This window comes from Calonectris borealis, chromosome 16 (assembly GCF_964195595.1).
Source record: "Calonectris borealis chromosome 16, bCalBor7.hap1.2, whole genome shotgun sequence".
Classification (NCBI taxonomy): domain Eukaryota; kingdom Metazoa; phylum Chordata; class Aves; order Procellariiformes; family Procellariidae; genus Calonectris; species Calonectris borealis.
The window spans coordinates 17,218,649-17,289,863 of record NC_134327.1 but is presented as its reverse complement, the minus strand read 5'-3'; the positions used below and the strand labels follow the sequence as shown (position 1 = coordinate 17,289,863).

Here is a 71,215-nt window from a genome sequence, read left to right as displayed (position 1 = left end):
TCACAATTAGTTTAACTAATTGGGCAACAGCTCCGGCATAATTCACTTGATTCCCCTAAACCATTAATTATTCTGCATTCAGGACAAACACACTCTGCAGTTTGCTGCGTGTGGCGTGCCGGCAGCTTCATTGGCATTCCCGGCACACGGCAGCCACTGGAAACGGGTGTCTGCGGCTGTGCCGGGCTCTAACGAACCGTGGCAAGGGAACACTCATTGGCCACACGCCGGAGGAAAGGGGGAAAAAAAGACAAAACCAAACCCAATTTTCATTTCGTATTAAATCAGCCACATGCGTGGCAGGGACAGGGTGGCTCCTGCACAGGGGTGCCGGGTGGCTGCAGCTCCCGCTCCCAGCACCGGCGCGCTGCCGGCACGGGGTGTGGGCAGAGCGCCGGCGGCCGTGCCAGCACCTCACCACGCGTCGGGTGAGGGGGCCAGCGCCTCATCGCCATCAGCGGGGCGTGCTCGGTTCTGTTGGTGAATTCGGTGTGTGCCACCGCCGAAACAGGGGCTCGCTGCGTTCCTGAGCATCACGAGGGCTTTGGGTGGTGCAAGAGGAGGCGGCTCAGCCGACGGGGAGGGGGATCAATGCCAGCACTGTCCCACTCCGGGAGAGCCAAAAGGGGTGGAAAACCACCAGGATCAGGCAACTTAAAGCTCTCGGCGCCCGCGGGCCAGCTCTGCCGTGCCAGCCTGGCTGAGGCCTGGGGTGGGATGTCACACCCACCACCTCGCACACCGGGTCACCTCTGTCCCCCCCAAACTCGGACACGCACCCACCGAAGCACACAAGAACGCAGCTCTCCCGCATGCGCTGTTGTAGCGACAGGGTCCACCTGTACGGGGACAGGTACAACCACCAGCCTTGGGACCCCATGGCGGCGCAAGAGGCTGTCACCCATTGTCTGGTGGTGGGTCCCTCCCCGAGTGGTCACTGAACGGGTGACCCGTGGCCATAGCCTTCCACCCGAGAGCAGCTCCTGCTCAGGGTTGGGCTGCTCCCGTCCCCACGTCGTCATCTCCCCGCTGGCTCCAGCCGGCCAACGCACGGAGAAAACTCAGCTGAGGAAGGACACGGCTGGTGTCATGGCCATGCTGCTGGCACAGGGTGGGAAGGATGTGCACCCCCCTCCCTCCGGTGCACCGTGAAACCCCCCGCACCCAGCCATGGCTGCGGCACAAGTGCAGCAAAATGCTTCTCCGGTTGTCCCCAAAACACCAAGCTGTCCCTCATGCTGGCACCCGCTGAAATCACACATATCTCCTCGATGCTCGAAGGCCCAGGAGGGCAGGATTTAACAGCTCTGGTGCTGTCAGCGTGGGGGGTGAGTCGGTACGGAGGAAGCCCACGGAGCAGGGTCCCTAGGGTGCTGCTGATGGCCCCCCTCCATGCACGGGCTGTGGATGGAGCGGGAGCTCCTGCGCCGGTGCAGGTTTGCAGCCCCTCTCCCCACACTGCTGCTGGGAAGCCCAGGACATGGCGGACGCAATCGAAAACAAACGCGTGGGCTCCTGTGCAGCCCACACCTTCTCCCCAGGCAGCCACGCCGGCCGCCCGGCTGCACCCCCTGCCCCACACACGGCTGCTTTGCCCATGTCCTGCGCCGCGCCCCGGCCTCTTGCTGCACAGCCATGGCATCGCCGGGCCCCCCGCGCCTGCTGGGCCCCCTCTGCCTGCAGATACATGCAGGGCGGGCAGCGGAGAGGGCAGGGCCACCCTCCCCAGGGAGCGGCAACGGCCTCCCACGGGCAGCGCCGCTCCAAAAGGGTGAAGGTGGGCCAGGGCAGGGATGATGCCGGCATGCGGCAGCAGAACAGGGCACGGCGGGCACGCGGTGGCAGGGGCACGGTGGGGACGTCTCACCTACCTGCTCTGCCGGCGGAAGGGGAAGGAGCGGAGCGTGCCCTCTCCTCCGCGGGGAGAGGGGCCCCTGCGTGCTCGGCCAGCGCTGCCCCTGCACGAAGCAACCCGGGCGGCCACCGGGTATCGGCTCATTCGTGGAGGCGAAAGGGAGCGGCCGGCTGGAGACCCGGCATTTTCAGGAGCTTTTCTTCCCTCTCGGCAGAGACGAAGGAGCGCCCTGGCTTCATCTGTCACTCCAGCGCTGCTGCACTGAGCCGTAGGCGCCGTGTTATGTCCTTGAGACACAGACCGATGCCATCTGGGCAAAATGCCACAAGATCCCTGGAGACTGGGGAGTATCGCGCTGCATCCGAGAGCCGCAGAGCGCCGAGCACGCCGCTGCGATCAACAAATATTAACTGCTTTGTGGCTGGGGCGAAGCGCGGGAGCAGGGGGTGCGTGGGGGGACAGCTCGGCAGGGAGCCGGGGGGGTTGGCACGCTGTTAACCCCGCGCCGGGCGTCCCTCTGGTGAGGGCAGCTCCCACGCAGGGGCCAGGGAGCAGCGGGCAGGTCTCGGTGGGGCTGGCAGGACGCAGAGCACTGATGCACCTCGAGGCTACGGGACACGGATGCTCAGAGGCCTCCGTCACCGCCTCTGCGCCAGCGGTGCTCGTGGATGCTCTGCCCTGCGGGGTTTCACAGCTCCCCTACGGCCGTCTGGGCACACAGGGCTGCCTGAGCACCCCCTCCCCACAACTGCCCCACAGGCGGTGGCCACAGGACCACCACGAAGGGGGAGTCATCCAAGGGATGCACCGGTCGTATTGTCACGGGGGAATCAGATGTCCTGACCTGCCCAGGTGAACAGGAGCAAAGAGGCACCCAGAGGGTTTGTCCCTGGTCACGGGGGTGTCCCCGAGCCCCAGGCACCACCCCCTGCTCCTCCTCGCCTTCGCGTGGCCGATGTGCTGCACGTGGTGCCAGCCGAGCCACTGCCACAGAGCACTGCGGCCGCAGGGGACCAGCAGGCACAGCCATAAAGGAGCAGCTCTGGTGTACAGGTCCCCACCAGTGTCCCAGCCACGGAGAGATTAAAAGAAAAGCAAACAAAACACCAAAACCGAAGGAGGAGCGAAGGCATGCAGCACAGAGGGATAACCGGTGCTTCTCCCGAGGTACGGGGCAGTGCCAACAGCTCTGCCAGCGTCCCTCGCCCCGGCTGTGCCCTGCACCGGCACAGGGCAGGCGGCGGCCGGAGCCGGGGAGCTGCGCGCTGCATAAGGCAGGGCAGGTTTGCACGGACACCCCGCTCCCTTTCTCCCACGAGACACCCAGGAAGAGCAATCTTCCCTAATTTAGGGTAATCTTCCCTAAATTAGGGAGTATAAAGCCCTCCAGGTTCCGGCTCCAGAGCAGCCACCGGCGCGAGGCCAGCAGCCGCGCAGCCCTATGTTGAGAACTCTTCCTTACAGAGATGTCTATTTTTTGTTGCTTGGCACTGAAACTTCAGCAGGAGATTTTTACAGTTGTTGCATCCTCCCCACACCTTGGGGAGGAGAAGCTCCGGAGGAAAGCCTGCTCCCGCGGCCTGCACTGATGAACAGACTCAAATCCCCATCAGCTGGCTGGAGGGCGCCCGGCAAAGCAGAGCGCACGCGGCCGCGGTGAGAGCCGGGACCAGGACGAGCCGTGGGCTCATCCCGCACCCCCTCCTGCGCAGCGGGACAACCACCCCAGATCAGCCCCTGGAAACGACGCTTCACAGCAAATCGCACCTTCAGCCTCTCCTGGGCCAACCCTTGCTCACTGTTTGCATCTACCAGGGAAACTGCAGCCCAGGCCAGCGCTGCAGGAGGCAGGTGCAGCATGGGGCAAATTGCATCCATATTTTTAAAAGCAGAAAATTCAATATTTGGGGGGGGAAAAGTAACGGAAGATAAGTAATAGTCCTGGCAACCCTCAGGATACTTCAGGCTCCAGAAGAGCCATTATTCAGAGCAGGCTGGTTTAACGTCTGCAGTGCCGAGTTATCGCTGAGGCAGACCCAGGCTGTCCCTTTAACATATTCATTTTTATGGGCTGATTTGTATCAGTTTCTCTTTTTGTTTATGAATTTGGGCCCTCACTAGGAGCAGACGACGTCCTCCGCACAGAGCCTCCCCAGAGCCGTGGGTCTGGCTGCCTTCACCCAGGGACCAAAGCGGCACGAGGGTCCGGCACGGGGGTGCTCGCGGGAGCGATCTCGGCCCCTGCCCACCTGAGCCAGCTGCACCCGAGACTGAAATCGTTCCATTTCTTCGTCACAGCTGACATCTGCCCCAACTGCCTTCGTGCAAGACCGAGATCAATTTTCAAATCAGACTTAAACAAATTGCAACCAAAGAAGCCCTGTTCCCTCCCTCACCGCACAATTCCTTTCCTCCCTCCCTCCACACCCCACGCATGAAACCTAGAAACCAGTCCAACAGCAGGGCGAGCGGGCAGAGGAGCGGGGCGCAGCACGGTGCACGCCTGGTGCTGGGGGGAGGATGCTGCCCATTGCCCAGTGCAGGGAGAGCCGCCCCCGAGCCGCTGGCAGGGACCTTCCCGGGACCACGGGAAAAGTCCCGTCTTCCTGGCCCTGCACAACCTCCGTGCAACAGGGACCCGGGTCTGCCTGGGGTGTGAGAAATCCCCGGGGGGAGCCTCTTCGTGAAGGGCCCTCTTGTTCTTTGCAGCGGGAAGGGGAAAACGTCAGATAAAGCCAATGTAGAACGAGTGAAGGGAACCGTAGTCTTTTTGTTTCTCTAATTCCTCCTGCTGCACTTGCCATGGCCGGCGGGCTCAGCTCCCGGGGAGCTGCTTGCCAGGAGCACTGGGCTCCCCCGCGGCCTCCGCCCTGGGACCCCTCCTCCCCCTCTGCCCCGAGGGGTCTCGCTGGAGGCAGAGCCGCAGGTCAGCACCTCTTACCTGTTCCTCTCCGCTCCCGAGATCCCCGGTTACATTTTCCTGGGCATCATTTGACAATTCTTCCATTACCTACATCAAAACACAACACAAGCTTACTCAGCTGGAGCACGGCGGCTCTCCTCGCCACCAGCCGCCCCGGGGGCTCTGCAGCCAGCGAAGCAGCCAGGGGGTCTCATGGGGGTGCAGAGCACCCAGCCCCACCAGCTGCCCCCAGCCTCGGGCACACGGATCCCATTACCTAGGGGTGAGAGGGAAAAGCAGCAGCAACACCCCAAAACCTCATCTCGGTAGCTCACCAGCCAGTGACAGCACAGCTTTGACCTGGCCAAAACCCGGCAAGGTGGAAAAAACGTTTTCTGACCAACCCTGAGCATTTACGGGCGCCCCGCGCTGCGGGAAGCCACGTCTGCTCCGAGCAGCTCGGGCTGAGGAGGGGCTCCGATCGCACCCGGCTGCGGCCAACACAGGGCATCCAGCCAAGCCTCCGTATCCCCTGCCTACCCAGGCCCTACAAGAAACAGCGACGCTGATGGAAGGGATTTCACCGAATCTCCCTAAATTAGAAGGGTTTAGAAGCCAAATAGTTCTGCACTTACTCTCAAGAACGGCACTTGAGGTAGGAGGTTTCCTCTCCCTCGCTTGGCACTTCAAATCCCGACGTTACATGCTAAGACAGAAAAAGTGAAACATTAAGAGCACGCTGGAGGGACGGGGACCTGCGCCCTGCACGGATGCGGGAGCTGCCGGGGGCCGGGCAGCACCAGCATGGGGGTGCCGGGCACGGGGGCCCCCCTCTCCTGCCCCCGCCAGCAGGGCTGCACGCAGACGTCCGTCTGTCCGGCCGGAGCCCCTGCTTTCCCGCTCCACCACCCAACGCAGGACCTGCTCCTCCCCGCCCTGCCTGCATCTCGCACTTCATTAGTCGCTGCAGCTGTGAATTGGGCACATGGAGGATTTGCTGCAGCCCAGGAAAGAACCACTACATGTAATTAAAACGTACATCCAGTTAATTACTGATAATAATGTATTTCCCTCTCCAATACAGGCTTCTAGCAAGGCTTTTGCTGAGGACAGCAAAGCAAAATGCTTTGTTTCCATTAGTTTTTTAAAATGAAAAAGTCTAATTTGTCTTAAAATGACACCAAAAGCCAGCAAAACATTCTTCAGCTCCAGCCTGCGCTCACTACAATATCTTTGCAGTCACATACCAAGGAGATTCAATTATCTGGCAGAACATGTCCCAAAGGCATTTAGATAATTGCAAACATAAGTACAAAATCTGCCACTAATTATTAAAGAAATGCCAAATAAGGAGACCAAATGATAGAAAAGTAGTGTTACTGGGTGCCAAAATCATTCACACATGCTGGAAGGGATGGCGTTTTCACAGGGGCGCGTCTCTGCGATGCTGGGAGAGGCCGAACCCTGCAGAGCTGGGGGAAAGGCACCGCCGCCGCAGCCCCTCGCCCAGCCCGGCAGCAGCCGGGCAGGGGGCTGCAGGGGGCCCGAGGGGCAGCAGCGCTTATTGCCAGAGAGCAAGTCAGGCTCTTCCTGCACACAACCAGCTGAGCTGAGCAAACAGGGGAAAAACGGCCCGAGGGGCAACATGAGGGGTGGGGGACGAGGCTCCCTGGCACCAGCCCCACAGCCTGAAACGCACCTTTGGGTGGACCCCAAGCCCTCCGTCCCCAGGGCAGCCCCAGCTGCAGGGCAGCCCCGGCACTGCTGTGCCCAGGCACAGAGGTCCTCCACGCGCCGAGCATCACGGTGGGATTTACCACCTCCTCCACTTAGATTTACTTTGTGTTTTCTTTAGAACTGCATGCTCCTTACACCAAGATTTTGGGAAGCAATAGTTCCCTGAGGGGAGATTCAGGAGCAGGGAGATGCTGGCCAAGCGGCCGGAGGCTGCTGCACTGTTGCTGCCTCCCTCCCCTTCCCAATTACCTTTTGCACAGTGTGATGCAGGTACCTACCCTGCGATAACAGTAATTACGCTGAATATAGGTCACAAATGATTTTTGTTGAATATTCAGCAGCTTGAATCAGAAAACAGTCACGTACAAATGGATGGTTTTTCCTGTCTTCTCCGTGTAATAGCTACAGATTTCCTTCCAATACGCCAGGGAGCAATAGCAGAAGCATACAAGACGCTCATTACACAACATCAAAACATACATCAGAGCTTCAGCGTATCCCACACTGAAGAGCAATCCTGACCAGGGAGGAAAGCACTGCTTCGCTGCAAACATGCACTTATCCCAGGCTCTAGTTTTCTTCGTAGCTTTTAAAAGAAAGGCTGTTTCAATAACCTAATGCAGGGCTGCTGGGCTCAATCCTCTGAGATGCCCAGGACCTTCCTACCTGCTCCGTCCCTTCAGCCTTCCCGAGCTGCCTGGGTCCTCGGGGGACACGAGCTGACATAGGGAGGGGGCCCCGTTGTTGGAGAAGAGTCCCCAACGTAACCCTGGCCCCTCCTCAGTCAACATGAGTTTGGATGCTGATTGAGATTGCGTGCCATCTGTCCGGGACCGTCCTGCTGCCCTGCCCGCGGCACAGAGGGGAAATCCCGACGCCCAGGCGACCCTCTGCTCGCCCAGCCCAGCGGCAGCGCCGGTCGGGACGCCGGACCCAGGTCCCCGTGGAGCATCGCCTGCCTGGCTCTGTCCTGAACCGTGAGATGGCAAAGCATCAGCGGTAGGTGGAAAGTCGCAGCTGTTGAGAGCTGGCAGTTCCAAGGAGAAGCTGGATGCTGTTTACAAAACATGTGATTTACAAAAAAAAAAAAAAAGACAAGAAAAAAAAAGAGAAACGAAAACCAACCCCACACTATCATTTGAAAGGAACATGTCTGCTTATAATTCAGTGCAGCTGCTGGTTGTTGTTGCTATTACGGACTGCTTTCCATCCCTTGAGGTTCAGCTTTCTTCCCACCAGTCTTCTGAGTTCAGTCACTTGCCCTTCCCGTGTTGGCAGATGCTCTTTGGATCTGTTCTCCCTTCGCCTCACAAACTCCTCAGGGCACACCAGCGTCTTCCTGGCTGCAGGACCTTCACAGGGGAGACCTTCAGCCCTGCCGGGCTCCGGCAAGCAATGCTGAAGGTGTATTTGGAAACAGCACAAAGCTCCCTTTCGCCCCCGCCGCTGCCTGCCCGGAGCGCGCCGGCAGAGCCGTCCCGGCGCGCAGAGCTGCTCCCAGCCGCGCAAGGAGCAGGAGCACAAGCGACGATGCTCCACGCGCCGCCGAGCCGAGGGGCTTGGAAGGAAGCCCACGTTTGAGGGCTCCTAAAGGGAAAGCAGCTTCTCCGTGACAGCATTTTGGCAAAACCAGTGTTGTTTAAATACAACAGTTTCTTCAGTCAAAGTAAATAATAATTAAGTAAACCCAATTAAAATCAGGAAGGCTCCAAAATATTCTCAGAAGCGTCTGAGCATTTGACTTGGCTCCTCGCGGGAGGAGCTCGGGCTCGTTTCAGAGCTGGAGGACTCGGTGGCAGGGGACGTGGCCAGCGACCGCCAAGCACCGGGGCTGGGCACAGGGTGCCCTCGCGCGAGCAGCGGGAGGGTTGGGGTGCGGGCGGGACGCGGCGGGGGTGCTCTGCCCCCTCCCCGCCTCGGGGCTGCCGCGTGTCGGCCCGGCTCGGCTCCCAGCCCCCGGGGTCGAGGACACAAACTCAGCGCGGGCAGCCTGGACGCAACCAGCAGACGAGCAGCTTTGGGGTGCAGCCCACCCCTGGCACCCAGCTTCCAGCTACCCCACGTCCACGGGGCAGAGCAGGAGCTGCCCGGGCTGCCCCCCCGGGGCTGAGAGAGATTTACAGGAATCGGCCAAAACACCCAAATGCATCTGAAGACGGACCCGTGTGCGCCCACCTCCGCCGGGCTCGGGGCTGCGGACAGGGCAGGGGACGCTGCGAGAGTGTGTGCGTCCACGAGGCACGTATCAGCGAGCAGGATGTATGTCAAACAGAACGTAATTATATCTCTGCGGTGACTATTTTTTCACTGTGTCCTCATTTCCATGCCGTCCTTAAAACAATGCAGAGTGTTTTTATCTGCGACACAGAGTATTTCATTTCCTCAGGCACCCTTTTGTCAAAAAGGCTCTCTCCTTTCCTCAGCATAATAATAATAATGAAAAAATATTCATGAAATCAAGCTCTTTTTGAGAATGTCCTTAAAAAGCCCAGGCATTTTGGAGAGATGCCAAGGTGCTCCCTGAGCTGCGCTCAGAGCAGGGCTGCGGGCAGGAAGCCTCCTGCCTCATTTAGTCTCTGCTTTGGTTCTCAGCCTGCAGAAAATTGATGAAGGCTGCTGGCTTGGCAGCTACAGTCGTCAGATACGTTTGCAGACATCTTTATTTATTTTCCTCTGAAAACATCACGATGTGTCTATGCTGATGGCAACGCCGAAAACAACAACAGAGAAATCCCACCTCTGGCAGATCCCAACCCACCGAGCTGCGAGGCGACTCCAGCGCCGGCCGCCCCGCAGCCCTCGGCAGGGCTGACCCACGCCGCCGGGGACCGCCGAGGGCACGGGCTGAGCCCCGAGCCGCGGCCGGCAGCGCCGCCGTGCAAAGGCAGATCGTGTTCCATCCTCGCCTGGCCTCGCCTGTACCAATCAACAGTCAGCGAGCATGACAAATAATTGTTTGCAGCTGTCATTAGCTGAGAACAAGGGAAATCTGCATATGCTTAATCTTAATTAGGCAGACCTGGCAAGGAGCCCTTGCTCATCGCTACCAAACAACCATCTCGCTCACAAAAGGGCGACAAAAGCCCGGGCGTGCGCACTCACGCAGGCACACGCAGCGCGGATGGGAAAACCGCCTGCCAAAGCCTCGCCTGCCCCGGCCCGCGGAGGGGCGATGGGCCCGGCGCTGCCCTGTCCTGCCTGCCCCCGCCAGCCCGGCCCGGGTGGGACGCGCGACAGCAGAGCCGATCTGAATTAAAGCCGAGGAATTTCGCCACCGAATGCGTCGCTGCTAATTATTCAACTCTTGTTTACCTCTCGAAGGAGCGGGCGTTGACGGAGGCATTTCCACTCGAGGAGGAGGAGAGGACGTTCGGAGGGACCCGCCGGGGCGGGCTCTGCCGGCGCAGGATTAGGGCTTTGAATTTGTGAGCGAAGCCCTCGCTGCGCGGCGAGGGAAACGGGGTCACGGGCTCGGCAGCGAGCGCGTTCAGCCCCTTGTGCCTGGCGGTGACGTCAGCCCCGCCGAGCTGGGGCAACCCCGGTGCCAGGCATCCCCCGCGGTTCAGCAAACACAGCCAAAGCCCCCCATCCTCCACGCAGCATCCTCCTCCTCATCACCATCATCCTCCTCCTCCAAAACCCTCCTGCCGTCTCCCTTGCCCAGACAAGCCTGGCACAACCCAACGAGGCGTAATTTTGCTGTTGCACAGATGATGAACGCAGCCGTGATGGGAAGGCGTCATCCCCCACGTGCCGTGGAGCCGGGACCGTCTACGATGGCACCGTGGTTAACCCGGCACCTGTACTGCCGGCACGCCGGTACCGCTGCCCCGCACGCCCGCCCCGGGGCAGGCACTGCCAACTCTGCCGTTGCACCCACTGAGCCAGGGAGGGAGAAAGCTGCGTGAGCCCACGTGCCAAACGCCCGCCCCGAGCCGGTGCCCTGAGCCCGGGAGCTCTTACCTGGGAGCGGGTGGGCGGCACCGACACCCCGCGTCCTCGCGGCATGCCCGGCAGGGAGATGCTCGCCGGCGGGAGGGAGCGGGCCGCCAAGGCAGGTTGATGGTGTCGGCACACAGCATCTGGGTAAAAAGAAGAGGTAAAGTCAGACCAGGAACAGGAAAATACGTTTCCTGCAAAGAAACACCGCGCTGATGGGAAACAAAGGAGGTGCCCTGGGGCAGCGCGGGGGGAGAATCCCCCCAAGATGAACAGGCTGACCCCGAGACCCGTGGGAGGGGGCTCGGCACCTCCACCCCCCCCGGCGTTCCGGTTTTCCTTTCCAGGGGGTGCCGGCGTCCAGCCGAGGCGGGGGCCGGGTTGGTGCCGTTGCCTTGTTCGCTCGTTTGGGTTTGGCTTTGGCTTTGTGCCAGAGACCCAGCCAACGGGGTTGAACATTGCCAGAGAAGCGGTGTAACGCCGGCATGGGCTGCAGGTAAACGCTTGGAGAACCACCAAATATTTCGCAAAAAAAGCCCAACAAGGTAGATTTTGGACACAAGCAAGCTCGTTATTTTATAAGCTGGTGCCCCCTTGGACAAGGCAGCGAGAAGCGCCTGCGCTGGCTTTGCAGTGCCTGATCTTACGCTTTGTCAATTTACAGCATATTCTACACAGAGGGGAATTAAAATAAGGCTGGGAATCATCAAAACATTTCACTTCTAATTGAAATTGACTCCAGGATGATACATTAGGGAGCCTAAATGAACGACATTACACCCAAGCAAACTACTCTACCTGCTGGCTGTAAGAAAACAGCAGCGTGTCAGCTCGCCGCGCGCCCGCTCTGCGCGGGGGTCGGTGCGGCTGCGGGCAGAGCGCTCGACCGACGCCGACAAGACCTCACGAACAGCTTTAGTTCAGCAAAAAGCAGAGGCTTGAATGTTTAAAGCAGAAACCTCCCAGTGCTTTAAATAACTGTATTTAATGTATTCCTCACAAACGGTGTCAAAAACTAAGAAGTGACAGATAACGAGGAGCCCACGGCTTCCCCTGTTTGGCATCCAGAGAGAGAAATCCATCTGCAGACATTTAAAACATTAAATGGATTTCGGAAGAGACGACGACTGCTGTATTGTTTTATTCTGCCCTCACGTGTAATCTATTTTTCAGCTAGAGAGGAACAGAGAAAGACAAAGGCACGTTCCAGGTGTAAGAGCACATTGTACAGACTGCAGCCCGTCTACAAGGACCACAGCTACAGTGGAAAATAAACAGAGATAAGGAAGAGGCATTATCTTCATAAAATATTTCCTATCAGATTATATTTACAATAATTTGAGCACACCGATGGGGACTGGGGGAGAGGATGGTCTGGACAATAGAAATAGATATGGGAAACAGAAAATAAGATGTGAAATTCATAACTGGAAGTAAAGACCGTGCCCTTCCTGAAGTTACAGGCTAACACGCGTTAAATACCTGCCCCTCTCAGGGCAGCGTGGGAATGGGAAAGTTTGAGGTGTTTCTCCTGTTTTTCATGTATTTGATTCTCTGACATTATCACAAAAGATTTAGTCAATATTGTTGCTGAAAAATATATTAAAAAAAAAATTAAAACCTAGCTCAGCAATATTTTGTCCAGGTCCATAAAAACAATTTAAAGTACTGGCTTAGATTCCAATCAAAATGTAAGTTGCAACAAAAATCTTAACTTAATTATTTGCAAAGCAAGACTTACAAAAACATAAGGATCTTACATGCTCACTCTGAAAGCGTAAGCATTTCAGGGGCTGGCTCTGCCCAGGCAGATTAGTGCAGCGTTCGCAAAGCTGGAGATTTCTCTTGTTACCTCCATAGAGGAATTCTGCAAAACCATGAATCGCTCACACGATGCAATTACACAGCTGTAAATGGGGCTAAATAGCTTAGAAATTAAACAGCGAATGAAAAAAGCCCTAAAGTTTCCCAAACACAAAACTGTTTGCAATTTTTAAATTCGGCTCAAAATCACTAACTTGTTCCCGTGAATTTTCCCAGCTCCAGAGACCGGCCGCAGGTAATTCCAGCAGAGCGTTTCATTTGTGAGCGCGGGCAGAGCCGCTGCCTGGCAGGGCGGGAGAAGGCTGCGCCTGTCCTTGGCTGGAGGGGCGAGATCAGCGTGCGAGGTAAAACCCGCCACGTCGCACCATCACAAATTGGGTTTCGTTGGGGTAGGAACCGCTCGTGCCGGGAGCGGAGGGCTCGGGGCCGGGGTGTGCACCCAGGCACGTGGAGGGAGCAGAGGGACCCCCGGCTCCCGCTGGCCATGGCAGGGGGCTGCTTCCCTGCCCAGAAATGGGGACCGTGCCTGGGTGGGCCGTAATTAGGAGCTGAGCAGCGTGACGAGGCTGGCCTGTGGCTTTTGCACCCCAGCCTTGTCCCCAGGGGCAGTGGGGCCCCAGCAGCAAGCTGCGGTGGGGGGATCAGGGCTGCCACGTCCCCACCAGCCCTGCCTGCGGACAAGAGCTTTGCCCCAGGACCACCCTTCTCCCTGCCTCCGTATGCCAGCTCCATCCCTTGCTGCCTGCCCAGCCGGACCTCCCGGGGGCTGGTACCCTGGCACCTCACAGCACCCCTGGCCACCCTCCCAGCTGGAGCCCAGCGTCCCTGTGGATTAACCCAGCCCTGGATTAATCACCTTGGAGCTGGAGAGCAGGTGAATCTGTCCTCCAACTGGTCATGAGCTTTACTGCCTGTTTCTTGAACGAGTTAACTCCTCATCAGCCCGGGCAGGAGTCCAGCTCCGCTCCCCTGCCCCAGCCGCGCCGCCTTGGGCCCCTCGCTGCCATCATGCAGCGGAGCGGCTGCGCGAGAGCGATGCTCCCAAACCCGGCAGAGCCCTAATAGCTTCCACCAGCCCCCACCGCCGAGCGCTGCTCTCCCTTTTTAATTAGGGAGCCTCCGTCCCCCGAAAGGTGCACTCCCCCACCAGCTCACCCAGCATCCCCCAGCCCAGCGGGACCTCTGAAAGCTCCAGGCCTTGATTATCTCTTCCTTTTAATTAGTCTCATTCAGAGGTGTTGCCTCCTTCAACCTTGGGCTGCCTTTGCTTTCTCTTCCTGACCTGTTAACTGAACCCGGGGGGCGGCAGCCGCCTCCCCCCGCGACAGGCGGGTGCCCACGAGGAGGTGACCTTCCCCGCCAGGTCCCCTCCTCACCAGCCACCGACGCTACAGCAGCCCCGGCTGCGATCGCTGCCCAGACCTGGCCCCGCTCCCCGGCCATCGTACCCCAGAGCTGCGCCGTCGCCAGCCCCACGTCCTGCTCCAGCGGGGTTTGCAGATAGAACGGCTTGACAGCTGCTGTATTCATGCAGGATCCGTGCCCAGTGGACGGCTAAGCTCACAATATGATTATTTTATATTAAAATCCTTGCTATGGACCCTGTTCCAGGGCAACGATGTAAAAAGCAAATCGCAGTGGATCCCATTTCAATACAAAACCCTGCCTCTAAAAAACGAGCCCCTCGGCTTGCCAGGCAAGAATACGAGAAACAATTTGGCAACCATTTCTGTAAAAGCTGTGCTTTCTGCCTGGCATTTAGGTTCAGTCAGGAACTTCAAAAAAAGTTCAGTAACAAACACTACAGTCTTGGAAGATACCAGCCTGCACACAAAAATTAATCTCTATTTCCCTCCTTCCACAAAACCCAGTGTTTGATCTGAGCTGATGAGCAGGGTTAGCTGCATGTCTGACCCCTTTAGGGTGGAGATCGTTATGCAGACAGGACACGTTCGTGCTGCTTTGGCTATTTAAGAAAACCTAAAAAGTACTAAAGAATACACAATAGTGCCTTTAACTATGGTGACCGACCTGTGGGGTGACATGCCACAGGCGACTGCGAGGTACATCAAACCCCGACAGCCAGACAGAATCATAGAGTCATTAAGGTTGGAAAAGACCTCCAAGATCGAGTCCAACCATCAACTCACCACCACCATGCCCACTACACCATGTCCCTAAGTGAAGATGCTTCTCACCCAGAGTAAACCTCGAGATTTTGTAGACTCAGACCCTCTTGTAACCTATTCTCAGTGTCAGGGTTTGCCTCTGCAGCTCACACTGAGCACCGGCAGCGGAGAACAGCATTCTTCTGCTCTTCCCGTTATTCCAACTGCAGTGCGAGCACCGCGGAGCCTCTCCGTGAGCTCTCCCTGCTAACTGGCGGTTTGGGATTTGGCACATCACCATTGCTTTTATGGCAATACCAGCAGCCAGAGACTCAGATTACCCGTTTCATTCTTTGTTCTGGGGCAGATCAGATTCCCACCGCGTTTGTCTCCATCACCCATAAGGAAGGAACCCTCACACTTCCTACAGCATCTCCCCTAACCCCCTGCTCGATTCTTTGGCCGCTTCCCATCAGACAACACCACCTCTGCAACAACTGACACCCCCCCTTCGCAATCACACCTACAACCACCATTTTGAATGAGAAATGGACCTCGTTCTTGACAGCTTCTGCCAAGAATCCAGCTCACACAACCCCCCTTTCCCAGGGCCAGGTCGAGCTCCCAGAGCTCCCGCTGCTCGCCCGCCTTCTGCTCAGCGCAGGAGGGTCTGCGGCCGCCAGCAGAATCCGGCCCAGCCCTTTACCATCCTCGACCAACACCAGTATTGCAGTCTACCCCAGGCCTCCCTTCCTGCACCCCAGGCTCAAGACCTCCACGTCAAAGCCCAGGATTCATCCCCACCCCACGGAGCGTCCCACGCGTGCTCTCGGCGCCGCGTCTCTCGTTCCCGGAGGCGTGGGGAGCAGCACGGCCGGGAAGCCTCAGGCCGAGGGCACCACCTCCAGACCTCCAACGGCCCAGGCAGGCCAGCCGTTACGAGCCGCTACATAAACCACGGCACGATCGCCACCTTCACGGGTGTCTTTCCACGTAAAGCGGCTTCGCCTCCGTTCTGCAAGGAGCCCAGGTGTGAGCACGCAGGAGCGTCCACGCACGACGCGGCACCGGCGCAGGCGCCAGCAGTTCTCACCTGCGGCGCAGCCGATTTCCGCCCCGTGCTCTCACAGCCGGGGTTTTGCGGAGACAGGGCTGGGGCTGACTCCTGATCTTCGGTTTGATAGTGACCGTTCTTCACCCTATTATCTCCTGCGTGTTCATACAGTACATTCAGCCAAATTTGGATCGATACTACAAATATGTAAATACATCCCAATTCTCTTCCCCTTGAAGGCAGGTACAAGGTTTGCTCTTCAGTTGCCTGAGCCGTAACGCCAGCCCTCAGTCTAAAAAAAGCGCTTCGACTAGTACCCTTACTATTCAAGCAGAAGTTTTACCTGAACAGTTTAACATACTCTTTTCTCTAGCCCATGATCCTTGTATTCTACTAAACGAAATTTCCCTAAAGCTGGTTACAATCTAAGCAAAAGCACGTTTGCCGCTACTGTTTCAACCACTATTTCCCCTCTCTCCATTAAATAATGTATGTAAGCTTTTCCTTCCTGGCCTTTACTTTTAAAATGCAAACCAGTTATTAAGGGTTCTAACTAAAAGTCATTTTGTGTCCCTTTTCTGTTTCTTAATTTTATCTCTACCCATGCATGACGTTATTCTGCATCTTACGCCCTCATTTTTGTTTTTCACAGCTCCGTCATTTCAGAGCTGAGGATGATAACCTACGAGTCTGTCGCCCACTGTGGGGTAGTTTCTGTTTGGTCATTTACACTTAGATTTTCCAACCACCTTCCTCCCTGCCTGGGCTTTCCCAGCTGAAGGGTTGCTGCCTCTCAGCACGTTCGAACCGTGCAGACACATTCAGCCTCAGCTGAAGAGGTGAGGTACGTTGGCCCAAGGGTTCTCTGCAGACAGACGTAGGGGTCTGTGATCACCTCCACGGATCGGACACCCCTTACCTTTAGTAGACAACCAAGCAGGATTGTTCCAGAAGGAACGTATTGAATTTAGTCACTGAGTCAACATCTTTTTATGTCCAAACAACAGCCAAACCTTACCTTGCTCTGCAAGCATGCTTTCCTTCACGGCGGCTAAAACCACCTTCACTTTATTTCACCACCTGAAGTCAAATGCGTTCCCGGAGCGTTTACCCCCGCCCCGAGAGCCCTGTTCGGATACATCCCCTCACTCTACTGCAGGCACTCCACAGAAACTTCAGAAATTCAGTCAGAAGACTTCTAAACATGACTATAACTAAAAATCACCTATTCAGCCCTGAGCATAACTGCATTCCAGGTGTCTTCAGCTCAAAAAACTTGGGAAAAAAGTAATCATAAGAAACTCCATGTGCAGAGTAAGCTAAATTCATAGGAGGCTGAAAAATCATCAGTAATGCTGCTGTAGCGCTCTGAAACCAGAGAAGAGTTTAACTGAGCATTAAGACAGGCTTTGACTACAGCTTTTTCAGTGCAAGGTTATATAGAAATACACAATTTTGCCTGGTTTTATGGACCTATTCCATAAATGTCCAAAATTTTACTTCCATGCAAATTTACTAATTCTTCTGAACCTTGGTAATAAAGCATACTTAACACATTCCAACTCAAGTTAAGAATCCCATTTCACCAAGTCCTAAATTTTCTGTATTTCATTAGGCCAAAGCATGTTCACAGAGAATGGTGCAAAATTAATCTCCTCTTTTCAATGGCCTCATCACCACGAGCAGAGACTACGCAAAGGGAGAGTCTGAGGCTGAATTCCCACACATCTGGTGTTCGCTTTGGCCATACGAGTTCCCTGGACCACACGTCGGAAATGCTGGAGGAGCACATTTAACGACTATTACGGACACGTGCTCTTTGATTCTGGGAAGGAAAAATCTGAGTGGCTTAATCAGAAAGCCTGCTTCACCTTGTGCAGAAAACGCCTGAAATCCACCAAGAATGCCTTGACATGAAAAGGTATAAACTACTGGAAGTGAAATCCAGCACTAATTCTGGTTTGTTCTTGTTTTAACCATCAGAAGTCCAGAATGCTCAGTCTCTAACCCAATATTTAACTTCATAGTCACCCCCACTGAACAGCAAGATGAATTATTATTTTACTATTTCTGTACTGCTAAATACTCCAGCAACAGTACCTATAAACAATGACACTTTTTGAACAAAATAGTCTCTGCAAGCAGGAAGCCCTGACATGCTGCTTTAATTTATAGTATTTTCAAACAGAACTCTTTTGGGGCAAATCCCGTAGCCAAACAGTCGAGGGCTTTCACTACTGAATTCAATTGTTACTGGTATGTTATGCCCTTAATGCACACCGAGAAGTAGTTCTTACCATGCTGGCTTTCTGACAATCGAGCAACACCCACCACTGCCACTTTTTTTTTTTTAAAATTACATCTGTCTTAAAATTATCAAGCTAATTAAATTTACATTTTCTAGATTTCCTGTCATTGTTCAAAGTAGTTTAAAGCAGAAGCCTGCCTTTCTATAAGGCCTTCTTCTTCTGCCAAACTCATCTGCTAAGCCCCACATTTAATGGAAGGGTTAGTTCTGTATCATGTAGCACCACCATATGAAAATAGTAATAATAAAGTTTCTATTTAAAAAACGCAAACATCTTGGTGATCAGCATCCTTATGACAGGAAATACAGATTACAGGGCATCTTAAAACGTGTAAATGTTTGCTGGCAAATGACAACAGGTTTCTAAACAAACTGGAACAATGTTGAAATGTGACAGCTTCATATATAACATTATTTTAAAATAGTCAGTACCAGCTGTTAAGAGTGGCTATATTTTTTGGGGCCATAGACTACTTTTTACAATATAAAACCAAGTCCACTTGGCACATGAAGAAAGTGCACCTCTTGGCAGTACCTCCCACATTGCATCAGTTCAAAAGATTCAAAGTCCTACCAGGCTTTTCAAAATTAAACCCGTTGAAATATTATTTTTCATACGTGTTAGCTACCAGAAAGCTTTTATGGGTAGCTTTTTTCTGTCACTCGTCTCTTCTCTGCTGATGTTCAGCTATCACTCGAAATCTCATCACATTGGAGAGTTTACTGAAAACTTTTTATTGTAATCAAAAAGTGACATAACAGGGCTGTAATGTATTCTGCAAATCATTCTGCTGATATTTTATAACTGATACCAGCTTCTTCTGCCAGGCAATTAAAAAAAAATTCAAATGTGAAAATTTTCACAGTACAGTAAACTCCACCCAAACTAATTAACGGTGGTTAAAAATAAGATGCCCCAGCAAAACCTTTCATGTTACATGGTCACAACTCACAATTCTGTACAAAATGTTCACTTTTATAAAGCTCTGATGTAAAAATCAAATAATCAAGCAGCAATATTTTAAGTGCAGCACAGGGTCTTTCATGTCATTATTTACAACGCTTGAATTCGTTTACATTTTAACAAAATTTAATACAGATGACTTAGGAATTAAGTCATTTTTTTATTATCTGTCATTCTATGTAGTGACAGATTTCACTTTTTGGTCATCTTTCTCTTTATCTTTGCTCTTCTTCGATTTTTTCTTCTTGTGTTTGTGTTTTTGGCTCTTTTCCAATTCTGTTTCGTTTCCAACGTGTTTCTTATGCTTCTTGTGTTTCTTATGCTTCTTGTGCTTCTTTTTCTCTTTTTTCTTTTTCTTTTTCTTGCTGTCTTGACTCTCTCCTGAGCTGGCACTGCTGCTGTGGCTTCGAGTCTGACTCTCAGAAGGGCTCTGACTACGGCTGCGGCTAACACTGGGACTGCTTTGACTTTGACTGCGGCTTGCTTCAGGCTGGTCAGCTGCAGCAGGCGCTGCTGTCTCCTCTTTCACCTTATCAACAGCCTTTTCTTTCGGTTCTTTAGGATTTTTTCCTGCAGCTTCCTCATCTTTTGCAGACACATTACTCTCACTGTCACTTTCATTGTAGTCTGGTACAAACGCAGCCTCATCAGTCTCTCGAGTTAGATCAGAAGAGAGCCGTGAGGAGCTGCTTACCTGAGGCTTGGGCTTGACAACACTTTTATCGTTTTGTCCAGTCACGTTCTCTTTCTCATTTTTTACATCTGGTGATTCTTGTTTCAAAGGTGGTTTATTGCCACCTGGCTCTTTCTCTTTATTGCTCTTTACTTCTGGTACATGCTTCTCTTTCTCTTTTCCTAAATTTTTATCTAGAGGTTTGTGTTCCTCCAATGTACGCTTGGAATCGTGAGCAGCTTTGTGATCAGACTGCTTCCGCTCACGCGGAGGACTGTAGCTGCTCCTTTTGGCATCTCCAGTGCCCTTTTTGGATGGCTCTGCTCGTTCGTCTCTTGGCTTACTTTTCTGTACTGATGTAGATTCTCTGTTTCGAGAAGGGGAGTCTTTTCTCCTTGCTAATTCACTCTTTTCATCTCTACGCTTGGAACTAGAATGATCTCTGTTGCCATCATGGTCAGATTTTTTGTCTCGGTTAGGAGTAAAGTCTTTAGCAGTGGATCCACGGCCAGTATCATGTTTCTCTGAAGATCTGCTCTCTTTGGAAGACTGAGAAACGTTTTTGCCATTTCCTTGCTCAGTTGCACGTTCCGAGTGGTCTTTTTCTGGCTGAACACTGCTCTTTCTCTTCTCAGAAGTGTCCTTGTCTGACAAAGAATGATCCCGGTCTTTGGTTTTTCCTTTTTCATTCGACACTGAACTTTTTGAACTTTTTGCATCGTGCTGGGAGCTTTCATAACTCACCTCTTTTGCAGTTTTCTGTGTTTTCTCCAAAGGCTCCATCTCTTTTTCATTGTGTTTTATGGGGTTCGGTGGCTTAGCACTCACATTTTTTATAACACTAGCAGGTTTTCCTACGTTTGCAGGCACCTGGGTAGTTTTAATGTCTTCCTCTTCAGACTCGAAGTCATCTTTATCCCACTTCGACTGAGGGACCTGGATCATAATAATGACGTCTTCAGCAGGGGCTGTTATATCATTATTATACTCCTCCATGGTCTTAATGACAGTTCGTTTTGTATCTGGCTTTTCCTCAGTCTTTCTAACGGGGCTTCCTCCAGTAGAACTAGTGCTAAGAGGAAAAAAGCGTACATTAATAAGGGGTGAGATACATGCACCGCCATCTTTTGTAATGTTTTATAAAATGGCTTTTGTTTCAATTCTTAATCTTCAGGTTTTTTTTTTTCAGAAGATGTTCAATTAAGGCAACAGACAAGAGAAAGGATGAGTCCACTAGCTAAGATTATGAGCAATCAATTAATTTAGTATCTTCCTACTATACATTTAATTAACAAAGACACAAGATTATCAGATTGGGGACTGTCTGATCTGGTAATTCCTTCATGTCCTATTTCTACCAATAGCAGATAAATTAGATATACATTCTTGTTTCAATACGTAAGCAAACAATTATGGAGAGGTATACACAACCAAAGTTTTATTCTCATGTTCCAGTGTTGTTCTTTAGAAAAGTGGAGGGTTTAAAAACCTTTTAGATTACCAAGACACTATCTTAAGTCTCTAGCAATGTCTTAAATGTTTTGAGTTTGCTTAGTCCTGCTTCTTTAGATGCTGAAATGTAAGTAATAACAGCACCACACTAGAGCACTTCCCCCCCCATCACACAATGGAATATAGAAAAGAGATCTCCAATGAAAGTGCCAAAAAAAGTTGGCACTGAGCTGCAAACAGCGTAGCTGTGTCAACATGGCACTGTGCTCAAAGCTAAGATCAGTACAATGTATTGGCAACCAAGCTGCTATTTCTGCAAGGTATAATTTCATGTCATACTGACAAAAGTAGATCATTACAGTACCTTGCAATTTTTAAAAAACAAAATATTGCATGGTATAGACATGTCTGTCATCCTTGCCTTTATCAGTAAGCTGGATTTCAAGGAAGACATAGAGGGGACACCTCAAAGAGTCAACACGTAATGAATAAGAGAGGGAAAAGTCCCATAAGTAAGGGTCAAACGCATCACCAATGAATTAACCTTATTAGCATTCTGTGCAGTACAGACTGTTTGTTTTCTTTAACAAAACTTGATTTTGACCCAAGTACAGTTTAACAGGGAAGATCATAGATTATTCACTCATTTAGCACAGCTTTAGCTGTTCCTTTCATTAGTCACCATAAAGAATTTTACATTTTTGGGAGGAGGAAAAAAAGAATAAGAAAAGAAATGATGAGGTACCTGGTATAATCTACAAGAGTTGAGCTAGATCCATCAGCTGCTGTTACTTTTCTTCTCACTTTTCCCTTTGCTTTTTCTTGTTTAACTTTGCTGATGCTCGGCTCAGGTTTCTCAACAGGTTCTTTTGCAGGTGGCACATTTTCTCCACTCACAATCTTTTTGCCAGTTTCTCGGTTAAGTTTAATCTTTTTTGCGGGGTTGTTAAGAAAAGCAGATTTATCCTTTTCTGGAGTTCGCTCTCCTTTTTCACCATCAGGCTCAGTCTTCCCCTTCGGCGATGTTTTCGATTCAGCAGTTTCTTGTTTAGAGGCCTTTATGGAAGTGCCTTCATGTTCTTTATCAAGCTTTTCATCTGCTTTTCTTTTTCTTTTTTCAGGTTTTGCATCAGAAGGTTTGCTTTTTTCAGCAGGTTTTTTTGACTTCTCCTCTTTGTTGGAGGGCTTCTCCGACTTGGTTTCTTTCGGATGGTCTTTCTTTGCCTTTTCCTCCTTGGCTGGTCTGGTTTCTGGGTGATCTTTTGTCACCTTTGGGTGAGCCTTCCGTGGGGTACCAAGAGCCTTCTCGTCCTTTTGAGAGGAAGATGTTTTAACGCTGTCTGTCTTTGGCAACTCCTCCTTCACTTTTTTCACAGGAGGTTCCGTTCGAGGAGATTTTTCACGATCGGCATCCACCTTCTCTTGAGAAGCTTTAGCTGGTTTTATTACATTGTCTTTCTTAGGAGGAACAGCCACTTCTACTTTCCGCTTTGTCTTGTCAACTTTTGCTTTTGGCTTATCCTTCTCTTTTTTCTCCTTTTCAGACACTGGTTTGAAAGCAATAGAATCTGCTTCCATAGGCTCATCTCTCACAGGGGTGGCATCATCTCTGCTTGGGACCATGAACAGAGTGTCCGTTTTAACGTCTTCTGCTGGAACTGGCTCTCTTGGTTTTCTCGCGCCTTCTAACAACTCAGCATTGGGAAATCCTTCATTCTCATCCCCTTTTCTTCTCTTCCGGTGTTTTTTATGTTTATTTCCTTTGCCATCTCCCAGTGGATTTTCCACCTCCTTCTCTTTTGATTTCGTAGGATCTTTGATGCCATGGCTCTCTCTTCCAGAAGGTTTTTCAGGGTAATTTCCAGCTATATTACGATTTCTGTGGCTCTGCCCAGCAGGATAATCCTCCCTACGTCCCCGAGCATATGGCGAATTCTCTCGTCTGGTCCCAGGTGGACCAAACCTATCTGGAGAAAAGTTCTCTCTGTTTACTGGAGGTCGAGGTTGAGCGCCAACAGCATAGCCCTTGTAAAACTTTTCATACCATTCTCTATAATTCCTTTCCCATTCTCTGTATCTTTCCTTTTCAAATGGATCTCTAAAGTCAACAGATCTGCCATAGTAAGCTTTCATATCATATGGTGGAACTTCTCTGTATCTGTTAAAATACTCCCTTTCTCCTTCCCCTTGAGGTATAGTCCGTTTAGTGGGAGACTGGCCTCTGAATACTGGAGACCTTGACCGTGAATGGTATCTTCTGTATGGAGGTGACCTTGACCTTGAACGGTGATAACCATGTGACCTTGACCTAGAACGATAGTTACGACTCTTCCCTTTGCCTCTTCTTGGATACGGCGGCGATCGCGAGTAGGAACGAGAATGGGAACGACTAAACGATCGAGAGTAGGAGCGAGAGCGGGAAGAACCTGATCTTGACTTGGAGTAGGTATACGAACTTCTAGAATAAGATGAAGCACTATAGGGAGACTTGGACCTTAAAAAAAACACAACACAAAAAAAAATAAATGAAGTTAATTCAAAACAGTCACTCTCCCCAATTTTTTTCCTCCCAAATTTGGTTTGGTTTTTTTTTTCCTCTCCATATGCTTATGTCAAAGCTTCTTTCAGCTGCTGACATAATACTACTGCAAATTGAAGAACTTGATAACATGTAAAAGTTTCTGCTTACAAGACAGAACAGCTGCTGCTTTGTTAGTGTAAAAACATACAGGAAGGGTAAGTCTACTTCCACTCACTTTTAGCACATGAACTACCATAGCTATTGATTGATTTAAGGTGGTGTATACTGGCCTCTACTGGTACATGAACACGCACATTTTTCACTACTCAGCAACTACATGCAGTGCAAATCGTTTTTGTTGCAGTAAGATGCAAAAAGAGCAAGTCTTAATGGCTACAGTGCAGTATCAAACATCAAGAAAACACGATTTAGCCTGAAGACAGTAAAGTTCAATTTTAAAATGCCAGCTTAGTCTATTTAATTTCACTACTTATTTGGCAATTTGTACAGGATGCAAAATACTTGTACTGCAATCTTACATAGAGTTCTATTTAATCAACACTTCTAGGCAGATGTTCTAGCAAAATTTTGCACATACCTCTAGCTCTAACCAAGGATAGTGACCGCATTTCAAGAAAAATCGTATCTAAAAGCTTCTAAACTCAGCCTCTAGTAACATGACTCAGTGCCATTACTCTAGGAAAGATACTAACAGCTTTACTAACAGAGAGCTCTTCAGACTCCCGCCCAAGTTTTTTTGGGGATAGAAAACATCAGCTACTCTGAGCTTTTTCTTCACAAGTTTTTCTTTTATTATTTTTTAAAGAACCATTTCACATTATTTTGCATATGTTCATTAGCATAATTCTTCCTCTCAAAGTCCTTCACCAATTTAAGATTTCTTTAAAAACAAGTCTGATCTTTAATTCCTAAGAAAAATTTAACAATGTCAACAAAATACTAGCGAAAGCCACCAGTTTGCAGTCCAGGTTAAAATCTCTCCGTGTATCCACATGAGATAAACAAAAGAGGAAATGAAGACAATTTCTCTCACATATCTCCTCCGAAGTGCTTTGAGGTAATGGTTACAATCAGGATAGGGAGACGCAGAAAATCCAGCAGCTACACCTACTCAGTTTCTAGCCTCTCACGGCTGTCAGGAGGTGAAGGATGTCATTACCGAGAAGCTTTAGTAAGAGAGACACCTGTTCCTTAACAACTGCTGCCAAATTATAACTATCAGTCAACTGTTACCTCTGCCACATTTGAGCTAGTAACCTACATATGAAACTCCTATCACTGCTAATCCCTTGAATCATTCAATCCATCTAACGATAGAGAGGTGGAGTGGAACTCCTCCTGATTCTTCTAGACAATCTGCTTCTCCATTACGGACATGTAAAGCAGTTACCTGGAAAACGAACGCCTACGCTCCTTTTGAATCTTTTTATATTCCATCAATTCCTTAGCAAAATCATTTGTAAACTCATCAAGTTTGGACTTTTTCTTTTCCCTGTTAAAATAAGTTTGACCTTTATTACAATTATAGTTTGACCTTTATTACAAAAAGACATCAAGAAACAAAACATGGCCAATATGAGAAAATGTATACTGCATGCAAATGCAAAAGGTGAACATCCTATTTAAGCAAAAACAGTTTAGAATTCCTAAAAGTTTTAGGGAAAGTTTTAGAATTACATTTGTCTTGTTTTAGTTTTGCATGTTTACCATCTGCAACGAAAAAGTATATTGGAAAAAACACTATGTCGTTTTTGCTTATGTCAGACGCACTTTAGTGTAACTGCAGTCCGATATGCTACCGAAATACAAAAATGAAAAACAACGCAACTTCATTGAGCCAAATACTTACTCCTCTTTAAGTCTCCGTTGTTCTCTGTAAAACTCCTCCCTAGATAAAGGAGGTGCTTGTGTCGTTGGGATGGTATTTGAATGAGCCGTTGGTACTGCTGCTGGTACCCAAGCTGATGACATGTTTGCAGGAGCTGGGGGATATCCTGGAGGGGGGACAGTGTACCCAGCAGATGGAGGCTGACCAGGTGGAAACTGAGGAGGAAACTGTGGTGGTGGCACCCCCGGAGGAAGAGGAAGTGCATGGGGCGGTGGAGGATACAAGGGAGGTGGAGGCACAGGCACAAAGACTGGTGCTGATGCTGGTAGTGTTGGGGCCTGAGTCCTTTGGGTACGTTCACTATGCGGGCGTCCTCGATTTGAACTAAAGAAACCCAAAAACATGTGTCACTGTTTGTTACACTCTGCCCTGATTTTAAAGAGAAAAGCGAATGAAGTGGGAGCATTGTGGCGAGCACTTCTTGTGCTCAACGTAAGCATTTTTCTCCCTGCTTTCTGTTCACTTGAGACGACACTCATTTCTTGATCCTCATACTTGCCTTCCACATCCTCACCCCCAACAGCTCCCTCAGGCTTCTCTCCTTATACTCAGCTTTGCACCCGTGGATGGAGGCTGCCCACACTTGAAGGAGACTCCCACCTCCCGTGTGCCAAGTGCCCACTGCTCCTCTGCCACTCCTTGATACACTTAATACATCACACTTCTGATCTTCCAAGTACTGCACAGATACTAACTAATCTTCTCTCAAACTTCTTTTAACTTCTCCCATATATGCTCCCTATGTTGTTGCCTCATCATGATGTATTTGGCCTGTTCTTATCCCTGAATTGTTATTTTCTTGCTTACTGACAGTCTGTGGGATGGATCCTGGTTTCTGTTTTGATTTATCTTTAAGATTTTATAAACACAATGCACCTTTACAATCTATGTGTAACAAATATATACCAAAATGAAGGACTAACTTGACACTGCAATAATAGATAAAACGGACTCCTCTCTCTCCAACTGAGAGAAAGCAGCTTGGCTGTTTGAGATGACTAAATTGCAGAAATTCAAAATTGTTATAAAATAACAGCGTTGACTTTTCCAATAATTTGCTCAATCAATATCAACTAAGTTGTTAAAGAAAGAATGTTGGAGGCTAATTTCTATTGGGAAATCAATTTCTTCAGCCCTACTCAGCCAGTAATCAAAAGGGTGGCTTTCCATCTGATCTTCTAATTATATTCAATTTTTATATGTAATTATGGTTTCCTCAAAAAGTGTTCGTTTTTCAGAGTCCTCTTTTCAATTATGTACTGGAGTTTTATTTTAAATAATCTTACTGCAAGCACAGATCCCCTTTGTTAAAGCTAATTCAAATTAAGCCATTTAAAAATTAATTACCACTTGTATTCTCCATAACTATCTGTGCATACTTATTTCATTATAAGTCAGCTGTTGTATAAGTTATGTGTTATGGCCTAATTTAACAGGTTACAAGTACTAATATATTGAATTTCTGTAGAATACTTACAGTTCCCAGCCTGGTCTGCCACCTGCTGAGCGAATTGTACTGGCTCTCATTGGATGACCTTTTGGAGCAGGGAGAGGGAAAAAAACCACAGAACTATTCAGTTTATCTGAAGATAATTTTTTAAAAGAAATTCTAAAGTTATAGTTACTTACCAGTTGTGGGTATTGATTGTCCTTGGGGGCCCAGAAGACTTGGTAACGCTGGTTGTCTTAGTACAGGAACCTGATAGCCCTTGTGAATAAATGCAAACAGTTAGAAAATGAGCTCTATTAAAATACAAGAATCATTCCATATGTTGAAATAAAATTTACCTTCTCTTCCAACAAACTGCTGATTGACAGAGAGGAAGATTTCGAAAGCTCAGCGGCAGTCACCAGAGCAGCAGGAGGTATAACAGTATCGGCATCACTACAACAAAAACCCAATCTTTTATTATTCAAACAGCGTTTTGAAGTGCTACTTGAAATATAAAGTCCAAGGTGAGAAAACGCTGACTACTGTAAATGGAAAAAAAATTTAAAAATAATCGTCACCAGATTTACAAATGTGAAGTTGGCTGATTCCAAATGAAGCACTAACTAGAAGTCTATTTGGACTACCGGTATTTAAAGAGGAAGCTCACTAGAAAAATATTTTATTAAGCTAGCTGTACATGAAAGGATTGGAGTATATACAACTCACACAATGAATCTCAGTTTTGGAAGATGTAAGAACTGAAATTCTATTAGGAAATGTTTATGTGCTAGTTCAGAGGCTGCCTTAGAGGTTCTTTTGAATTGGATCCTTTGTATTCATGGTAGAGCTGAGCCTGACAGTATTCTGGACAGAGTGGCTATTTGCATTCAAGGCATAAAGTTGAAAGGATATAAGCCCTAACCAATAGTACAGATTTTTAATGTATTTTCATATGACTTCACTGGGTTGCAAACTTAAGACTTTCATGCTTCATGTCAAATTTATAGTGTTTCAATGTTTACTATGCGTCACTGACTACACTGTGTATTACTAAGGATGACACTGACTTATAACATTGATGACAGAAATACTGTAGAAAAAAGTAACGTGAAAACACCTGGTCAATTTTACCTATAATCGTGTTTTTACACTTTTAATGAAAATATTTCCCGAGTAATAAAGAAAAATTAATGCACTCAAGAAGGTTTGACATAAATAAATGGTTACTTTAGGAATTGCTAGCCACTTAAAAATCAAAGGGCTCCTTGGGGAAAAAAGTTCCTCTTTCAGGGTAAACCAGTACTGAATGACTGATAACGCAACCAAACAAGAAATACTTCCGAGAAAATTCTTGCATGAGACACACTTCCAACTTACCAAAGTGTCCTCATTCAAAGTAAAAACAAAAACCAGAACTTCCACAATTATCTGGAACTGTCACTAATGATATACAAATCGTTAGCTGAGCAGCTCAAGAAGAAGAATCTAACTTAAGCATTTTGGTGTCTTTTATATTCATGTTGCTCTACAGATTTACTTACCGAAAAGGTCCATCTGGCTTTTCACCACGGAGAGATAGGGACACTGCTGGAGGGAGATCAGAGACGACGACAGAAGACGGATTTACTGGCAGCCCAGCTGCCACAGATGACTGACCAGGGGCCAACGATGACAAAGCAGCAGCAGAACGAGAAGCCAGAGAAGCTAATGGTATCATTAGTGGATCCTGCTGTCTGGAAATTGCTGGCCGGAGTAGAGGCTGCAGGTTGCGTGTTATTGTTTGTCTCATTAGGGGTGGTGGCGGTGGTGGCGGTGGCGGCGGCTGCTGCTGCTGTTGCTGCTGAATCTGCTTACGGAGCCTTTTTGTGTAGCCAGTTTCATTTTTGAAGTTGTTCACAGCCTAGAGGCAGAAAAACATTTACAAAAAGGTAATATGAAATTTCAGTAGATATATGAACAAAAGCCTCCACAGAGTAAAATTACTTGTGTATTCCTGTAAATGCTATTAATCCTAAAATAAATCAACAACGTGATATATGGACATATGACATTAAACACTGATATTAACGGTAACGCAGAGTACCTGTATTTAAAGTACTTCGGTGTTAACACCAAATTTGAAAGTCAGGCAATCATGTTAAACAAAAGCGTGACCTGAATTTGCCAGATTGTCTCTGAAGAGTTGTAAGCTTGTAACAGTAGATAATGTATTTGAAAAGTAAATTTAGCCTTATTCAATTTAGCCTTGCTTAAGGAGATGTAAATTAATATTTTCCTCCCTTTCAGCTTTTTACAAATAAGACTCTTCTTACAAACAGTTTATGTAAAAGTCATCATGTTACCTGGCGTAGGAACTTGTTGGCAATTAAAGCATCAGGAGAAACATCTGTTTGATGACACGTTGGGCATGTATGTTCCTCAGATTCCAGTAATGCTGTTCTAATACCTGTGAATAATTAGAATCACCGAAATAGTTTTTAGCCAAATTAAGGAAATTTTGGGGGTTCTAATCGATTATAAAAAGACGTATAGGATTAATGGGTGAACATGGTCTTGAAATGACAGCACGAAGCTATAAATGTTCAGTAGTGTAAAAAAATTCTGGTATGCAGCAAATAACTATACAGTTTTGATATTTCACTATTGTAACATTTGAAGATGTAGGCTGTGTCTTGATGTTTCAACTAGTCTTTTTTCCACTATTTAGTAGTGAGAAGTCAACAACCTAAATTAAATTTTATTTAATGAATAAAACACATTTCAAAAAAACCATTAGCAGGTTTGAGTTCTGAAGGTTTTAACCAACTCTCCCCTGGACAAGAACGTGGATTAAATGCTTAACTATCCGTTTGTTGCAGACTACAGTAAGTCATCAGAGTTGGATATGTAATTTTGTATGAGAAAGCACTGTGGACAAACTAAATGCATTCAACACCTAGTACTGTAATCACCTGCACAATTATGCACTTCTCACACTCATCGTTCCACATTTAAAGAGGATTTAACTAGATACGTAAGAAGGGAAAAAAGCTTTCTGCCGTTCCCCCCCACCCCCCTTCATACAGGAAGAGTCCTTTCCTATTCAGGGTATACTAAAGTATTAAATAGAACGGGTAACAAAGTAATTTCATTATCTCCTATTTCTGCTTTCAGAAGATCAGATTTCATGTTTTGAATTAACAAACATGAGAGTAACACTTACATTCATCACAATAACTGTTTCCACAGCAGGGAATAACAACTGCATCAGTCATTATATCTTTACAAATGAGACATAACAACTCATCTGGAATAGGATCATCTTCTTCTGAGGAGGACGATGGCTCCTCTGGTAAAAAGGGAGGCTTTTCCTTCTTTCCTATAGCATAAGCTTCCCTAGAGGGAGGGTGGGGAAAGAAAAAGAAAAAAGTTAAAGATGGGTAAAGGGAAACTTTTCCAAGCTTTGGATTTTATCAAAGGAAGATAATAGATGGAATTTTTCTCACTCCCCATTAGCCTTCTAAAACACAGGCATTTAGTTTAAACTACTTTTCTATAGCCACAACACTAGAAGAGGGAGAACAATTTTCCTTCTGCAGAACTCTCCCATTCATTGGAACAACTAAGAAATTAGCTCGGACTAGAAAAATATTTTTTTTGACAGCTAGAAATGAGATGAAATGAATCCCATCTCTCTTTTGCCAGAGGGTAAAGGTAAATTGCAGGCTCAGGATAAAGTAGTCTCCGAGTAATTACATTTTATAAATGAAAGAAGTCTATGTTACAGCTTCTACAAAAGGCGATCCATGACAGAAAAACAGAAGTGCTACCAAGTGCATTTTAAACCAGCCACTGCTCTCAGCACACAGGAGTATTTTCTTAGTTTATAGCAACAGGAAAACTTGTCTGTTTCACACATGAGATTTGATAAAAGTCAGAGGGGGAGGAAATCTCAGTCCAACAGCTATTTGTTAAATTTTGCAAGAAGCATTTGAAACATAAAACCGAAGCAAAACAAGCTTTCGAAGAGAATGATCCCAACTATAAACACTACTGAAATGTTTTGCAGAAATACGGATTCTTAGCATACCACAAGTTTAACCAACTTCCAGGGGTATGAACAATAGGACCACCCTATTTTGATATTAGAAAGCATCACAGATTTTAAGGTTAAGATACAATGATAATGCTTCCTCTCCCTTGTAATTACAGATGCTGGCCAACTTGGTTGCATTGCTACTCAGGCATTTACACATTTTCTCTTGTTCACTTTTTGGTCAGTCCAATTAATTCCATACTTACGCATCAATAGTTGGTATTGCATATTTTCCAGTGTTTGTCAGCATAGCACCCTTTGTATTGGGGTCTTTCACCTCCATCATGAAACTCCTTGGAATTCCTGTGCTCTTTTTAATTCTGGGAACAGACTCAAAATTTTTGTCCTGTTAAGAAAAGAAATGCAGACATCTCTCATCTTAAGACCCACACTTAAAATTTCAATGATTATTTTAAGCAGCAAAAGCCTTTAATCCTCTCCTTTTACCTAGCATAAGGGTTGCTCAACTACAATACTTATTTCCCTAAAGGAATATAGCCAGGATGTTCCAAAGGCTTGAGCGGTGTTTTGAACTCATTTGACATTCTTTGGCTTAACTTCAGATTCCTGAAGGGTGAAATATCCCTTAGCCCACCATCCGCCCAGAGAAGAGACAGAAACCTGCTCCTCCTCCAAAGCACAATCCAGAGCGAGAGATTAATTTGGTACTCTCAGTCAGTCACTGGAGAAACTTATATTCACCATCTATATATGAAGGTTGAATTCATACCTCATGCATATACATTCAGTGACTAACATTAAATGGCATGAATACTCAACCAGAGGCTTGTGTAATTAAAACATGCAAATACTCCATAGACGGGGTCAACAGAAACATCACCTTTTTACACAAAATACTAAAAACTGTAAACTGTCATTAAAAAGAGTTGAAACAGAGAAAATTTTCCAATAATATTGAAATATCTCAAAATACACATGAAAGTTCACAGAGAAAGATCTATAGACATACTTAATGCCTATGACCGAGAAAAAAGGCAATTTTACATTTATAATTCCAGGTTCCCCTTGAATGTTGAAACATTGTCATATAACGTCTGTATTTCACCCCAAGAGAAACAATTCTTAATACGAATATTCATTTATTTGTTAAGCAACTGCCAAGGTAAAAAAATTAAAAACTAAGTAACACCAGAAGTCCCCCCATCTTACCCCATTTGTTGGGCAGTTCTTTATATAGTGGCCAGGTTTTCCACAACGAAAGCAAGTATATGACGGTGGAGGTGGACCCAAGGGTTTCTTCATGTAACTAGAAGTTTTTTGGGAAAAAAGAAAAAGGTATGCATATGTCTTTTGTTAAAACAAAGATCTCTACAATTTTTCCACACTCTTCAAAGAACAGATTTGACATTATCAACACTTACTTGATTGGATCATATTCATGGCCAGACTGTGTCATCATAGCTTTTATTTTATCTTCTTCGGAAGCATTGGCTTCAGCCAGATTGGCAGTCTGTTTAACAGGTAATTATTTGACACATACATTAGAAACACATTTAAGCCCACACAGCCAAAGACAACACCACTCATCCAATCCTGTAAAGAGCAGCACAACGCTAGCTGAGGTTGCATGAAAACAGCTGCTTATATAAAATATATTTGTCCTGAAGATTCTGGGGAGTCCTTACGCCATTACATGATGTTTATGTGCCTGTTAGCCTACTTGAAAAGAGCATTCTTGGGCACTCAAAACCTTAGGCTCTGTTTGTACCTTACATAAAGACTTGTGTAACCAATCCAATTTTCTTCAAAGTGGACTGAAGCTATGTGTAGAAAAAAATATACTATCCAATATTTTTAACCTGATTTTTAAGCTCCAGACTATTTGAAGGAGAAGAGATCCACTGTACATTTAATTGAGAAATATGTATGCAAGTATCATTATTTACATTTTGCAGCATTAAAAGGACACACAACTTCAGTCGGGGGAAGTTGTTTCTGCTTGCTAAAATTCAGCTTCTGACACAGAAGCATTAAAAGGAGTCAAGCTTTTTATAATCCCTCAGCAAGACAAAAGATTCTTTTCAGTAGAAATTTGACCATCATATGCTGTAGGCAGTCCAAACTGCATGTTGCCCCCCTACTAACTTCTTCATATTAATTTAACTACAGTAAGCAAAACCTGCAGTTTTTTCCAGTTGCCTGTGTCCTTTTAACATACAAATTGTAGTATAAACCTTATGCAGAACTAGATCTTCAAATTATTGAAGCCAGCTGATTTTTTTTTTTCAGTAGTATTTGTTAAAATGTTTTTATTACACACTAGTCCAGATACAAGCAGGGTCTAAGGGAGTGACTGTAAATTATTTGGACCTTCAAGCACCTATCATTCAGATCAACCACTCATGTTTTTGTTTTTATATGCATTCATTCACAAAAGCAACCAACTAGTTTCAACATTTTATTAAATGGTTGTTTCATATACACAGTTTTTTCTCGACAGTAACATAATCCAGATCGACATCTATGAAATCATTTCCATTAACATTTACAGAAAACTTTACAGATACTTGACTAATTTGTTTGAACCCAAACGGTTTACAAAACACATCCAAAAACCACAAAACATTAGTAGGAATAGACCAAAATTCAAATATGGCATTTAATACATAGTAATAATAAAACAGAAAACTGTTAACACATTGCCTCCATGCTAAGCCAGTCTGCACTAAAGAGGTTAGAGTAAGTAACAGTTTCGAGCTGCTTTATGTTCTGTTCCTGTATTTTTCTGAAATATTTAGATTTTCTCAAAAGCTTAAATGTGTACACCACTTGGACAGTTTTTCACATTTTAGAGTAAAACTTCACATGACTTTACAGAACCAAGGACACGTTTAGGGACAGCACTAATGGAGACCAATTTCTTTTGGTGGCTACCTTCCAAACTTCCCCCCCGCCCCCAAATGTACACAATTTAATTTCTGCAGTGAGAGAGGGAAGAAGTTACCAGTGGGAAGAGATTTCTCTTTCTTGGAAATGAACTCCAGCCTTTATTTTCAGAAGAAAGAACTAGCTACTCTGCATTAGGCCCTGCCTTCTCTAATCCTTGTAACTTTAAAGACTAGTAATTTAATTGGCTAGCACTATGCCTTTTCACAAAGTGCAATCACTAGTGCTTTCCCAGACAAAGTTACACATTATTGAGCAAAAAATGCAAGCAGTTCCATAGCAAAACATGGCATTACAACAGTTTCAGAAGGTCACATCTGCTAATATGCCACACATACACATTGGTATATTCCTATAAACAATTAGGTACATTTACACAATTTACACAGTCTGCGTTCAAACAAATTAGATTGTGTTGTCCACTGTATATATACTACAATTTATGAAATTGTGCAGCATTCAAAGAATGGATCTGTAACTATAATGACTAGAAATTCAAAAATAGCCATGCAATTGTCCATGTTACACAAACGCTTCTATTTTGGCTGTTGCAAACCCCCCTGAAATGTCCGTAACTTACAGCCAATTAAATTCTTCTGTAAAAATTGTGTTAGTTTCCAACGCAAAATAAACGAAACGTATGAAAAACGGTAAACAGCTTCTGAAGTGCTTCTTCTTTGTGTCTTGAAGATGAGTAATACTGCAACATTATGTTGAGGCTGATAAGGTACTCCCCTTCTATCTTCCCAAACTGGGAACTACTCTTTACAGGATAGTATCAAAATATACACACATTTTAAAGTTAAAATAAATACTTGAAATTATTAAAAATTAAATTAAAGTTTTGTTCAAATTACAACAGTTATCCAGCTATTGATCACAGTATAAGATTAAAAAATATGAAGCAAACACTTTTATTTTTTTAAGTATTTGACAAGAATATATATATACCTTAGTAAGCTGGGCCAGAGAAATAGATGCAGAAGAGTCATCAATCTGTTCACAAAAAATTAAACACATATTCAAGTTCTACAATCAAAACATAGCAATAGTTAACCTCTACTGTAGTCTGAAAGTCTGCATTATATCCTCTGAGCGTCACTGAAAGGCATTTCCAACCTAGTGTAATTTGTATTTGTTCAAAACAAAGTCCAAACCTATGACAGCTTAAGAGTGCCTATGTGGTTAACAAGAAGAAACTAAACTAACCAAACCCGCTTGAGATCAACTTATTGCTCCAGAATAAGTACAGAGGGACCTCTGTCAAATGCTCACAACTGCTTAAAAGTCGAAGGGGTAAGGAAGCTGCCAATTTTCAGCTAAAAAGGATTTTAAAAAACCCCCTAAGTTTATTTGAGAAGGATGCATCACTACAGGAAACTTATTTGCAGTGTAGTTTGCAAATTAATCAGTTAATGTCTCATCACTTATAAATGCACATGGTTATGCTTTTATGAACACAGTAGTTGCCTATCAGAATAAAGCACAGGCATATCAGCCCTGAAAGATGAACTCTCCCCATCCTGTCAGTAAGTTTAAAAATGCCAAACTCACCATAGCCCACAGAACTCAAATAAAAAAACCAATCCAAAACATCAGCCATATAAGTAACCTACGACTTCGTCCAGAAAAAAAAACCCAACTGCTTAAATTATTTAAAGGTGTTTATCATGACAGAGTAGCCTATAAAAATTGAGAAAACTGATTTCTTGTATTTCATTAGACCACTGGCCATACTATCCAAATAAGTTTGGAAAGTGTGAGAATTTAGTATTTTCTTTGCTATCAGACCAAAACCAATTTTTAATAGCAGCCCAGTACTAAAACAAAAGCAAGAAAGTGCAAAGCATATTCTTGATGATGAAAACATGGATTCAGAGCACAATCCTGTAATTTTTTTCTCCATTGCAACCACACTCCTCCCCCCCCGGCTACCTACTGAAAGAGCTTGCAGGAATGAAGTCCCCAGGCCACTAGTTAGTAATGGACTGCAGTGTTTGAGAACTAACTGAAGTGCAGTTTTTCCACAAGTAAAAAGGGTAACTCTTATCTAGTTCCTTTTCCAGTATATTGAATTATATTACGCCCCAGGCAGCAGTTAAGCTTACACTAGTAAAACATTATCAGAAAGACACTCGAATCACTGCTTATTATGTCTTAAGTTGTTCAAAAACGTAGAATAAAATTTCACAATGTAAACTGAACAGCTCTCCTCAAGAGGTCACTAAATTGATCCGAAGAGAGATTAAAACCCTTCCTTGGAAAAAGCTCTTGTCCTTTACTACCTAATGTACTGGACGACTTCGAGGGAGTAGTTTTAGCAGACTGTGGGGAAAAACATATCTACATGCAGAAGATGATTCCTCACTCCATTTAATCATTCCTTCTCTATATGTTTAGGACATGGTGTCCTAAACCTCGCTATACTACCAACTAAAAAGTTCTTGAAAATGTGCCTTTGGAGAGGAACACCCAGATCTGGAAAGAGATCTTCCCATTGCAAGTCTTACCAGAAGATTCAACTTCCCGTCTTTTCAGAAGATTTTGTACCTAGTTATGTTAAAAAGGAAGTCTGATCAAGTATTCTGAAGCTCCATGCTCCATATGCCACTCTTTTACACGTGGAAAAACAGGCCTATGTTCTCTCATGGCAGGCATAACCACGATCATTCTGTGGTTTTTCAGAAGCAAACAAGAAATTAGGAAAGCTCTCTATTGGAGTCTAGCATTAAACAGTCTAGTATTGACCAGTAACTAAAACATAATAGTTAATAAACTATTAATTAGTTCTTGTATTTTTTTAGGAAGCAGTTGTTATATGGCCTGCAGGCAACAGTCTAATTTCTTAAAGGAGGTGATAGCACTCCTTTCTACTAAACAGTTATCAAAAGCAGCAAATAGATAATTAATGTACTATTTAGTATGTTCGCCCAACAGCCATCTTCCAAAGATCCTACATTCTTTTCTCTTTTTTTTTCCCCTTTAAATTTCTACTGAAGTATTTCCTGCCAGTCCCTCAAATCAGTCAAGTAGAAACAACATCTCCATGAAACTTGTATACAACCCTAAGATAATACTGCAGAAGAATTGGGGGAGGAGGAAAGGGGGAACCAAACAAAAAAACCCCAAACCCAAAAAAACAGAATCAACAGTCAATATATTAACTCCCATTTCAAACAGAAGTCTAAACAGAAACTAATGCAAGTGAGAAAGGGGACAGAAAATAGGAGGAAAAAGCTAATCTCACTGCTGGAGTGCTACACGTAAATTACAGTGGTTTCCTAAAACCTGATAGCTTGGCTAAACTAAAAATTCAGCCAGGAAGGATCACAGTTGTGCTTGACTATCCTAAACAATGGGCATGACTCTCTGCATTTCTGCAGCTTCCAAAGACAAATACCAACTAGAGACCCTTGCAGTTACTAAAACAGCAATACTAAAACAAAAAGGATTCACCTTCTTGCTTTGGCTGTAGTAAAAATTTGGAAGTGTAGAATAACAGCTAACATAAGAGCAAGACAACGAAGAAATATTCAAAGTGTAAGCTTTTGCACATCCTTTAAAAAAAACCCCCTTAACTAATTTTAACTTTGCTGCTTTACTGTTCAACAATAATTGGTAAGCTTTCCAGTGATTTATTCCTACAACACTAAGATCCAGGTTCTGCTTTGAAGTACATACAGAAATATGTGTATTTAAAAAAAAACCCCACCAAACAAAACCCCCACACTTCAGACCAAGGCCTGAGTTAGCTTTAAGAATAGAGCTAATTGTGTCTCTAACACTAGAAGCACTGGAGGCTGCAGTGGTTTCACTGTGAGAGAGAGGACTTGTAAAGAGAGATGCAAGGCTTCCACCCTCCCTATGGCTACCCACAGCCCAAATCAGGTACAGTCAGAGCAAACAAGAAGGGAATGTTTTCGCTTTACCTTTCATTTACTTTAATTAGTTCTAACTAACACTAAGTCTTCCCTCCCACTCCAGGATTCTTCCTTTTTTTTTTTTTTAAATTTTTTTTTTTTTGAGACATCTATGTTAGCTTATGGTAAGATGCTACTTCGAAATGTAATACAGACATGCCAGGGAACACACGAGGCTAAAAGAATGTTAACTTTATTTATGAACATGTGATTTGTGTTTATACACATGCTAGTAAACAAAAAGGAAAATAACTGTTTTCAAGAAATAAAAACCCATCTGAATTAGATCAAATACTATAAACGTGGTTTACATAAATGCATTACATTAACTACTAGGGTCACTGGGCCAGTTAAACTAACTCAAACTCACAATGAGAGGCATTCATGTCCAAAAAGGAATTCGAATCAATCAGCAATACAATTATGGATGCAGATTTAGACTTAGTGTTTTTAGACCTACACAGAAAGTTTTCAATTTTAAGTTGATTGTATACCATTCACAGGAATCAGAGGCTGTATTCTTCACAGAACACAGACCCAGAGTTCATGAATTTCTAGATTAAGTTATCCTAACAGCTTGTCAAGTGATCAGATCCAATGATCCAGGGTTAGTGTAATGCCTCACACCATTCTAGTGAAGAAAAAGCAGTTATACTTAAAATAAAGATGAAAAATAAAAACCACCAAATAGTAATTTTTATACTATAAGGACTATTTTGAAAAGCGTAGTTACACATATTATTTGACCCAAGTGGCAAATCAAGATCTAGACCATTACCAGTCAAGTATTTCCTCGTGTTACTTATTTATATTTTAGCAGCAGAATGACAGTGTTTTCAAACCTGAAGAAAAATGCTGCCCCTTTTCCAAATGTAAATTCAAAGTGGTGGTATACTAAAGAAAGGCTTAACCTTTGAGAAATTAAAGCAGCGTCCAACCCTGAAATCACCCAGATCCAAAAAAGTACTGCAGGCAGAAGTTAAGAAAAATGACAGGGATTTTACCCACAAATGCACCAGGCTCTAACCTTGTGCCAAAATTTGTATTAGATACTTTCACTTGCAGACAAACTATTAAACTAAACTGCTTCATCAGATAAAGTGGAAAGATCAAATACAGAACTTTAGAATACCACTTTGTGTAGCAACGATATTTAAATTCACGGCAATCTATTAAAGACATTTATGCACTCAGAGGGGCCCAAACAATATCACTTCAATCATACAGTTTTAGGATCAAATACCCAAATATTTAAGGACATGAAAAGAAATCATTTAGCTGTACAGAACTGTCCTCAAAACATATGGGATATGTTGGTTTTGGTATTTGTTTGAACCCCCAAGGCAAAAGTAAGAAACAGTACCAAGTTTAACAATAATGGCTTCTCAGTGGTTTTTGATAACATTTTCAAAAACCATTAGGCAAAAAAAGTATTTAAAAACAAAAGCTAAGTGATACAATGTGAAAATGGCAAAAAATACACTCCAAACAATTTTTATTGCAAGAAACAAAAAGCACACAACAACCTATACAAACATACATATTACTAGCTATAGACAGACAGATGTAGAACATGGCACCATGTTCAGTTGTGCAAACCTTGAACCTACATGATCTAAAAACGATCATACATTATCTGTACAACACAAAGTCATACAGGAAATATTCTAGCATATTCAATATGAAATACAATGCATTACTAGGCACAAATACCAATATTCACATTAGAACTGTGCAAATGATGGCATTACTCAGTTTTTACTATGCTGAATCAAATACATTGTATTTACAACATATACTATGTTTTACTTGAAAATATATTAAGTTAATGTTTGGAAAATTAATAAAAGGCTACATTGTTTAGAATTAAGTGCAGTGTGTAGAAAAAAGTGTGAGATTGTGTTTTTACATACTGCTTTTGATGTTCCACTCACTGGCTCAGTTCGACTTCTAGAAGAAGAAATAAAGGTGATTAGAATTTAAAATAAAGCACTTGTACCCAACAAAGCAGTGAAAACACATTATGAAACCTGAACATCAAAACATTATGTTCCCATAGTCTAGTGAATGTGGAAATTTATTCGTATACGTAAACTATTCTCTCTTGGTACCTTCAGTGCAACTAAAAAAAAACCCCAAAAATCACATTTCTACTTTGTCACAAATTACTCTAAAACTTACAGATACAGAACACAACAGTGCAAGCGGAAGTCCTCAGATATTTTATCTCTGCTATGTAACTATCAAAAATATGAAGTCCGTACTACAGTTTTGTGTTCTTAAATAATCAACCATCAAAATATGAAGGTAGCTTTAGCCAATCTGTATATTCCTAGTATTACAAATAGGTACCAGATACAGTACTTCAGTTTCTAAGAACGAACAATGATAGTCTACACACTTTGAAGTGCAAGTTTACTTAAGTGAAAAAAAATCAGTCATCTGACAAAGGAGTAACATAAAAATGTCAGCAGCATCCTCTTTAGAACAGTGTTTCTTTGTGGAAGCCCAAGCACTGTGTTCAGATATCTACTATATTTAGCCATGAAAGTGCCAAAATACTAAACGTGTTACATATGCTATATTGACTAAAAATAGTAGTAGAAATGTCACCTGAAAGCAGTTTCTAGGATTTTGTGCGATTTAGGAGTCCTGTGACAAAAAAAAAGGTCTTAATTGCCAGAATTTGCTTTAAGATAATCTTGAAAATGCTACAGTATTTTAGGAAATATTTATTACATTTGAAAACTCGCTGAGATTCCACATACTCATTGATCTGTATCGGCATGCTATTCATCATGAATCAGACATGCAACCATTGATGTCGTTAACAAACAATTCATCCATCATCCAAAGTGTCCCATGAGCAGAGGCAATTCAAAGGCTGCTGTGCAATTGGTGTACAAATAGAAAGGCGCACGCTCCCTGCCACTGCTAGAACACCACCAGGCTCGCAATGACAGCCACGTACCTCCTGAAGTTGAGGAAGTACAAGGACATACTTTAGATTACCACAGCATGATTTCTTCATACATTTACCTTGAAGAACATACTACAAGGCAAGTAACGCATTTTTGAAGGCCTCTCCACCATTACAGCATACATTCATCATTCCCAAACATTAACCACGCTACCAGTGGTTTCTGCAATGTTTCAGTTGAAGGAACAGAAAGCTAATCTGCCTGGTTAATTTTCAATGTTAGAACAGCAGTGCCATTCCTTCCTTATCCTCACATGCAGGTATCTATTTGATCTTTGATGCTAGCAGCATCTATCCTCTCATTTTAGGGCAGCATTACAATACCAGGAGAGGGTGCCATCCAACCAGAAATGGAGGATGCATTGAGAAGACAGCACTAATCATACATGTTTAAATTAACCCCCAAAACAAGGCCATGTTTATAAGCACAACGCTCTGGCATACAGAATTACTAGAGAGTGCCTGAAAGCACTGCAACAACTACTGCAGTAATATGCCCAAAGTTTACATGCAGAGCCACATAAATTTGGATTTTTTTTGCTTGCAAATGCTTCATGGGTACCAGGATGCTGCTGTACTGTTTGTTTGAGACACACTGTAACTCAGTGTACTTTATTTATTGAGAACCAACATTAGAAAGACATGGCAAAACCACAAGCTAATAATATCTACTAATTGTGGTGGAGAGGCATATCTTTAAGAAGGCTGGAAAACATGACCATTCAAACAATGAGAATGTGGCTGATATAGAACTGGACTGTATGAATACAAAAATGACAGCAATAATCCTGTAGTCAGGATTGCATTTGAATATCTGTAATTTTAATCAATACATCTGATTCTCTGTCCTCCATAAATCTTAGGAATACAGAATGAAAACCTGGAGCACAGATATCGGCTTAGGGTGAAAACAGACTCAGAAAGATAACTAGTAACATTTGGTAACATGCTAAACTGCTTACTGAGTTTCATGTTTGGAAAGGATTAACTATTCCTTCATCGTACTCGCACAAAAGGCAATACACTTAAGGATACCGTTCTTTTTCTCTTGCCTGAAATGGACATTGTCTTTAGGAAACTAATAGAATCACTTATGAATGAAACTTCTTGTTTGCATGGTTCACCAGCTGGCAACCCTTGGTCTTTCCTCTATAGCTAGTATACAAAAACTCCAGATTTGGGGCGTAAGAATACCTGCCACATCCCGCCCCTTCCTCCCCCAAATGCAAGAAATAGTCAAACTGAGAATCAGACTCTTCTGAGTCAGGAACAAATTATAAGTTTACACTACAATGTGTATCTGTCTTTACTATAAAAGCAAACACGTATAGCAAGGAATCTCTCCATGCAGAGGAAACAGGATCTACAACTTGGGTCTCAGAAAAAGCAACCCCAGTCAATAGAATCATCTTAGAAGTTACCATTGTTGGAGTTTGATACCCATGTCCCAGAAGGCCTAAAAATGTCAGTCTACTTTGGGACAGATATGTTAAAATCCACCCCATTACAACAAAAACTAACAGCAGCTTTAACAAGAAAGATAAAACCTGAATGCCTCTGTAAACTAATATAAATAAAAAAAGTTAACACACTGAAACCCCTGACAAAGAATACAATGCTTTATGGATACTTACATAACATATGTTTTGCTGGTAGCTTTAACTCCTCCAATAGGGATTCTTCTAACAATTACCGATGAGTTCTTAGGAATCAGGGCATTATCATCTGTGTATTCTGAAAACAACAAAAATACAGAAAAAAAATTAGTCAATTCGTAAGAATGTATATTAATATGTAATTACATAGCACTTCAGAGAATCCCTCTACAGATATAGAAGCAAAGTTTTATATGTAACATCGTGCTTTTATCGTCTCAACTCACTAACAGTACATTTCAAGAAATCTTCAGGTTTGATAATCAAACACACGAAGCAAAATAATTTCATTTTTTTAAAATAGTTTGAATGCCAACAGCAAAATGGTCTCAAAGGTCACTAAAGGAGAGTCTGCTAATGCATGAGGTTCTTTCCTGACCTAGCTTGAGTTGCTTTTGCTTCTGTTAGGCTACAAAACCAATAGATCTTTGGAGAAAAACAAACCACAGCAAAGTCTCCCCTGCCTAAACCAGATTCTAAAGTCTGACTAGCTTGCCCTGCAACAAAACAGGCACTTAGCTAAAGCACGAGAACTCTGCGCCATTGCTTTCATAGCTGTTAATTAAAAACGATTCACCTATGCTGCCAGTGCTCAAGCCTGACAGAACACAGAAGAGAGCCTGCCGTCTCTGCCTATTTCTTGGAGCTTAATCCATCAACAACCACACTTCTCAGTTGCCCAGTGCTTTACATTTAAATGGAAACGAAACTGGCAGTGCTAGAATGTGGATCACAGAAATTGGGTTTTTTTTGAGCCTGCTTTCACAAGTAGGGCAGAATTGGCTCAAACTCAAGTGGTATCTCCCCTCTTAAGCTAATCATCTAGTTTGAATTAACCAAAGGGACATGAATTCTTCCGATTCACTTTTTGCAGAGCAGAGAGACTTAAACAAAATTACTTAGGAGAACAGCCTTGAAAAGCCTTTAGAAAACAGTGTGTGCCTGAAGCTCTCCGTGCTTTGCCTTGGCTTACACCCTGTTAGTCTTCTGAAGAGGAGGAAAGCCTTCTGACCTTTTACATAAGGCCCAAACGGAAAAAAACCAACTACCTGAGACACTTGGACTGAGTAAGCTCAAAATGCAAAGATCTCTCCATGAGAATGCTTTTTCTATTGTACTTACACAAGCTGGATATGACTAAATATTTTAAAACACTATCAGCCGCCATTCCCTGTAATCTGCCTACAGTTTTAAATATTAAAAGCCCTTACCTTTGCCGACCGAATCAGAACAATGGTCTGAAAACCAAAGATGCTGTATACCTCGTCAAGCTCTGTCAGGGTGGTTTTGCCCAGTGATCATTTTGCCCAGTGATCACACACAAAATACAAATATTTCACAATTTATGCTCCATTTTTCAGTGTATTATTCCTATGGGCAGGAACCTCTCTGAGACCAAAACACATGTGCCAGAACACATCATTTCAACAATGAAATGAAATTTTTACTTCTACTTCCAAATGAAAGAATGCTTCTTCAGAAAACTGAGAAATCATTTAGCTGAAACTAATTCGTGATCTTTCCCCCTAGGGGACCGCACAGCAAGCTTCCTCTGGACTTCATAGCAGTTTCAAACTGTAGGAGAAAGGACTACCAATGATGAAAACAGAAGCTTTTACAGAAGTTATATCCTGAAACCAACCCCTTGAGCTCTTCTCAAAAGGAAAATCTCACCACTGCACAGCCACCTGCCAAGAAAGGCCTCCACTGGGACTTTTTGATGGAGAAGGAGCTCAAACAGTGCTGAGGCCCAGACAAACAACTGGGAGATCACGCCAGCTGCAGTTCTAGAAGCCCAACACAGCTGTTTCTACCTGCTGAACGGAGTCATACAGAGTATTCTTTCTGATCCAGATCACAAACCACTGGGTTGAGGTTTCAGAGATCTAGGATAAGCAACAGTGGCTCCACAAAAAGGCAGGAGTTTGCTACGCCTGTGCCAAACTGAGGATTGTGGTAGTTCTGCAGAAGATTACGAGTGACAGCAACCAATGCTTTTATTCACAAATTATGCAAGCCTGGAAAGGTCAATCTGGACATGCACAACAGGTCTATGATGCAAAAAGAGGAATAAGTCATCTTTTAGTATTTTGTGACAATTCACTGACCATTAGAGAGAAGCATTAACATATGCCTTCTGAGTAGCATTGCGTGTATACATCGCTTGTTAAATGTGCAGTGAAGAGAGCTCCAGCCATCTAATAGCAGACTGATATAAAAATGAATTCACCTTGAAAGTCAATCAGTACACATGTAAATGGATCAACTGAAGAGTGACAATGGCTTGGTGAAATAAAGGCTTTATTTGTATAGGACACTTATCATGGCACATATTTGTATTTGGTACTTGAAGTATCCTACTAGCTTGGTCACCATGTCAGAGAATTTTTGGAAGAGTGTTGACATACAGCAGAGTACATTGCTGAGTTAGTTCTGTGAAGGGACCTGATACCAGTTGGCTTTAATACATTTATTCTTCCTTCACCTCAAATAACTGAATTAATTTTGGTGATGAAATTTTATTAAAGGTGAAGTCAAACAATGTAGACTAAAAAGTTAACTTTTTTTGTAAATAGGAAAGGACTAAAGCTGGAGCACTATTCCTGAAGCCCCTGGAAATTTTTGTTTGCTTGATTTGAATTTTAACAGATTCCAGCTTAGTCTAACAGCTCTCAGACTAAACTGGCATCTCCCAGCAGGAACCTGTTCCCCATGGGCAGCAACATCCCCTAGCAGAGACTTGGCAACTACCAGGACCTGCAAAGCAGTGTCACTCTGCCTCGCCACATGACTCCACATCTGCAAAGTGAGCAGTGACATCATGCTCAACAAGGCTACTTTTCACACTTGTCCAAGCAGAGCTCCAATAGAAACGTTCAACAAAGCTGGAGGTAACAACATTGTTGATTGCTACTCCCTTATAGCACAAAATTTGTTTTACTGCCAGTGATGGCAAATAAGTGGCTACTGGGCTTTTGTCAATCTGACCTGTGATTAGAAATAAGTATTCAATTAACTCAGAAAGCTTGCAAAAGCAAAGGAAGATTTGGATGTTATATTTAAGTCAAGAGCAAAGGAGACATAACAGTCTAAAACTCGCTATCTATTCTACAAGAAAACAGTACGCTTGAAAGAGTCAAGGGAAAGAAGTATTTCAAGGAATGAATGGAGGCAGACAAGTTAAACAATAGCTGCACTGCTGCCTCACACCGACTTAGAAATCTGAAATCAGCAATTGCATTAGTGTCCACAACTGTCTTCCACCATTTTGAGTCTGACAGCACTGCAAAATCATCCCTCTGAGCACTATCTAGAGATTTTCACCCAGATAAAGTACAGAAGCTCATCAAAACAGAAGTCATCAGAAGGCAAGCCTATATGTGAAACAACAAAGAAAAGCCTTTATTAGGCTTAGATGCCTTGCTAACCAGCTATTATGCTACCGGGGGAAGGATCTGCAGAGTAAGAGATGAAAATGACTACTAACATGCCAGACCGTCTCTACCAGAAAACAGGGTAACTCCCAAGCACACATTTTCTCCCTAGCACTTGAAAATATGCTTTCTCATTACGTGATTTTTTAACTCTGTTCTAATCAACACCACTTGCACACTTTGCGACAAACAAATCATCAGCTGGCACTGAAAGCACTGCCTCAAAACATCCTGATTAATAGACTGGACTACTATTTCTGGATTTTCAGCTTCCACCAAAATAGGTGTCAATGATCTCATCTACAACTGGTATATTATCATCATTTCTTGAATTAGGTAGTTCAGTAGGCCAAACAGTTCATGGAACTTTCATTTGCATCATTATTACACAGAACTGTGCTCCAAAAGAGTACCTATATTGCTTTGAAAGGATGAGTCAATAAAATCTAACATACTTTCAATCATTAATCTGATTATACAGACTGCCCGATACCTTAATGTCTTACTGGCACTGTATGCCTATTGTTTCAGCGTGTGACTGGGAAAGCAAAAGCAATGCTGGAGACAAGGTGGTAATGGACCAAAGTGAGCCCACGCTGAGCACCTGGCCAAGGGACATTAACCTAGCTGACAGAACACCCCCGAGAGGTCCCAAACCTGCTGGTGATGGAGTCAGAGCAGCTGACTCCCAGACAGGCAGTGCACGAGCTCCGCTATAACATCATGTTTTTTGAAAGGGTATGTGACTTACCCTCAACTAAACCAGGGAAATGGGGAACTCCATACCCTTTCTGAAAGCTCTACACAATAATGCTGCACGGCAGCCCAAGAATTAATTGCACTCTGAGGTGTAACCAAAGTGATCCCCCATACTAGCACTGCAGCACAAAATGGCACAGCGAAGGGCAAAGGTTTAAAAGTTGCTTAAACGTCTTCTCTCAAATGCTAAGTTTGCAGTGTTGAAGACATTCCAGTAGACAGACAGACCTCCGCTGTGAGGCCACATGATTTCATTCAGAGTTAGCACGAGTTCACTTTGGAGGCATCGCATCATGACATCACTAAAACTGTCAAGTGCATGCAATGCTGAACCCAAGCAAGTTCTGAGTTCAAGAGACAGTCTTACAAGACCAATATTCTTGCTTAAAAATATTAATCTAAGACCAGTTCAGAGTCACATTTTTGGTGTTTTTTTTTTTTGTATTTTGCCTGATAAGCAGAACAACACATTCTCCAAGTGTTTCGAGTCAGAATGTTACAGGGCAAGAAAGAACACTTAGAAAATCCAAGTTCTGGAGTTTGCAATTCTTCCACAATATTGTGAGAACATCTATTGTAAAAAACAGGTCAAGAAATTCCGATCAAATTAAAAGGAGGCAAGTTTAAATGCATCATTCTTGAGTATAGGCTTTTTGAAGGGAATTCTGCCTTTATAGAACATGCCTTTATAGTAGAATCATAGAATCATACAGGTTGGAAAAGACCTCTAAGATCATCGTGTCCAACCATCAACCCAACACACCATGTCCACTAAACCATGTCCCTAAGGGCCTCATCTACACGTCTTTTAAATACCTCCAGGGATGGTGACTCCACCACTTCCCTGGGCAGCCTGTTCCAAGGCCTGACCACTCTTTCAGTAAAGAAATTTCTCCTAATGCCCAATCTAAACCGCCCTTGGCGCAACTTGAGGCCATTTCCTCTCATCCTATCGCTAGTTACTTGGGAGAAGAGACCAACACCCACCTCGCTACAACCTCCTTTCAGGTAGTTGTAGAGCGCGATGAGGTCTCCCCTCAGCCTCCTCTTCTCCAGGCTAAACAACCCCAGTTCCCTCAGCTGCTCCTCATAAGGCTTGTGCTCCAGACCCTTCACCAGCTTCGTTGCCCTCCTCTGGACACGCTCCAGCACCTCCATGTCCTTCTTGTAGTGAGGGGCCCAAAACTGAACACAGGATTCGAGGTGCGGCCTCACCAGTGCCCAGTACAGGGGCACGATCACCTCCCTGCTCCTGCTGGCCACACCAGTTCTGATACAGGCCAGGATGCCGTTGGCCTTCTTGGCCACCTGGGCACACTGCCGGCTCATGTTCAGCCGGCTGTCAGCCAGCACCCCTAGGTCCTTTTCCTCCGGGCAGCTTTCCAGCCACTCTTCCCCAAGCCTGTAGCGTTGTCTGGGGTTGTTGTGGCCGAAGTGCAGGACCTGGCACTTGGCCTTGTTGAACCTCATACAGTTGGCCTCGGCCCATCGATCCAGCCTGTCAAGGTGCCTCTGCAGAGCCTTCCTACCCTCGAGCAGATCAACACTCCCACCCAACTTGGTGTCATCTGCAAACTTACTGAGGGAGCACTCGATCCCCTCGTCCAGATCGTTGATAAAGATATTGAACAAGACCGGCCCCAGTACTGAGCCCTGGGAAACACCGCTCGTGACCGGCCGCCAACTGGATTTAACTCCGTTGACCACAACTCTCTGGGCTCGGCCGTCCAGCCAGTTTTTTACCCAGCGAAGAGTGTACCTGTCTGAGCCGTGAGCCGCCAGCTTCTCTAGGAGAATGCTGTGGGAGACAGTGTCAAAGGCTTTACTGAAGTCCAGGCAGACCACATCCACAGCCTTTCCCTCATCCACAAGGTGGGTCACCTGGTCATAGAAGGAGATCAGGTTGGTCAAGCAGGACCTGCCTTCCATGAACCCGTGCTGGCTGGGCCTGGTCCCCTGGTTGTCCCGGACATGGCTCGTGAGCACCCTCAAAACCAACCGCTCCATGATCTTCCCCGGCACCGAGGTCAGGCTGACCGGCCTGTAGTTCCTCAGATCCTCCTTCCGGCCCTTCTCATAGATCGGCATCACATTGGCGAGCCTCCAGTCGTCCGGGACCTCCCCAGTTAACCAGGACTGCTGGTAAATGATGGAGAGCGGCTTGGCAAGCTCCTCCGCCAGCTCCCTCAGTACCCTCGGGTGGATCCCATCCGGCCCCATAGACTTGTGAGCGTCCAGGTGGCGTAGCAGGTCATTAACTTCATCCTCTTAAATTATGGGGGGTTTATCCTGCTCGTCGTCCTTGTCTTCCAGCGCAGGGGGCTGAATACCCTGAGGATAACCACTCTGACTACTAAAGACTGAGGCAAAGAAGGCGTTTAGTACCTCAGCCTTTTCCTCATCCTTGGTGGCAACGTTCCCCCCCGCACCCAATAGAGGATGGAGATTCTCCTTGGCTCTCCTTTTGTCATTAACATACTTATAAAAGCAGGAATAGGACACCCTCCCTTTTAAAACAGGTCCAAATCATCCATTTTGCCCTCTCAGCATCTTAAGAAGTCCATCACATCATTTTTTTCCACTCATATTTAAAATCCTGTTTACTTTTAGCTTCTATTAGCATTGCTTCTATTACTAGATTTCCATTATGAAAAGTAACAGTTACTGAACTGTAAAAGGTTAGAGTACTTGGAAAAATCTGAACAAGCAGGCCATCTCCACTCAAGGTTCACTTTGTTCTTTCAAAGATCATTTTTACATTTAGTCAGGACTCCTGCACAGACAAAGTTATAAAAAACCAATACTTTATATCCACATATAAGAATTCCAAACATGCCATTTAGGCAGAATCCTGGTCTAGATTTTATCTTTATCTTCTGAAGGTGAGTTTAAGCATCTACATCTGATTAATAAAAACTGAAATTCATGGTTATGCATATAAACCAAAAATTTGGCATACATATATATTGCACTGAAATGTATTCTCTAGCTTTGCTCTGAAAACCACTGGGGGATTTTTGCATTTTCACATGAAAAACACCCATACGAAAACTTCCGTAAGTATCTGTGTCACTAATACATAATTTAAAATTTTATACTCATTTTTCAAAGATCAAAGTGCAACACAATCTACCTAGAGGAGAAGCTTCTCCCTGTTAAACAAGAGTGATGCTCTTTAAAGTATGAAAGATATTCCTTCTTTAACTTCACCTTTAGACAACACCACATTTAAAGTAACCTAATGAAGCAGATAGTTTTTCTTCACTGGATTCTGATTATGTATGAAAACGAAGCAACACACTTGGTAAAACTGGTATTATGTATATTAGAGTAACACTTTATGGGGTAACATATTTATAAGAAGAAAAAACTATACTTAAAACTTGGCTTTCTGTTCCTCACCTGCTAAAACAGGCCTATTTCAAAACATTTTTTTCTTCTGGTGATAATAATTGGGCTCCATCCCAGTTTATTACCATCCAACATTCTGGTTTTAAGGCTCTGTTTTACACAGACCCAACTATCACAGTAGTGATGTCAGCCAGTTGGCCATTCAGCCTGCTAGCATTTGTGAAGCTGAAAGTACACTAGCAGCTGAAGACAAAATTCAGAGACCCTTCTGCAGCAAAGCCCTTAAAGCAAATTAAACATTTTTCAAAAGCTCTTGACAATTTTATTCAACACTGCTAGAAAAATTCAAGACTTCTGAAATGTATCTCCACCTACGTATGTCATGCAATCCAATGGCATCCCTAAGACCCCTAACGTGGCACTGTTAAGTCTCTTCACAGACAGTCTCCTGAAAATAAATATCTGTAGATAAACAGCGAGCTTTAGGTCCAACCACTTTAAGGGCTAGGGCTGAAGTTACAGTTACCGCAGCATACATATCATTCTGTTTAAGTTTTAAAATACATCAAACAGGAAGAGAAAAAAAACCACTAGTACACATTTTAAAGAAAAGACTGTTGTAAGAGTGTCACAGAACCACAGGAAAAAAAAAATTAACATTTAAGGAATGAAAACGCTTCACAATTCTTTTTATTTCTGAAAAGTCACATCCCGAAGTCTTTAATCACATTCAAACTTATCAAGATAGCAGATTACCAAACTGAAATACTAAGTAATACGAAACTGTTGTCATCTCTGAGAATCAAGCACCATTTACTAGATTTAAAAGAATTTATGATTTCTCTAGGAACATTTCTTACATATATTCACCATAAATGTTCTGCCATAAAACTTCTGTATTGCCCTGATATGATTAACATGTAGTACCGGGGGGGGGGGGAAAAGGTTAGAAATGAATGATGAAATGATGCTCAATAGCATCTGAATGAGCATGTCTTTGGTGTAGAAAAGAACTTACATTAACAAGAAATTCCAAAGTGTAATTCAGATACAGAGAACACTCATGTGCAAGATGGCTTTAATGGGTCTGCATAGATTATAACTCACATACACTCTTGATCCAAAATGTTGCCTGTGAGCAATTTCTGCAATAGCCACAAAACCAGTTTTCCAATGAAGTGGAGTAAAAGAAGTTGAAGACAAAATTAAGTCACCAAACCCACTTTCTTCAAATTAGCCATCTGTTCTATTTCTATCACTTTCAGCGTTCTCCATCAGATTTCAAAGAAATCTAGCAAGTTTGTTATCACAAGATATCCTCCCACATTTCCTTATCATTTTACCTAGAAGAATTCCAGGAAACCAAAACTTTTGCAAGCACTGTATGTCGCACATCAACCACGTATTCTTCCACGCCTAGCTCCGCGCCTAAAACGCAGATCTGAAGGCAGCTGTCGGAACAGCAACGACAAAAGAACAGCTCTGCGAGGCCCCCAATACAAGTCACAGCCACCGATCGCGGCCCAATCGCATTACCGCTTCCCGCCCCGCTTAATCCCCGGCGTCGCTTGCCCTCCCGGTCCCCCCGCTCGCCGGCGGGGTGGGCCCCAGGCTGACTCACGGTACGCGGGGACGACCCACAAAGCGCAGAGCGCGGCTCCCGCAGGCCGCGGCCGCCGTGGGGCGGTCTGCGACGCCGCCAGCCGGGCGGTCCCCGCGGCCCCGCGCCCGCCGCCCCCACGCACCTTCTTTGGTCTGGGCGTTGGTAATCTGCAGGTCGCAGTCGGCCGCCTTCAGCTTCTCGCGGCCCATGATCTGGCGCTTGAGGTCGCACAGGGAGATGTGGAGGCCGTCGAAGGTGACCGTATCATAGTTCAGCTTGGAGGAGAACTTGTAGTGGACGCACGACATGGTCAGGGCCGGGCGGTGCCTGCTCCGCGATGGCGTCTACCGCGGCAGACGGCGTCGCGGCCTCCGCGCCGGCTGAGGGCCCGCGGCTGCGCAGGGCAGGGCCCACCGAGGGGGCCGGGGCAAGCAGCGCGGGCTGAGCTCGAGCGGGCCGGCGGCGCTCAGAGGCCGCGGCGCTCCGCCATGGCTAGGCCCCGCGGCCTCAGGCACAGTCGGCTGGCGGAGGCCTCAGGACTCCATCACGGCGGCGCTGCGAGGCCCCGGCCCCCGCCCCCGCAACGACTCCGGCCTGCGGCCCTCGGCAATCGAGCTGGGCCGCGGCAGCGGCGGCGCCCGCCCGGCTCCTCCTCGCAGCCCGGGCGGGCGGGCGGACGACGGGGAGAGGCCCCCGCGGCCCCGGCTCGGCTTCTGCTCGCTCTCCCGCGCGCAGCGCTCCCAGGCCCGGCCGCTGGCTATGGCGACTGGGGCGCCCCTGCCCCAGCGTTCCGCCGAGGGGTTTCCCGGCCGACAACCGCACGGGCCGCCGCGAGCGCGTCACTGCGCACGCGCAACGGCACACCGCGCCCACCCCTCCCGCGCCTCACGTGACCCAGCGCATTATGACAAAGGCCCGCGTCACGTGGGCGCGGCGGCCACGCCTTCTTCTTCTTAACGCCGCGCGCCCCCTAGGGGAGAGCCGTTACCCGTCGGCGTCACCGCCCGTCAGCCCCGGGCCTGTCACCGCCCCGGGCCGCTGGTGTCCCTGCTGTCCCCCGCCTGTCACCGCCCCGTGTCCCGTCACCGCCCGGTGTCCTGTCACCCCCCGCCTGTCACCGCCCGATGTCCCGTCACCGCCCGGTGTCCCGTCACCCCCCGCCTGTCACCGCCTGGTGTCCCGTCACCCCCCGCCTGTCACCGCCCGGTGTCCCGTCACCCCCCGCCTGTCACCGCCCGATGTCCCGTCACCGCCCGGTGTCCCGTCACCCCCCGCCTGTCACCGCCCGTTGTCCCGTCACCCCCCGCCTGTCACCGCCCGGTGTCCCGTCACCCCCCGCCTGTCACCCCCGGCCCGTCACCGCCCGGTGTCCTGTCACCCCCCGGGCCTTCACCACCCAGCGTCACCTCCTGTCAGCCCCTGGGCCTGTGGTGGCTCTCCCAACAGCCCCGGGCCCACCACGCCCGGTGTCCTGTCACCCCCCGGGCCTGTCACTGCCCGGTGTCCTGTCACGCCCCCGGCTCTGCGGTGTCCCTCCTGTCGCCCCCCCGGACTGCCACTGCCCGGTGTTCTGCCAGCCCTGGGCCTGACAAAATGCCGGAAGAAGATACCACTGTTCTGCCTTTGTGCCTGCATCTCAAAATGTCCCACGAAAACATAAACGGCTGAATTCACAGAGCAGTTACGCTACCGACACGCAGCCAGGCATCGCCCCGGCACCGCAGACACGGCTGACGGGGTGACTGGTAAAACAAAAAAAGCAGATTTCAAACGGACTGGGTATGTTCTCTTTTTCAAAGGGAAGGGTGGTTAGTCTAGACTAGAAACGAGAAAGAAATTAATTAGAACAGGGAACAGAATTTGAGGAGCAAGAATAAGGAAATTAAATGCTGTGTGTAAACAGCAAAATAAACCGCATGAGGACAGAAAAATCATTATCATCTTACAGTTTTCATTATGCAGGCAATGACTGCAACTTAAAATATCTATTAATGTTTCATTATGCAGATTATTGCTTTTTAGTAAAGGAGCTATTTGTTATTTCCACAAATCTATGATGCATACTTTACTTTCTTTCCAGGCATCCAAGTTTTTTACAAGATCAAATAATTTATACCATGCACATTTCTGTATGAATCCTCATTTTTCCTTTGCCAGTTATTTCCCCACTGCTGCAGAAAATTAAATTAATACTGCAGAAAATTAAATTAATATTAGTCACCTTCTTGTGGATTTCATATTTTTATTAATGTCGTGATTAAACCCCTAAATGTTAAAGTTATGTACTGGTTGCACATCCAACCCGTTTATTCAAACTTACTAAGTACAATCTTTCACTTCAAAAATATTTGTTTTCTAATCCTCTGGCCGCAAGTGTTTACAGAGAAAACCTTTTGAATATCAGCTGGCACAGCACTCTCTCAAATAAATCCATCCAAAGACAAGTACATTTTTAAAGTAAAAATAGTGAAGACTAACAGGCTTGAAAGAAATACTTCTCATTTAAAATTTTAGGCTCGAAACTTCTGATATCTAAACACTACAGGTAACGTTTAGGGATTTCATCCCCTCTAGGGGAAAAAGGATCTGCATGAACAAGGGGACTGTCAGGTATATAGGGTCTCCAAACTACATAGGTTCTGTGTAAAACAATTCGTCTCCATTAGAGAGGGGGTAGTAGATTGTCTTTGGTTTAGTTTTCAATAACTGGAGAACGTCAGCATACCCAGATTACTGTTTTTTAAACCAGCTTGCACATAAGTACCAGATCTGTGTGCTGTGCATCACCTGCCGTGAAATTTGTTCTGAACCAGATGCGGGCACAGCCACAGCGTGTCAATTCAGACGCACACACCATGCTGCTTATGCTGCCCTTCGGCTTTTGCCGGCTGCTGGACGGCAGATGATAGCCGATCTGGGTAAGGTCTGCTGGGACAGACTTACCTCTTCTATAAACTTCAGCACAAATTTGAATCAGCAGAGTTTGTGCCAGGTCAGCACGTTGCATCGTCTAGTCCCGGCCCTTTTGATCTGGTAATAGGTGTCCTAAAATGAAGGCAACGGCTGATGAAGCCCGGCCTTAGGATCTGCTCACACAGCCGGGAGAGAATGCATCCGAGGTGGCCGATGGCTTTACACCTCCCAGCTCTCCACAGCGCTGCCCAGCCCTGCCCTGCCCAAGGTTAATCCCCCTCCAGAGTCCAGCAGAGCCTGCTTGGTTGCTCCCTCCAGCATTTCAGCCCAAATGGCCTGACCTGGCGATGATCTCCAGCTCTGACTGTTGGAGCTAACGCTGCTCATTCGGACCGAAGCAGGATAAGGGATGCTCCCACAAGATCGGAGGAGTAACCTTGCAGGAGGGTGGTGAGAGCAGTTAACGACGGCAATGGGGACAGCAGCACCCAGCTGCACCCAGAGGAGGATGTGTGGCCAGATACTGACTGCCTGGGAATGCTGCTGTATCTTTACTTAGACAAATTCGTCTTACCCAAAGGGTTTGACATGCCTGTTGGACGATGTTTACCACACTCAACAGAAATGCTCACGTCATTACAATTAGCTTGCTGTTGCAGCACGTAAGAAAGTATTCTCAATTACCCACATTTATAACTTTAAAAGAACAAAACAGGAACCTGCTAGGGAGGCTTTCAGAGGGAGCTGGGTTATGTTCTGAAAGTCATTCACAAAGGAGAGCAGCATTAAGGCTCGGTGTTCTCTGCACTGTTGGCATCAAGACTATTTTTGTGGCTTTAAGTTATTTGTGTAACTTTTAACTCTTTTGCTTTCAAATGTATTCAGCAGTAAATTGTTCTCTAAGTTCTGCAAAACAACCTAAAATGTAAGTTACCCAAGTTTTGTTGTCACTATTGTAGGTCATACTCACGCGTTAGTTAAAAAAGAGCAATAAAGAGAAGTTATTTGCTTTAAAATGTAGTTTCAGTGTTTTACTATTACAGATTATTAGAAGCTCTGTAGGGAACTTCATCTCATTTACCACTTTATTGATTTAGAAGCAGCTTATCTATGTACCGTTCTGCTGCGCTATACTGAGCAACTTTTGCTGAGCGCAGTGGTCCATGCTGCTTTCATTCTGAAATACACAGGCGCTTGGACTGAGGGCTGAGACAGAATTGTTCCTGAATGCCTGCAAAGTACCTGTTGTACAACTGAACCATACAAAAAGAAACAAACCCCCCCCTCAAAACCAGGAAGGACAAGTTATTTCTGATAGCTTCCGAGCTGCATGAGCAAGTCTGTTGGAAAAGGACATGCAAATAAGCAGGTTGGCATAGTGGGAATGTAGGTATTTGCATTTCCTTCTTCAGTTTGTTTTGTCAGGAGCAAAGACTCTACTTTTTTTTTTTTTTACTTTAGCTGTGAGTTCTGCGCAAGAGAAGAGGACCTTGCATTGCCACGAGCACTCAGGGCTCGGGCGATCTGAGAGCCCAGATCACCGCCTGCAGAGCCGAGGGCCCACGTGGCCAGTTTTGCTGGAATACCCACATTGCTCTCTGAGTCACAGTTCCACAGTTCGATGTCATCAGTCCAGCTTCTGAGGTAGCACAGCTGCTATGGGCAGGCACTGGTTAAAGCTAAGCTTTAATTAAGAATGACAATGTCATTAATACACTTAAAAAACAAAACCAAACCCAAAACTCTGATTCTTATCAGCTCCTGCTCTCTTCTACTTAGCTCCTCTACGCTCCATGTTGTACACCACAGACACACCAAACCATGTCTCATCACCACATCACACCAACTTATTACCATTGATAAATTATTACATTTTGACCACAATGATCAAAACTTGGAGCCTAGAGGGTGGTAAGCAAAAGCATCTAATTAGACAAGAGGAATATCATGCAAATGTCTGCACTTTTGCATTGCTGAATAAAGGAAGAAAGCAGATCTTGGAACCAGCATGCCAACATCTGTTCACAGTCAGTAAGCACATTAGGGATGGCAACACATCACATTGACCAAATTTCCATCTTAGTCTTTATATCCACAGACCATTTATGTTTATTGCCATAAACCAATGGGCTTCCCAAGCGTGGCACACCCACAGTTGCTTGAACTCTGGCTGTCTTTACTCAAATGCTCCCAGACTTTAAGTATAAGAAGCAAATCGTCATAATTTAGTATAATCCTCTGCATACCACATTAAAACTCAGAGCAGTGGATGAATCACGCATGATCTTGACCATATTCCTCCACCTCTAAGTCTGGTCCCTGGGGCATGCTGAGGATACTTCAAAGACCCCAAAAGGTTTCGGTGCTACTCCTTTCCGAAATCAAAGCTAGCACTTGGATATGGTGTTGTGGTCTTCTGTGAGGAGGCCCTCACTTGAGCGGCATCCATCCTTTGCTGGTTCCAGTTCCATATGGTAGCTGTGGGATTTGATTTCTGTACGATTCTGTTGATTTTCCCTCTCACCCGCAAGCTTAAACCTCTGATCATCCTGGATCTAAGCCAGCCTCGTGCAGCCAGGATCTCTGTTACGCAGTGGAAGTCCCCAGCTGTCTGTGCAGCACACCTTTCCAGCTACAAAGCATAAAAGCAGAGAGAGAGCAGAGATCTTTCTGGTTTTGTAGAGGACTTTTAAAAAGAATTTTTTGAAGGGAGAAAGGGAAGGGTTTTTTTTTTCACATAAAAGACAAAGGACAATTAACATTGGGTCACGTTCTGCTGACAAGAACAGGAGGAAGGATAATCTATTTGCAGAGGGAGTGGAGACCCCACTTGCTCTGAGCACTGCAGAGCCCCGATCACCTGCTTGCACTTCATTTAGGCACCCTTCTGGGTTAGAAAGAAGGCTGGGATTCTCAATGGGCATTTTTTAACCCCTGAGATATTTTCCAGGAGGAGTCGCTGAAGCTGTCTAACTTCTGGCTTCATGATTCCCAAAGCTTCCCAAGAGAGGAATGCCTTTGCAAGGGCAGAGGGAGTGCCCAAGTGCCAGTGCAGTATGAAGGAGGGGAGGCACTCACCTCCAGAGAGCACCCCTCGGCTACCCACCCCTCCAGATTTCTTTCCTAAAACAATAGTATCAGCTGAGAAAGAAATCCAGACTTTTCCTTATCTTTGCCACTGTAACTAGAAGGAACTTTGTCAGAAACAGACCAAAGCTAATGAGAACACAGCTAATCATCCTCTCGTTTTTAATAAATAACCTGTGCCATTGTTCTGATTCAGGACTGAAAAATGGTGTTTGGGCACTGCCTGGCGAAATGTGCTGGCCTGATAGCCCAGCTGGGGAGCTGTGAATCCTCCAGTTATTCTCAGAACAATACAGAATATTTATGGGATGAAGAAGTAGAATTCTCTTGTTTTGTGCCCTGCCAACATCCCTAATCGAATCGTTGGCCCTTCTGCTGGGAGAGTGAAGAAGGAGCTTGGCTATGACATTTGTACCCCTGCCTGGGAACTGGAGAAAGACTGCAAGCTCCTTTTACCCCATGGCTGCCCAGTGGATTGCCCAGCTTGGTCATTATCTACTTGTCTGGGTTCAAACTAGTTACCCAGATGTGGAAGCTGGTTTTGTTAAAGCTCCTTGGAGTCTTCTCACCCACCAGTATCTGCCTGCGCTCCCGTAAACTGTCCAGTTACTTTTTCATGAAAAGATCCATTACAGTTCAGGACAATCCAGTAAAGATTAGGATCCCTCTGACTCGTTCGTAATGGTCAGGGCTGCACCAGCAGCCAGCTGTCTAGAACTGGAGCGATAGCCCTGCGCGGGGCACGGCATCAGGGTGCCAGGGTTTGGATGATGTATCAGCATCGTACATCATCACGCTACCATTGCTCTGCTGATGTATGGCTTCTGGGGTGGCACTGGCTGGGAGGAATGGGCTCAGGGGCCCAAGTAAGGTGTTATTTATTATTTTAAATGCTAATAAATATTATGCATATCTGTGAGGAACTGTTCTGCAGTTTATGAAGTAAAAGGGAGAAAAAGTAATCAACAGCCAAAGGAGAAGGACCTAGAGATCCTAAGACACTGAATAGCAGTTTGATTTCACAGGACCATCTTTGGTCTTTTTTGGCAATGCTGCATCTCTTTCCCAAGATTAATGAGGGACTTAACTCTCCCCACAGATTTGGTACTGCTCGCAGATCACCAAAAATGCTCAGATGTTTTGGGATCACTTGTCCCTACAGCTCCTTTGCAATGTAGCATGTGAACAAAAATACAATGCCTCTGCTGAAATCTGGCATCCCAGGCAGTGGGGAAGAAAATTTCGTGTGGATTTTGTCCTGTTACTGCACAGAGGCACACAGGAGCTGGATGGTAGCAGACACTCATTTCGGCCCAGCTGTGTTTGCTTGGGCAGACCACGTCCCTGCTGCAGGCAGCCTCTGCCCCCGCTCCAGACCCTGGTGCGACAGAAACTTGTACCTAACGCGGGAGCGCCATCAGAAAACATCTAGCAAAGCATCATTATGGGTCAGGTCTCTTCCTGGCCAACCTATTTATTGGGATTGTTAGATTGTTACATGCTTGTGCTTTTCATCTGTAAATTGCTTCTCAAACATTAATTAAGCCTTGAATTGCAGTAGAAGACAGGAAAGGCTGGAACTCCAGAACTGCTGAGAGGCACAGGTGTAAGACGGCAGCGCCAAACAGCTTCAGAGGGTTCCCAGGCTCTGGAGTGTGCCTCCCTCAGCCTGTAAATTGGGGCTCCCAATTCCCTGCCACCCTGCATGGCACCGGTGCTTTATACCTGTGCAAAACAGCTCCTGGATGCAGAGAAAACGACACTTTTCATCCCCCCGCTGCCCCTGCTTGGCTTCCCCAGGAAACGCCTCTGCAGCCTCTCCCCAGCCCTGCTCCTTTCACCCGGGCAGCTTTACTGGCTGAAATGAAACCCATGTTTTTGTCTTGGCCTCCTCAGCTGGAGAGAGCGAGTGGCCCGGTCCCCATCCCCAGCTGGGCACAGGTTGCCACCTGGGGCTGGGAAATCTCCTGGGAAGCGGCGGTGCCCTGGCTGGAGCCCTCCCGGGAGCATCAGCATCGTGGTGACGGTGTGCCCAGACCTCAGAGCCGATGGCTCCCACCACCTTTCGGGGACACCCGCCCCCTCCCAGGTGCCCTGCTCAGAAAACAATACTTTGGATTTTCTTAAGATAGTGTCTTTTACCGTGGTTAGTGTCCTGCCCTGGCTGAAGATGCTCGTGGGCTCTCCCTGCCTTGCTTGCAAGAGGTCGAGGGGGTGGGGGGCAGACTCGGACACCTTGGTGGCACTGCATCACCCTGTGACGGTCTCTGTGGAGTCAGGATCTTCTCATGGGCATGGAGAGCCTCCTGTCACCATATGGCACATCCCCACCCATGGTCCAGGAGCCCCACGGCCAGCTGAGACCTGGGCTCGCACAGACCCCCTCAACCAGCTCGCAGGCACAATCAGAGCTCACTGCCCCGCAGGGTGTTCTCAGGGTAGCACTGTGCAAAGGGTTTGATTTTTTTTTTTCAATTAAAAAAAAAGACATTTTGTCATGTTTTAAGTTAATAATTTAACATTAGACCATGTCATTGTGGCAGAGACAGGCATGTATTACCTCTCTTTGCAAAAATGTCAGCTAAATACCAGAGGGTTAGGAGGCAGAAGATGCAGGGAGCCTCTCAAAGATTCAAACGTGAGATGAAGATGAAGTGAGGTTCTGCTGCGGTGCCAAGCCAGCAGCACACACCGACAGCCCCTAAACAGGGAGGGCATCGCCCAGCCCAGCGCCCCGCCATACCCAGCCCAGGGCTTACACAGCCGGGCTGCCTTTTTTTCCTAGTTCTGTTTGTAAAACTTTGGCATCTTCATAAAACCCATGTTTTATGCACCATTCCTGCCTATCGGCACTGCAGGTGTTTGAACCCCAAATAACAGAAGTTCGGGGAGAAAACCAAGGCTGCCGCACACGGCCAGCCCCATCACCCTCCCACAACCAGGCAGGGAAGAAGGGAGGCCCATCGTCATGAGGGAAAGTCCTAGAAATGTGTAGAAACACAGAACCAGCAGCTGACCGGCGGTGGAAACCTGACCACAACAGCCGTCCCTTTGGGCAGAGCATGCGTGGGTGTTAGTGACCTGGAAAACTGGGAAATCCTTTCGGCACAAGTCTGCAAGCGCTGGCACAGCCCATCTGCTTTGTTTCCTCAGTCGTTTTCCAAAGTCCTCTCGCAATTTGCAATCCACTTCAAGTTTCTGATGTTTCCAGCTCCCTTAGGCTTGAGGGACTTAGAGTTGAGGGGAACTGCAAAAGTTGTGCCGAAATACAGAAAACAAATCCAGAAACCTGCTTTTATGTCACGGGAAACAAACAAGGAAGTAAACAAGCAAAACCCCAGCCTGTAATTACCAAGAGAGCCTGTGGGTCCTGGGAGCTGCTCCCTCCGCAGCTCCGCTTACAGCCTGCAGCACGCCGCAAGCCCTGCACGCCCGTGCAGAGACCAGTGGAGGTGTGTTGACCCTGTTTCCAGTGGATCTCAACAGTGGGCAGTCCCGCTGCAGGGAGGAGCGGTGGTGCGGGCGCCCAGGCAGACGACGCCATCGCTCAGTCCCGAGTACCAGCACAGCCCCGCTCCCCCGCGCCCGGCCAGTTCTGGGCCAAGCCCGCCTGAGCCCACGTGAACCCTGGGGGGACCAGGCCGGTGTGTTCACAGAAATATGAAAGTATAAAAGCCCTAGATGTGAGCCATGACCCACAGAAGTAAAACAGTGAAACTCTCCAGTGCAAGGGCTGGCAATTTTCAATCTGGGCATCCTTTGTCATGAATTTACATGGACGTCTGAATTTATTACCTTTGTACTAAGGAGAAGAAAACTGACCCTATCAACTAGTCAGAAAAGACGAGAGCTCATTCCTCAGCAGGGGCTTGCCACCGTCGCAAAGCGAATCAGGAGAGGCACAGCAGGATAAACAATTCCTCCCTGCATGAAGAGTGTTCTGGAGTAAAAGTAACTTCTGTAATAATTAGAGCTTGTTTATCCAAGAAGCTGTAAGAGCCATGTAAAGAACTTCATCAGTAAGTTTCCCCCTAACGAGCCTGCCCTGGGACCACTGCTGCTCACGCCTGAAAGCACGCAAGACTCACAGTCCCGGCACCGAGCACCCCACAATGGAGCCTCTCCTCTTGGGGACGATGCTCTCCCTGGTCGTGATCCCAACTTAAAGCGAGATCTCCTCTGCAGAGGTTTTTCCTTTGATCCTAACCCAAAATGATGCCATGAGGTGATCCCGCCTCTGGGTCTGGCATTGCAGCACGGACCTCTGTGACCCGACCACCAGACAAGCAGCAGAGCAGAGGACTCAGTCTGAAAGCAAGCACACCAGCATTTCTTCTGAGGCCGCCAGAGTTCAGCCCTCCCGCCAGCTCGTTGCGCCCGGAATCGCGGGCGCGGAGAGGGATCACGCTGCTGGCAGGGACGTCTCCCCTTCCTCCGGGGAATCCACTGGCTCTGGGAAGACGCTGGCTTGTCATCTCGCCATCACTGACACTGCTTGGCACCACCTCTGAATCTCATCCCCGCTCTCAGTGTGGAAAATGCCAGGGGTGACCTTCCTGCTTAATGAATTTCCAGTCACTAATTATTCTGCTCGGTGAAAGAGAAGACAAAACTAACTCGCCATTGCCACCTCGTGAAAGAAGGAGCCTGACGTCTTTCAGCAAGGGCAGCAGCACAAAATGGCTCTAGGGGCTTGCAGCCCCGCTGAGCCTGGAGGATGGCAGCCCACGGCCAGGACGAGAGGACCTTCACTTTGGGTCTGCCCCTGCTCCAAATGCCATCAGCAGCAGGGGAGGGAATGTCTCTGGACCCTCCATGGGCTGGGTTTTGGGTTTACCTCTCACTGTGGGGTTTTGCCTACCTCTGTGCCCCGGGGCAGGACCTCTGCCTGTTCCCCTGCACACGGAGCTTTGCCATGGCCCTGATGGGGGGAAGCCCCCATCCTGGGTGGAAGGTGATGTGCTAATGAAGGCCTCTCCTAGGCGTGGAGGAGCCTAAAAGTCCAGAGTACAGGTTCCTGGGCTTCTCCCATAAAGGACCATTACAATGCGACGTTCAGAAGATGGAGATAGCCACCCAGAGTGTCCTCAGCGTGAGCTGGCCAGACCTGCTGTGTTTAGCCCCGTTAGCCATGGTGGTGACTCAGAGCTCCCCATTTTGGTCTGAGACTTGAAGCTGCCGTGATGCTGGGAAGAGGGACAGGCAAAGGTATTGGCATTTCAACAGCCATCATTAAGTAATGCAAAATATCTGTTACCCCTCAGTTCAGAGTCTGTACTCTGGAGTAGGGCTCTTGCCTGCCTCCTGCACGGACAGGGTCACTTCTGCACCCACCTGAGGATGGAGGTGGAGGCACCGGAGGAAGGATGGAGCTGTGCCTCCCACCACGCTGCTGGTCAATACCAGCTCTTGTGGCCCTTATGCCTGCACTGGGACACGTGGCAGCTCTTCCCATCACCTCATTTTCACTGGCATCGCAGCAGTCCTGGGGAACTGCCCAAAGCCAAGTTTGGGGAGTGTCAGGAAGCCCTGGAGGAGACAGTGCCTGTCCACCTCCTCCTCCTGCCGCCGTGCCTGCCAGGGGCCTGACTGGCAGGAGGGGAGCCAGGCAGTCTTACCCAGAACAGGCTGATGCTACTCGAGCTGATAAATGTACGCCAAAATGCTCCTCGGCAAAGCAACCAACAGCCAGCCCCAGTGCTGACAGCACCGTCAGTAGGCTTCAGAGTCACCATGGCACTGGGGCAAACGAAGAGGAGCCATGGTTCATGGAGCCGGTGTTTCTGTAGGCTCCCAAAACCGGGCAGAAAGCAACGGAGAGGGGGTTCGCACTTTGCCTTTTTTTTTTTTTTTGGTGAAGAAAACGAACTTTCCTCCCCGCGCCGCCCCCGCCCAAGCCTCCCTCTCTCCCGCAGCCAGCTCGCCGGGCCGGCCCCGGTCCCCGCCTGCCACTAGAGGTCATTTTAGCACCGGGATAGGGACCGGCGGCGGGCGGGCGCTGCAGGGCTCGGCGGCGCACGGGTGGGTGGGCGGCAGCGCCGGCGCCCCGCGGGGCCGGGCCCAGGGCAGGGGCTCGGGGGCTCGGCATCCAGCGAAGCGCCGTTTCCAGCTGCAGAAGCCCCCAGACTCCGGGCGGGAGTTCGCTCGGGGGTGACCCGCAGGGTTTCTCTTTGCTGGAGACCCGTGTCCTTCAGCAAACTGCTCGCACGAAGGGCCCGCGGGCAGTGGGTCTGCAGCCACCGGCAGTGGGTCTGCAGCCACCGGTGGTCCCTGCAAGCGGCTGCCGTAGCAATTACTGCTGAGAAAAGCGCTGGTGCCTGTCACGGGTGGTTGTTTCCCTCAGGAAGGGCAGGAAACATCCCCTTGTTAACACGCACAGTCACATCTAGTAGCAAAATCAGTAACGGTTTGTGCACAACGCAGCCCCACGCACGTGGCCTTTCCCAGTGCCCTCGTTCAAGTGCGCACAGAGAATGTGAAAGTCTCGGCATGGAGCAGCCGCGGCTTTGCTGCAGCATCAGAGCCCTCTGCACTGAGAGCAAACGCTGCCAGGCCACAACCGACCGGGAAGTCGGCAGCTTCTGCACCGTTCCCCAGTGCCACCGCCCTCCTCCCAGGCTCTCCAGTGGGAGCACCAACGGGTCGGTCCCCATCGGTGCTCATCAGCCCCTTCTGCTCCCAGGTCCCTGCCTCAAACCTTTCGTGCCTCCCCTGGTCTCTGCCCTCTGTGCAGCCTCTTGGCCACATCCACCCACGCACATCAAAGCAACCCCAACTTTCCTCCTAATTCTTAGCCTTGTAATACATTTTAAATCAGAGTTAATTAAAGGGATCAAAGGCCCCTTCTCTATATCCTCTCGAGCCCTCCTTTCCCAGCCCCGGCCAGGCCTGGCTGGCTGTGCACGGCAGCTATCACAAGATACAGACGCCAAGTTTCAGGAGATGGAGAGCCAAAATGGAGCACTTTTCCTCTGCAAACCCCTGCGCGGTTGCACTAATCACTCAGGAGACGGTGCTGAGTTTGTGGAATTGGCTGATGATGGGACTGTGGTGGTTGACTTTATCCCTTGGATGCTGCCTTTCTTTGAGTCATCTTAGTTCTGAGTCACCAGCAGCGGTTAATCCCTTAGAGATAACGGCCTCATCCAGCTCTTTCTATGCAGGTACTTTTCCCTCTGCGCTTACACTTCAAAAAAGGGAATAAATATGTGCGAGCTGAGGTCCTGGTGGGAGCACTCCAGGACACGCTGCGGGGTCGCTCATCACGCCAGCACCCGTGTCACCTTGTGGAGCCAGCACCGCGGAGCCAGGGCTCTCAGCCACCCCTGCTCAGCAGGCTCGGGGGCTCCTGCCCCCCCCGAACCGCTGCTTGTGTGAGATTACCCCGCGGGCAAACCCTGCCTGTCCCTGCTCCCCCCGGAGGCACGGGTCTCCTCTCTCCCCCAGCACGGCTCTGCACCACCAGAAGCAGGACCGCACCACGTGGACCCACGAGCCTCCCCTGCGATTGCCACACCACCCTCAGTGAGGGCAAGCTGAAAGCAACCATTATTTGTAGCCTTCATTTTAAAACCTTCTATGCATCCTTTGGTAAATTGTTCCCAGATTAATTTCACCCTTTGTTAAAATGCGTGTTTTATTTCCAGCTTAAATCTGCCTCAGTTAAACAACTTGTTATGCCATCCATTATCAAAAATTTCCACACACAGGTACTTGGAGACCACAATCAAGAGAGCTTTTAACCCCCTCTTTGACAAGATACATAGGCTCACCTCTTTAATCTCTCTCTGTGGCAAATTTTCAGATTTCGAGCAGCTCTCATAGCTCCTGCCAGGATTCTGCAGTTTCTTAACACCTTGCTGGGAGTGCAGACACCAGTACTGGCCACAGGACGTTACTGGTCACACTGGTGCTGTACAGAGATAACATCCTCTTCATGGATATCGCTTTGGTATTTTCCTGCTGGTACCCAGGAATCACAGCCGCAGCATCACACTGGGATGGCGCGCAGCCGGTACCCGCCCTGTGCCCTAGAGCCTTTCACAGAGCCACCGCTCCGCAGGACCTGCTCCCCTTCGCCCAGCCCCGCTCTCCTGGACGCGCGTCCTCACCCCTCTGCTGCACCGACCGCAGAGCACAGCCTGCGAGGCAGCCCCTGCCTTGCACCCAGCGCGGGTGCAGGTGGCACCGACCCCTGGGAAACGCTTTTTGGTACCTGCAGGTATACATGAAGCATTCTGCTGTTTCCAGGAGAAACATCTCTTTCCAACCTCACCCGAGAGCCAGATGCAGGAGAAAAGGCTACATCTTCTGCTGCAGTAAGGCACATCTGAGCATCGAGTGCTGCCTGATCTGATCCCAGCCCGTCTGCGCTCCCCTCGGCACCCGCTCCCAGCAGTGCTGCTCTGCCAGTCCCCAGCCTTGCTGATCAGCCTGGAGGGTGGGAAATCCTCCCTTGCTGGGGCTGCCCTGCAATGGGCTCCTTGGAGCTCAGCTGGGCTGCGTTGGCCTCACCCATCCCTCAGGGATGGCTTTCTCCTTCTGTGTCATTCTCTGTAATCCAGGGAGCGGCAGCCACGTTTGTATGCAGAGTTTAAGCGCTACTGGGCAGTTAAATTGAATTCTAATTATTGTATATCACGTATTAGCAATTTCTACCATGCTAATATTAATTGCTAACAGGACGATCAGACGTATCAGGCAGTCATGATGGAGCATGCGTTTGCTTGCTTGGGAGAGATGTGTGGAAGCAGAGCGTCTGGAGCGAGAGGCAAATCACTGCAGCCATGGGTATCTGACAGCTGGAAGACGTTGCCTGGCCTGGGAGCGCTGGGGTTTGCCATAAGCCTTCAGCCTTCCCAGCGCCAGAGTTCAAAGCGGGCTGAAATTTCCAGTTCTCAGGCTTGACTTCCTCAAGAAACAGGAACGTTCGCAACGTCACATTGTAGGCAACTACAGACCGGTTCTGTTGAAGGTGTGCACGGGCCCTCCTCCCCGTCTCAGGGTGCTGGCGTGTATCTTCTCGCATTTATGGAAAGTTCGGTCGAAGACGCCAATGACCGGTTGGGTCTCAAGAACAGGACCTGCTCGGAGCTTGCCACAGACGCTCTGGCAGGTGCCGGGCTGCCAGAAAGTCCTCGCCCTGTCACAGCCATGTTGAACAACCTTACATCACACGGAAAACCAGAGAGATCAAAGCCGAGGCAGCTGGAACAGCCTCTGTGGATAAGCACATCCCTTTGGAGAGTTACTCAAGGACGGAATGAGCCCCAGCAGCTGTGAAATTAACCCAAACAGAAGTCTTGAAAGGGCCTGTGGGAACAGAGAGCTGTTGGGGTGGAAGGAAACCCTTCCCAAGGAGATGGGCTTGCCTACGGCTGCTGCAAGCACCAGTCCCTCGGAGCCCCTGGGCAGCGGCCGGCCCCGGGGCTGGGCTCGTGGGGGCTTCGGGGAGGAAAGCCGGCCACGGGGAGCACAGGGATGTCCCCGACGGCCGGAGCGGCAGCTGCGATAAAATCCTCAGCATGTTTCTGTGCCAGGAGGGAGAAGCTGCTCTGGAGGCAGATGGAGAGGGCTGTTGTGCGGGGGAGGCTGCCAGCGCACGTGCGGAGCTGGGGCGAAGCTCAGCGGGCAGAAGAAGGGCACGGGCTCCTCCGAGCATCCCCTCCAGGACTTGCATTTCCACGTCACTCAGCCTGGGCCCCTCCTGCCTCGGGCTGTGGGCAGCTGCCCAGAGGGAGCTGCCTAGAGCAGGCTCTGTTCACCTGGAACAACAATGATTTAATACCAGTTTCCGTTCAATGAGGCAATTTTGTCCCAAGGGTTATTTATCTGTCTATTGAAAAAAAAAAGCCCCGTGTGAGTCAGACAGTCTGCACTACAAACCCATGATAAATTACATTTGGACATATGCTAAATGACATTTACCAATAAATTTATGCAGATTTCTCCTGTAATCCTTCTCCTCCATCAAAAGTAGTAATACTTTCTCTAATGCAAATGCACTGCTAGAGCCTCGCCACATCAAACAGGAGCTGTGCTGAATTGTTAAGAATTCTAAATGGTAATCTTCATTGTGTTCATGAATAATCATTTCCTATAGATGATTATTTAACAATGCCTTGGAAGAGCCTGTCGGCTCACGCCTGAGCCTCCTTCGAGGTACGGCTGTTCCAGCTGCCCAGGTCCATCAGCTCTGACGAACCTTGCAATCAGATTTCATGCTCATTTCCCTTCTTGCTTCATGCGTTACTTGTGTAGCATAAGATTTAACGGGCTCCACTAATGAGCCAGAGAGGGGGCCGAGCAGCGTGCTCCGTGCTGCTGCAGCAGATCCGCAGTCGCGCTGGGTCCTGGGCCGACCCCTTCTCTCCGTCCAGCTGTGGCTGCAGCCCCCGCTACCGAAACCTTCCCTTGCAAACCCAGTCCGGTTTGCGAGGCTCCGTGCAGGCTCCATCATGGGATCACAGTAACTAAGGCTAGGAGGGTCCAACACCCAGCTCAAACTCTAACTATGGCACGCATCCATGTTCTTGACCAAAACTTCTGGCTTTTTTTGAACACCCTGCAAAAACGCGGCAGCGGCTGCTTCTTCCGCTCCTAATTCGATTGTGCGCTTGCTGGTTGCGTTACAAGGAAAGGCTCCCGCTCTCCAGTCCCTTCTCAGAGCTGCTTTTCTGGAGAGGGCAAGAGAAAGCAGGTGGAAAGGCCAGGGCACCGGACAAGGTCTAGAGGCTCGGTGACATCTCAGGCATCCAGGGCTGAAAGCAATCGCCCCGTAAAGCTACAGGGTGTCTGCAGGTTGGACAGACCAGAGATCACAGTGAAAACCACAGGGTGCTGGTGGGTGGCACGCTGGAAGTGCAAAGCCTCTGCCACTTCTTATCAGTGGGGTTTATATTTTTAATCATTTTTAAAGATGATTACATTTTGAGCCGCAATGATCTAAGCTAATGCACAGCCTGCCACTTTGTGGCTCGGCAGGAAAAGTCATATTGCCGGAGTTGTGGGTTTTTTTCCTTCAATCCAAAACACAGACATTATGGAATAAATGATTTCTTTTCACAGTTGTTCAATATAATTTTCCCTGTGCTGGGTTTTATGAGATGCTGCAGCTCATTAAAATAATGATCAGACCTAGGAATAGGACACAGGCGATGAACAGCAGCTGCAGCAAGTCCTGCGTATGTCGTGTCGATTTTACTGAAAGGCTTTGGCTCTCTTGGTGCTCAGTGCCTCTGTCACCAGAGCACCCCTGCCCCGGGGAGCGGGACCTTGGGCTGGGCACGGAGGTGTCCCTGTGTCTGCAGGCGGCAGCACGGGGACCCGGGGAGCAGCCCCCGACCCGGAGCGGGGTTTGTGCGGGACCAGCCTCCTCGCACGCGCTGGGTGCCTGGCTGTAACTCGTCCGTCCCGCTGTCAGTCCGCAGCTCATCCCCCGGCCTTGAGGTCTGACGCCAATTGGCTCTCGGAGGGTGAAAGAACGGAATAAGCTGCTGATCTGTAATTCTGGTGGTGGAAGGAACCAGGACTCTCGTGTTTCTTTGGTCTCCTTCTTGTCTTGTTTCCCTGGGAAACTGTTCTTTGTGGGAGAGTTCAGGGACCACGAGGAGAGCGTGCTGGACAGAGGGGTGCCCATGACCTGGGAAAAAGCGCTAATGGAGAAACTCGAATAAAACGACAAAAAACGTGCGGGCTGCAGCACGGGAGTTCGGGGCACCTATCTCAGGCAATAAACATTAATTGCGGGCCATAAAGATGCAGTTCATTATTATCCACAAAAGTTTTGGAGCCAGCTGCCAGAATGGCTTAAGGAGCACCACCGGGTGGGTGCTGCCAGCGGGGGGGCCGGGGCCACCAAGCCGAGCCTTCACCCACGGCTGAGCCGGGCTGCACTCACCCGCTTGGGACGCTCCTCCCGGGCCTCCCTCTGCAACCCCACCGCTCCCCCGGGCTGGGCCGGTTATTTGCAGCCTCTTGATCTCTGACAGTTTTGCCTCAAAGCGTGAAGGCAAATGGTTCTACTTGCAAAGGTTGTAGCCACAATCAGTTCGGGCTTCCAGGGCAGAGGCTGCAGATCTGACCTGCTGCTCAAAGCCCGTTCCCATTTGTAGGAGAACTGGGACTTCTGCCTTCCTTGCTGTCTAAAAAGATCACGCTTTATAAAACGCATTTCATCCCTCCTTTTAAGATGTTTAACCAGCGCCAAAGGTGATCCTGTGCCCCCAGGCAGCCTGCATTGAGGGTTTGCAGCTTCTTGTTGGAGTGTGAGACACTTAAAGACCTCATGATAGCAAGCCAAAGAGTTCCTGCAGGGTTTCCATGATCTGAGAGGTTAAAAGGCACTTGAACCCCGAAGTGAGAGCCTCTCTGAGAGTGATTCATTGCTTCTCCACCTACCCAGAGCCAGCTTGCTTCCCTTCTTCTGCTTCTATTTATTTTTCTCATTATCCTGTGAAATAAATACAAAGAGGATTTAAAATTCAGACTCTTGCCCCAGACCTTCTTGCCGCAGGGCAAGCCACAAAGCATGGGTGGGCTTAGGGGCCCGTGATTTTACAACTTCCTAAATCAGGAGATATTTTCATATTACCTGCTCTGCAAGGTAGGTGCCTACCAGCCGTAATTGGATGAAACATGAGCTTGGAAATGTGCAAAAACACCCCAGGAGGGCTGGTGGTGGGGCAGGGGAAGGGAGAGCCCAGCAGGTATTTGCATCTTCTCAAAGAAGTTTGCAAGCTTGGCGGCTCGGTTTCCATTCTCACTCCCACGGTGCGGGGGCACGCCGCTGTGCAGGGGGAAGCGAACCCCCAAGGGTTGGGGCCGAGATGGCTGTGGGCTGGAGGGGAGCTGCTGGTGTCCCGGCCCCGCGGGATGCACGGGCAGGGGCACGCCAGCCCCAGCCGCTGCGTGGTGAGGCAGATGCACGGCTGCCTGGGGGCTGGCTTCCACTCCCCTGTCAGCCACGAATGAGGGGTCTTAGTAAAGCAGAGCTCCCCCAGAGCTGAGCTCCTCGGCTGCGGCGTGCTGGCCTCTGGTACCAACTTTGCACCTTTCAGCCTTCTCCTGCTGCTCCTGGGCGTGGGGTGAGCGGCCAGGGCTGCGCTGGCCACAGCTGGGGCCACCCCCCCGCGCCCCGAGCGCCCGCAGAGCACCGGGGAAAGCCAACAGCAAACCTCAACAGCAGCAAAAGCAGGGGGAAAAAAAAAAAGCAACAACAAAGAAAAAACTCCTGTGAAAGCAGCAAGACGAATTGCCAGCATGGAGGAGCAGCGCTGCAGTGAATTTGCAGAGGAGCAGAGCCGGTACAAATCGAAGCAGCGCTCAAGGTGCTCTGAACTGGCCAAGTTCACCTCTCTGGAGCTCAGCCAAGCCCTGCTCCCCCAGGAGCTAGGACGGGCGCTGTACCTACCCAGGCTAGCCCTGAAGATCTCCCACTGCAGATTTACTGCTGCTCATGCAAGAAACCATCCCCAGAGCTCAGAGGGCACCCATGGGGTGGGTACCTGCCGGCACCGAGCCCACCAGGGCCAAGCTGCTGGGACGTGCTGGCTGCCCTTGGGGGCAGCTGCAGGGGCCTCTCGCCTCTGGAGGAGCGTTTGGAGACGTCCCCAGACCCGCAGAGGTGGAAGCGAATGTCCGAGGGACAACAGGGCCGAGCTGGGGCACATCCCAGCATTAGGCCAGTGACACGTTATTTCTTCCTTGTGCAGCGTCCGTGGAAGCCCAGGCTGCCTGGCCAGCAGCCGTCCTGGCCACCCAGGTTGTGCCCGGCAGAGGAGGAGCTGCATCGGCTGAGGCTGTCCTGCATCCTCCGGGCACGGCGGCTGGGCGGGGGCTCTCACGCTGTGAAG

At 47.4% G+C, this 71,215-nt stretch overlaps 2 protein-coding genes and 1 long non-coding RNA gene across 9 annotated transcripts in view; all 3 read right to left on the bottom strand.

Moving 5' to 3' along the window:
- The window catches only part of TNRC6A (trinucleotide repeat containing adaptor 6A), a 97,029-nt gene extending 95,001 nt beyond the window's left edge, over positions 1–2,028 (bottom strand). Inside the window, exon 1 of the mRNA XM_075165608.1 lies at positions 1,872–2,028. The gene's annotated coding sequence lies outside the window, so the exon portion shown is untranslated. The remainder of the gene's footprint in view (positions 1–1,871) is intronic.
- Positions 2,029–18,444: 16,416 nt separating this feature from the next.
- Positions 18,445–52,189, bottom strand: RBBP6 (RB binding protein 6, ubiquitin ligase). 7 transcript variants are annotated; one of them, XM_075165593.1, is made up of 18 exons: positions 51,505–52,189; positions 42,195–42,294; positions 40,194–40,232; positions 39,494–39,530; positions 34,612–34,656; positions 32,136–32,224; positions 31,924–32,020; positions 30,960–31,099; positions 29,881–30,053; positions 29,021–29,124; positions 28,220–28,578; positions 27,035–27,131; positions 26,876–26,954; positions 26,724–26,781; positions 25,208–25,570; positions 24,749–24,850; positions 21,562–23,310; positions 18,445–20,436 (listed from the first exon to the last, which is right to left on the bottom strand). In XM_075165593.1, the coding sequence occupies exons 1-18, from the start codon at positions 51,668–51,670 to the stop codon at positions 18,867–18,869; spliced, it is 5,367 nt and encodes a 1,788-aa protein (XP_075021694.1). In that variant the 5' UTR covers positions 51,671–52,189; the 3' UTR covers positions 18,445–18,866. The 7 variants fall into 7 exon arrangements, with proteins under 7 accessions (XP_075021694.1, XP_075021698.1, XP_075021696.1 ...); XM_075165597.1 differs by lacking the exon at positions 24,749–24,850; XM_075165595.1 differs by lacking the exon at positions 34,612–34,656.
- On the bottom strand, positions 46,829–51,494 carry LOC142089299 (uncharacterized). The gene is made up of 2 exons (XR_012676158.1): positions 48,884–51,494; positions 46,829–47,092 (listed from the first exon to the last, which is right to left on the bottom strand). It is a non-coding gene; the product is annotated as an uncharacterized LOC142089299 (long non-coding RNA).
- Positions 52,190–71,215: the final 19,026 nt, after the last annotated feature.

Coding starts and splice junctions, on each gene's coding strand:
- RBBP6 (XM_075165593.1), bottom strand. CDS start 51,670: ATGTCGTGCGTCCACTACAAGTTCTCCTCCAAGCTGAACTATGATACG. Junction 39,531..40,193: donor ATCCTAGAAACTGCTTTCAG/GTGACATTTCTA, acceptor TTCTTCTTCTAG/AAGTCGAACTGAGCCAGTGA. Junction 25,571..26,723: donor GGCAGACCAGGCTGGGAACT/GTAAGTATTCTA, acceptor GGGTTTCTTTAG/TTCAAATCGAGGACGCCCGC.